This window comes from Myxine glutinosa, chromosome 2 (assembly GCF_964187855.1).
Source record: "Myxine glutinosa chromosome 2, kmMyxGlut1.1, whole genome shotgun sequence".
In the NCBI taxonomy this organism is placed as follows: Eukaryota; Metazoa; Chordata; class Myxini; order Myxiniformes; family Myxinidae; genus Myxine; species Myxine glutinosa.
In genome coordinates this window covers 66,626,163-66,698,251 of record NC_136262.1, presented here as the reverse complement: position 1 = coordinate 66,698,251, position 72,089 = coordinate 66,626,163, and the positions used below count along the sequence as shown (strand labels likewise).

At 43.1% G+C, this 72,089-nt stretch overlaps 1 long non-coding RNA gene across 1 annotated transcript; it reads left to right on the top strand.

The window, feature by feature from the left end:
• The first annotated feature begins 14,737 nt into the window (after positions 1 to 14,737).
• LOC144891050 (uncharacterized) lies at positions 14,738 to 54,221 on the top strand. The gene is made up of 3 exons (XR_013622681.1): positions 14,738 to 15,618; positions 45,074 to 45,178; positions 52,776 to 54,221. It is a non-coding gene; the product is annotated as an uncharacterized LOC144891050 (long non-coding RNA).
• The last annotated feature ends 17,868 nt before the right edge of the window (positions 54,222 to 72,089 follow it).

Sequence of the window (72,089 nt, the reverse complement as noted above, 5' to 3'; positions counted from 1 at the left end):
ATTTGTCAGGATTGAAAGACATGTTCCACTTGTTTGACCAGTCTGTGATTTTGTCCATGTCTGCAGAGAGTGAGGAGGCTGCAGACTGCCGATCTGAGGGATGAGGAATGGAGCGACAGAGAGTAGAGTCGTCAGCAAAGAGATAGAGAGGATTTTCAAGAGAGTCAGAGAGATCATTGATGAAGACCAGAAAAAGCACAGGGCCCAGAACACTACCTTGGGGAACTCCAGCCTGAACAGGAAGAGGAGATGAGAGAAACCCATTCAGGGCCACACGTTGACTACGACCAGAGAGGAAGTCCGCCAGCCATGCGTGGAGATTTCCATGGATACCAAAGGAGGAGAGTTTGGAGAGCAGAGCAGGGTGCCAGACCGTATCGAAGGCACGTGAAATGTCAAGGGAGACAGCTCTAATTTCCTGTTTGGCGTTGAGGACCTCCATCCATTGTTGAGAAAGCAGAAGCAGCATGTCCAGAGTAGAGTGACCAGGTCTGAAACCAAATTGATGATCAGAGATCAAGCCATTGGAGAAGAGGAAAGATTTAATATCTGAAGCAATGATGGATTCCATGACTTTGCTGATAATTGGGAGAAGGCTGATTGGTCTGTAGTTGCTGGGATCTGTTTTTGCACCTTTTTTGTGCAAAGCGGTGATGTTGGCTGATTAGGGGCATTTTGGAGATTTACAAGGTCAAATGTCAAACGTGGTTTAAAAATCTAAAGTTTTTGTCTTGCTGTGCCTTTATATTCCAATAAATCTTATTATAATGGAGCAAACGTATTTGGTTATGTATGTATATTTGTGACCAAAACGTCTTCTGCTTCAAATTTTATTAACAAATTCCACCATGTTGTTTGTTTATATAAAGCTAACCTAAGAAACACATTCGTGACATATTTGTATTCATCAACGCTAAATTTTTTGTTACTTTGACATGATTAATCGAGATCTAGATATAGCCAAAAGAAAATATACGATGTAAAAACCAGGCCGCAAGATCAAGGGAAGCAGTGTATTGGGGACACGTCTGTTCTGTAAAGCTGGCAGTTCGACTTTCCCATCCAGTTTTTGATATTGTGTTGTTTTTACTGTCCAGCTATAACTGATAGTCATACTAAAATATGCCATTTGTGTCTGTCTGTCTGATGAATTTTTGACGCCAATACATTCTGTCGTTACTTATCTAATCCAATCCCAACCAGACTTGACAGGATGATGAAAGGTTACACAACGAAGGTTGTAACACATTCATTTGCCCCCCTCCCCAAGGGGGTTTTCTCCCTCCCCCCCCCCAACCCCACATGCGAGTTTGCCCGCCATTGCCGTCAATGGGGTTGCACGTTGAGGTGTATATAAATGTTAAATTAGCTTTATCGTGGCGTATTTCCAAAGAAGATTTATCGTAGCGTTTTTCCAAAGACGCTTTTAATAACAATATTAATCATAATTGCATATTGTTAATGTTATTACAAAACAATATTAATACTAATAATGTCCCACTTCCCCCAAGGCGTTTTCCATCAGTGATAACGTGTATAAATAGCTTATAGTTATAATGGTGTTTCTGTGGGAGCAACGGCTTCTACAGGAAGTAAACATATTATACACCACAAACACGTATGCTTAGCTTTTTTAACAGTCGTTAATGCTCTTTATCATACTAAATGAAGAAATTTGGAGGAATCCCGACATCCGTGAAGTAAGGTTTACTTACAGAACTGAGTGAAGATCTACGGTACTCTATATAACCCACAAATGTTGGGTTAATAACATGGCCCTTTCTGCTGCTAACGTGGCATTTTTCATAGCGAACTTTTGAAACTCGCTCCTGCTGTTTGATACGAAACTGAAAGGGAGAAGCTCGGGTTGTGCTCCTTTACCAAGCAGCTAGCTAGCGCTTGCCAAGCCAGCCGTTCCTTAATGGTTTTGAATGGAGGGCATGCTCGAATGCTAAAACCACTTGGCGATCTCTCCACAAGAAACTTGGTAAATGAACACACACCCAATGTTCTTGAGACCCGTCCATAGATCGACTGTAATCTATAAACCCCAAAGAGGAATGACCCTTCCTGCCCCTCCCGGAGTCTGCGGGTGTACTAGTTTAAAATAAATATGAATTTGTGCTCAGTTCCTTTTTATTTAAACGTGTTGAGTTCTGACTTCTGATTTCTATTATACACATGGCATTTAATATGGAATATTTTTTTGTGGGGGTGAACTTACTTTTCAAGATGACTTAGAACCAAAAGTTCATTGGAATTATGTTGAAATTATTCTAGATTTTGTTAATGTGACCTTTAAAAGAAACAAAAACCACATTTGACATTTCGAAGCAAATAAATTAATCCTTGAAAGTGATGTAAACTGATATCGAACTCAAATCACGGACAATACTGTGTTAAACTTCTGTACGTTTTCCAGAAGTATCTCTTTATTTTGCACATTAGCCAAAAAAAAATTCAACAAAAACAAAAGCTAAATTATGACTGGGATTACAGGCAGTAAAATTACAGTTCAGTACTTCGTGTAACCCCCACGAGCATTCAGGAGAGCACGTACACGTCGAGGCATGCTGTTCACGAGATTTGCCAAGGTTTGGACAGGAATCGCTTGCCATGCAGTGACAATAGTCTGCTGCAATTCACGCACAGAGGTAGGCTGCTGGTCCAAGTTGTCAATTTGACGCGTTAATTCTGCCCACAAGTTCTCTATCGGATTCATATCCGGGGACATGGCAGGCCACTCCATATGCTCCACACCACGGTCAGCAAGAAAGTGTTGGATCATGCGAGCACGATGAGTCCGTGCATTGTCATCTTGGAAGACAAAGTTTCCTCGAAAGGCTGCACGAGCAAATGGAAGCAATGTTTCTTCCAGAATGACCCTGTACTTGAACTGGTTCAGGTTTCCATTCAGAACTACCAGGTCAGTTTTGCCCCCTGCATGAAAAGCAGCCCAAACGGTCACCCCACCACCTCCAGCTTGGACTCTTGGCACTATACAATCTTCGTTGTGGGCTTCATGCACTTGCCTGCGCACTCGGACGCGGCCATCTTGACGATAGACAAGAAATCTAGACTCATCACTGAAGGTCACGTGATTCCAGTGTCCTGGCTGCCATTGACGGTGCTCTCTGGCCCACTGCAATCGGCGCTGGCTGTGTTGTCTGTTCAGACGTGGCTTTCTCAGGGGACGCCTGGCACGATAGCCTGCTTGAACCAGTCTTTGGTTGACTAGCCTTCTGGATACAGGCACATTTGTCAGTTGCTGCCACTCAGCCCTAAGCCGATTAGCTGACTTGGTATGGCCATTGCAGACTAACCGGTGCAGCTGGTGATCATCTCTCCTTGTGGTTCTGCGTGGACGTCCTGGCCTCGGTATTGGAGTGGGACACTCCTCTGAGCATTTCGTTTCAGGATCTTTGACACGTGACCTTGAGTGATGCCATACTGCCGAGCAATAATACGCTGTTTCATGCCGTAATTTCGTAAAGCCACCACTCCATGACAAACAGCATTGTCGAGTTGACGGACCATCTCCAGAGGAAGCGGCGATAACCTTTGGAGACGTGCAGCAGTTGTTTTCCACTAATACAGAACGCAACAACCCTTATATACCCGATTGTGAAGCCAATCGTCAAATGTACCTGTCCTTACATTTTGTCACGCCACCTGTGATATAATCCTGTTATTGACTTCTTGCTGCGAAAGACAATCAGTGACATGGTTCTTTCAACAAAGACATCACCGAAGGGTAAAATAAACTCACCAGATTGATATACTGAGTTCAGAAAGTAAACCCAAGTCAAGAAGAAAAAAAATTCCATATTAAATGCCAAGTCTGTATATTCAGTCAGAGCACAAAATCTATTTTGCCGACCTCCCCCAACATCCCTCCCAGCACGATCCACCCCATGCCACTCCACCATTCTCCCATCACCCCTCAACCCCCGATACACCATCACCCCACTAACCCACACCCATCATTCCCTCCTCCACTCCCTTCCTTCACTCCCTGAAAAAGCAAGCATGGTCAAATATGCCTATGACTCTGCAGCGACATGTGGTGAGGCATTTGAAGTGCACCGATCCATGCTAGTTAAGATATTATTTGGCAAAATGATACCATTGGCTAAGCTCAGGTTGTCCCTAATACCTTGTAAAACTGGTAGGTGTACATGGCAAAGCAAAGTATCGAGTGAACTGAATTTCTTTGCAATCTGGGTAGGTTGATGGTTTTCTGTTAAGAATGTCAAATTTTGTAAGCTTGGGAATTTGTTTTATGTGGTAAGCATTTACATGTGCTGGTATGTTACATTATACTGCAGATCTTTCAAATTTTGAACGGAATATAATATTTCAGTGTTTTGCCATTCAATCAGAGGCCTTGCTATTTTTAGGGCATTGGCACTATTGAAGCACTGGATACTTTGCCATTGCCCTGGATAGTTTACATTTGCCCAACAGTAGTCACGGCAAGCGTTTGATGTTTGGCTAGTACTTGCACACACTGGCCTGCTATTTAATAAAGGTTCCATGGGATATTTATCATCCAATACCAAATGCTATCCGATGGGATGCCACATAAGATTTCATTAACGAGACACCCGGATTCATATCCCACCAAAGAATGATGACTCAATGATGCAATGCCCGGTCTGCAAAGAGCTCAACGCTGGGTGTGCTACCCTCTGAGCTATCCTGCCAACCACATTCCAGTGTATGGGTGGAATAATTTCCCAGTAAACATAAGACTGACAGTTTACCAGAGTAGGAGTCAGAGAATCATTGCGTAAGGCTAGGATTTTCTTTAGGCAAACACATTTTGTACCATCAGTAGGAGTCCTTATGTAGTCAGTTGATTTATGAATGTTGAAGTGATCTGAGAACTAGACTCGTCTCAATGCAGAGATTCCAGATTTACATGCTCAATGTTGGTCAGGAAGTACGAGGGACATGTAAGTCTGTTAAATAAATACGGCAAATGTGGTTCAGGTGCCCATTTTCTGAATGGGCATCAATTCATATGGAAATCGTAAATATTGATTATCACTGGCCTTGGAATATGTGTAAAGAAGTACCAAATCATTTCAATCACTTTAGGGATTCTTTTTATTTCAAATACGGATTAGGTGCACACACAAAGAAAAATTGCATTTATATAATGGCCCAGATATTATATTAGTATCTGCTTTGAATTGAGAGATTGTTATATTTGGAAAAAGGGATTTTTGCTTATTGTAATGAAATCAACTTAAAAAGCCAATTATCAAGATTGTCCTTCTGTGGATTAAGTGACCCTTGTACCAAAATGGATGGTATAGAAATATTATATGGCAAGTATAATCAAATAAACTCACACCACTAATAAATGGCAAGTCATCTAAAATGGACACATGCATATTTTAAATGACTAAAAACAGCCGCCCCCTTTGGGATAAACCTGACAGACTGGAGGAGGGTGGAAAAAAGTGGGGGAAGTGGGGCAAATATATTTTGTGCTGCGGCTAATAATCCCCCCTGTCTGCAGCAGGGGTCAGTAAACCACTTGCACTGTGGCATGTGGCAAAAATCGTAATTTGTCTTCCCCCCAACTTTCAGGGTGGATAGTGGTGGAGGGGGTGAGGTATGCCCATACCTGACCCTGGGTACTAGCAACACGTTTGCAAAATTTGGTGGAGATTCGCCCAGCCCGTCTTTTTCTATGATTTTCATACAATCTTTGTTATAGTCAGTCCTTCGGCACAGCAAACCGATTATGCATTTTGTGATAAAGCACCAAACCTACACCATTAGTACACATATAATGATCATTTTCAGATATTGTGGCCAGTGGCATTTGATATTACACGTGCACAACCAATTCAAATAATGTGTTGATCCTGGTATAACACATGGTGACTCGTGTTTGAAACAAGATGATATGAGCACATTTCAGAATAATTAAAAACACAGGTAAATCTGTAAACAATTATATAATTATCATTTTTAGACATTTTTGACAAAATACAAATGTGTGCATGAATTCATGTAATTTTAAATAATGTCTGTTTTGGCATGATATAATACACAAAACAACAACATGCATTTTAAGGCCATTTTCCCTGCAAGAGCGGGGGTTAGCCTTGCGGTCCCCATGACAATCTTCTCCATTTTGCCCTATTTTCTGCATCTCCCCTTGTTAACCCCCTTGCCCGCATTTCTTCTTCCACCATCTTTAGCCAAGTCTTTCTCGGTCTTCCCCATCCTCTACCTCCTTCTACATTAATTTCCATCACTCTTCTCAACCAGTCACTTTCATCATTCCTCAACACATGACCAAACCATCTCAACCTGTTCCTCTTCACAGCATCAATCACAGGCTCTATTTCCATCATCTTTCGCAATTCATCATTTGTCTTCCTCTCTCTCAACGATACTCCGCACATCCACCGAACCATTCGCATTTCCACCCTTTACAGCCTTCGTTGCTGCTCTACGTTCATTACCCATGTCTCGCTCCCATAAATCATAACACTTCTCACACATGCAGCATACACCTTTCCCTTCAGCTTCAACGACACTCCCCTCCTCATCAGCACGCCACTCAGTTCCCGAAACTTCTTCCATGCACATCTCACTCTTGCAACCATTGCCGAGTCTGATCCACCGATCCACCGATCCACTCACCAGAATCGAGCATGATATAATACACAAAGGATCTTTTTTTTTTTTTTTTTTTTTTTTTTTTTTTGTATACAAGATCGAGGCTCGTGAAAGAGCGAACATTAATCACACAGAAAGACAAACCGACACATAAAACATATAACATCGGGAGCGGTAGACAAGATGGGGAGAGAGGGGGAAGGACACAAACACAACATTTGAGAGCAGGGACCGAGAGACATGGAGACATCGAGAGATCTGAGAGAGGGCGAGGGCTTTGGGGGGGGGGGGGCATGGGAAGGGGGCGGTGGGAGAGGTATAAAACATATGGACACTGCCAGGACTTCCAGGAAAGAAGTTGGAATTTCAAACAAGGTGGATCTGGGGTGAATTAGCGGGGGTAGAAAAGATCAAGGTTTTGGATGGGGGAAGATAAGAGATGGTGGTGAACAGCTGTTTTAAAGACCTGGAGGGAGGAGTGGGATTGAAGGGAGTGAGGGAGTTTGTTCCAGAGGCGGGAGAAAAGAGGAATGAAAGACTGAAGGTGAGCAGAGAGCCGAGATTTCGGCAGTTTAACCATCAGAGGGTTGCTGGCAGATCTTGTGCGACCTGTAGGAATATTTGGGGGACAGAGCACAGAGAGAGCTGGGGGTGCAAGGCCGGAGAGGAGTCGGTAGAAGACAGAAAGACCACCTACCTGCCTGCGGTGAGTGAGTGAAAGGCCCTCAGAGATAGCTTCATCGCGGGAGATTCCAATAATTCTGAAAGCTTTGGTTTCAACAGCGTGAAGCCGAGCTAGGTGTGAGGCAGGAGCACCGGCCCATAGGGGAGAACAGTATTCCATTGAGCTGCGGATGAAAGCCTTGTATGTGGTGAGGAGCTCAGGTGTGCCGAGGAAGGACTTCGCACGACGGAGGATGCCCAGTCGGCGACTGGCTTTGGAGGCCAGCTTGGAAATGTGGTTTTCCCAAGAAAGATCATGGCAGATAGTGAGACCCAAAATCTTGAGCGACAGAACTTCTTGGAGAGGATTGTTGAGAAAGTAGATGGGAGGGTTGTCCAGTCGATCTTTTCGGAGAGACATAGTAAGAGTGTGAGATTTGTCAGGATTGAAAGACATGTTCCACTTGTTTGACCAGTCTGTGATTTTGTCCAGGTCTTCAGAGAGTGAGGAGGCAGCAGACTGCCGATCTGAGGGAAGAGGAATGGAGCGGCAGAGAGTGGAGTCATCAGCAAAGAGATAGAGAGGATTTTCGAGAGAGTCAGAGAGATCATTGATGAAGACCAGAAAAAGCACGGGGCCCAGAACACTGCCTTGGGGAACTCCAGCCTGAACAGGAAGAGGAGATGAGAGAAACCCATTCAGGGCCACACGTTGACGACGACAAGAGAGGAAGTCCGCCAGCCATGCGTGGAGATTTCCATGGATACCAAAGGAGGAGAGTTTGGTGAGCAGAGCGGGGTGCCAGACCGTGTCGAAGGCACGTGATATGTCGAGGGAGACAGCTCTAATTTCCTGTTTGGCATTGAGGACCTCCATCCATTGTTGAGACAGCAGAAGCAGCATGTCCAGAGTAGAGTGACCTGGTCTGAAACCAAATTGATGATCAGAGATCAAGCCATTGGAGAAGAGATAAGATTTCATATCCGAAGCAATGATGGATTCCATGACTTTGCTGATAATTGGGAGAAGGCTGATTGGTCTGTAGTTGCTAGGATCTGTTTTTGCACCTTTTTTGTGCAAAGCGGTGATGTTGGCTGATTTCCAAGCAGATGGCAGTTGACCTTGAGCAAAAGAGAGGGTGAAGAGAACAGAGAGAGGGTGAGATAGAGCAGCAGAGCAGGATTTTAGGACCCGTGGGCTGATGCCGTCGGGTCCAGTTGCAGAATCAGAGTCGAGGGTTGACAGAAACTTTTCCACCTTGTCAGGAGGAAAGGACACGGAGTCCAGGAGCAGCAGGGTACGACTGGGTATGGTGGGTACAGAGAGGGATGGGTTTGGGACACAAGATTTAGAGGCAAACACAGAGTTGAGGCATTCAGCTTTTTCATGTGCGGAGTCAGCTGTGTAGCCGTTTGAGGTAAGGTACAGATACAAGTCGAAATGCCATAGTTCAAAAAGTGATATTAGTACTTTATTTTGCTAATATCGAAACTGAACAATGTTTGACTTCATCAAGCTTAATTGTTGGAGCAATCGCCCTCACAAGAGCACTGAGCTGTGCATTGAAGATTCGCCTCTTTGTACTTGCAGTGGTTCTTGCATCCTTTGTTTCAGCCACAAGAGAACAGCGTATAGCAAGTTTGAGAAGCTTCAGAATGGGTCTTCCTGTGTGGGTCATATATATCATATATCAGATACAAGTCGAAATGCCATAGTTCAAAAAGTGATATTAGTACTTTATTTTGCTAATATCGAAACTGAACAATGTTTGACTTCATCAAGCTTAATTGTTGGAGCAATCGCCCTCACAAGAGCACTGAGCTGTGCATTGAAGATTCGCCTCTTTGTACTTGCAGTGGTTCTTGCATCCTTTGTTTCAGCCACAAGAGAACAGCGTATAGCAAGTTTGAGAAGCTTCAGAATGGGTCTTCCTGTGTGGGTCATATATTCAGGAAGGGCAGGTCTCGGAAGCAGTGTCTGGCCCCAGACATGACCACACGGGTCGACTGTCGGCTTCACGTTCTGCTCGAGAGCAGCTCACATTGGTGAAATTATTTGCACAGAGTTACTCTTTGCAAATGGCTTCTTCTTGCTTCTTTGTGGTTGCATGGAGCCATTGAGTAAATATTACATTATGGTGATGTACTGAGAACCTGCTCCTCATCTTTTTTTTCTTTTTCTTTTTTTTTGTATACAGAATTGAGGCTCGTGAAAGAGCTAACATTTATCAAACAAACAAATCAAACAAACAAGCAAACAAAGTATATAAAAAGGGGAGCGGCAGACAAGATGGGGAGAGAAGGGGTGGAAGCACACAAACACAACATTTGAGAGCAGGGACATCGGGAGATGTGTGGGAGGGAGAGGGCTTGGGGGGAGGCAGGATAGGCATAAAACGCAAGGATACCAAGGACTTCCAGGAAAGCAGTTGGTATTTCAAAAAAGTGGATTTGGGGTGAAATTAGCGGGGGTAGAAAAGATCAAGGTTTTGGATTGGGGAAGATAAGAGATGGTGGTGAACAGATGTTTTAAAGATCTGGAGGGAGGACTGGGATTGAAGAGAGTGAGGGAGTTTGTTCCAGAGGCGGGAGAAAAGAGGAATGAAGGAGTGAAGGTGAGCAGAGAGTCTTGATTTTGGCAGTTTAACCATAAGAGGGTTGCAGGCAGATCTTGTGCGACCTGTAGGAATATTTGGGGGACAGAGCACAGACAGGGCTGGGGGGGGGGGCTAGGCCAGAGAGGAGTCGGTAGAAGACGGAAAGACCACCAACCTGCCTGCGGTGAGTAAGTGAAAGGCCCTCGGAGATAGCGTCATCGCAGGAGATTCCAATGATTCTGAACGCTTTGGTTTCAACAGCGTGAAGATGAGCTAGGTGTGAGGCAGGAGCACCAGCCCAGAGGGGAGAGCAGTACTCCATTGAGCTGCGGATGAAAGCCTTGTATGTGGTGAGGAGCTCAGGTGTGCCAAAGAAGGACTTCGCACGACGGAGGATGCCCAGTCGGCGACTGGCTTTGGAGGCCAGCTTGGAAATGTGGTTTTCCCAGGAAAGATCATGGCAGATAGTGAGACCCAAAAGCTTGAGTGACAGAACTTCTTGGAGAGGATTATTCAGAAAGTAGATGGGAGGGTTGTCCAGTTGGTCTTTTCGGAGAGACATCGTAAGAGTGTGAGATTTGTCAGGATTGAAAGACATGTTCCACTTGTTTGCCCAGTCTGTGATTTTGTCCAGGTCTGCAGAGAGTGAGGAGGCTGCAGACTGCCGATCTGAGGGATGAGGAATGGAGTGGCAGAGAGTGGAGTCATCAGCAAAGAGATAGAGAGGATTTTCAAGAGAGTCGGATAGATCATTGATGAAGACCAGAAAAAGCACAGGGCCCAGAACACTGCCTTGGGGAACTCCAGCCTGAACAGGAAGAGGAGATGAGAGAAACCCATTCAGGGAAACCCATCTGTGACAACAAGTTCCTTGTTTGTGTTATCAAATGACTGGATGATTGTCTTTGTGAGGTAGTTGAATAGCTTGCTCATGTTGCTGTATAAACGAAGGAGGTCCATCCAGTTCCCTGGTGTGAGTCCAGCCCTGACAACATGAAACCACCTCTATCAGCTGAAGGTTCATGACTTTAGTATTTGAAGATGGGACCTTTTAACACCATGTTAACGAGAGCAAACAACAGACTTGATACCTACCGAGTTATCTTGGCAGCCTTCTTGGAATGACCCCATGCATCAAAAGGTTTTAGATCTTGAAACAATGTGTTGTCGTACAATCTGTGCAGCTCTTGAACGAATCACAGCATCATTATCAGGTGTGTTCATAGGCTTTGGCTAAAGCAGCACTGATATCTTCATCAGATGCCACAGAACATCTTGACCCTTGCTGGGAGCTCACAGATCTGGAAACTGAGCCAGTCACCTTTGCTCCAGACATGTGCTGTGTTATGCTCTTTCCTGTTAAGCTCAACTCCAAAATATTCCATCCTTGACATGTAGTCCCCGAGATGTATTAAAAAAACCCTCATGAATGCAGAAAATCTTTTTTAAACACATAATTAATCGAAATTCGATAATTTTGTGATAGTATATTAATAACAATGCTCAAAATAAGTCACAGAATTAAAAATACTCACCAGAAACTGTGCTGATCATACAGTACATTACTATTTATTTATTTATTTTTCAATTTGATATGTACATTTGGTAATTTGTCAAAAGAGAATGTTAAGAAATTGGAAAGACCAAGGAATATTGTCCATCTGTGACTGCTGTTTTCATTTTTCTACCTACACATATACATACATATACATACATACTTACATGTACATACATACATGTACATACATACATGTACATACATACATACATACATACATACATACATACATACATACACATTACACATACATACATACAGGAAATTGTCCTATTTAATATAGTAGGATTGCCATTGGATGAAAATTTTTCATGTTTCACGTCGACTATAAAAATAATGGAATGGAATAATGGAATCAACACAATGAACTGAACCAAAACAACCCAAGATTGAGGGGGAAGAAAAGGACTGAACCATTCCATAAAGACAAATATAACATAACATATAACAATTTGGTTCCTTAATTTATGTGTTATGTTATAGCAAAATTCCATATATCGAGTTGATTTATAACGAGAGATGTATATTATATACTTTAAATGGATGAGGTGTGTGTGTGTGTGTGTGTGTGTGTGTGTGTGTGTGTGTGTGTGTGTGTGTGTGTGTGTGTGTGTGTGTCTCTGTGTGTGTGCGTGTGTGTCTGTGTGCGTGTGTGTGTGTGTGTATGTGGCATGTTTTTTGTGGAGTTCTACTGGACCTTTCTGATTTGGAATGTGATACACCGAGATGATTGTTACGATCTCCTGAGTTGATTAGGCTAATTAACTACAAATAATCCAGAAGAATTTCCATGTTTTAAATGCATGCCATGTTAAGGTGTATAGAGGAGCTTAATAGATTCTTCCATGGATTGGCATTCTAATTACAAAATAAAGAACAAAAAAAAGATAAAACAAGTACAGATACATTCAAAGCACACCGCCCCCATGCCAAATAATTAAATATCCTACAGCGCGGCATTGCCGGGGCACCTACGGCGCCCGGCAATACCGCAGTGCACCTCATAGAGGCTGCATTGGGAGGGAGAGGTGTACGCTAATTGATTGATTAATTTTAGAATTAAAATCAATAAAAGATTATCACAAATTATTTTCTTAATCAATTGGCTAATAGCATAACTAAACCACTCGTGCTTCATCCGAAGATGTATCTTTTAGAAATTTAATTAAATAAGTCATTAATAAAAAATTAAATAATTAATTGATTCACCAATAAATAATTAATCGATTAAATGATTAATCAATAAATCAAAAATATCCTTGATAGCCACATCACTTCGTCACTCATGTCCAAATATTAGCTTCTGAGCTCAAAAGGTGCCTGAGATATTGGCCAAATGAGAAAGAAGATAAATAAATGATTAATAATGAAAATAAATAAATAATAATCATAAAAAATTAAATTATTAATCAATTCGGTCAGAGAACAAATAAACCACCACCATTTCATCAGAATCTGTAACTTAAAAAAAAAAAGAATTTTAGTCATTAATCGAATAATTAAATAATTAATCGATTAATTGATTGATTAATTAATAAATCAAAAATAGCCTTTGCAGCCAAATCACCTGGTCATTGGCATGTCCAAATATCAGCTTCCTAACTCAAAAGGTGCCTGAGTTAATGGTCAGAAGAGAAAGGAAATTTAATTAATTAAATAAGTACTGTACCTAATTAATCGCTAATAATTAAATAACTCCTCAATTAATTGATTAATCAAAAAACAAAAAAAAATTTTTTTGACAAAGGACTTGCTCACTACTGTGCCGAAATTTCAGCTTCCTAGCTCAAAGGATGGCTGAGATATCGTCCGGACAAACAAACAAGAAAGAAAACAAGAAAACAACCAGAGTGAAAACTGAGTACTCTCTTTCAGCATGCGTCACTGCCGAGCTCCCTTCGGTGCCCAGCAATGACGATTTGCAATGCCTGGAGATGCCATAGGAAAGGAGCGGTGTACAATTGTAACTAAGCATATATTAATTAATACGAATAATACTAGCGTTAACAACAATAATAATAGTAGCATCATTTGGCAATAATAATAAAGCATATTCCCCCTCTCCCCCTCCAAGCCCTGGCCCAAGCACAACTGGGCTTGATGAAAGGCGAGCTATTGCTCAATCACTTCAGCAGGCAGGTATGCTACCAGGCCATGAAGACCAATTAAATGTTGGTCAAATAGACCACAGAGCCCACTGGTTCTTTACAAATAATCCACATAACTTGCCACAAAATAATCTTAACTCCTCCCCCCTCCATTCAGATCAATGGAAATGTCTGCAGCAGCACCGGAGTGTTTTTGATGTGAAGAGACTTACTATGGAGTAGTTTACGATGAAGTAGTTTACCCTGCTATCTGCATCTGCTCCGTGACAACAACATAGCAGTTCCATAGTAACTAACAGTGATGCGAATGACTCCTCGATTTAATGCGGACATTTGATGCGGACCACTAGCATGGCAATATCCGGTGAGCTATGTGTGACTGGTAACCTAGCGTAAAGTACGGAGACAGTCTAGACAATGTGAATGAGTCCCAGCTAATTTAACGCTGACATTTTATTAGGTTGATGCATTGTTTTCAAGGAAATGTGAGTGGGTTTACAATGGAGTGCCACTCTATTGCAGCATAGGAGTATGACCCGGAGTGGTGATGTGAAGAGGGCTTCTTTGTAAACAGATGTCAACTAGCTGAATGGAGTGTATTTGTGCCTTAAAGTTTGTGCCTTAAAGCTATGCTAAAAGTATTCATATACCTTTAGCATAGCTTTAAGGCACAAATTTTGAAAGGGCTTGTACTCCCGTGTTTGACAGCTGTGTTGTTTGCCCAAATTTTTGAATCCCCTAATGGCAGATAAAAATTCCACGACGTCCTCTTTCCTCGTCTAGCAAATTTCCCAGTGGTATCACAGCCAGTTAACAATCCTGCTACTTTCTCATGTCCAATGTAGCTGTACAGCCAAGCAATGCCATATGTCTTATCCTGCCAAACTAAAAATATTGTTATGTCGGTGGGGTAGAGATGACTTTAGACCAGGTAGATTTGTGTAGGTGGCATGCTCCGACTGTCGTGAAGAAGAACCACCACCATATAATAAGTAGAGGCCCTGTTTAGCCCGAATGTCGGATGAAGTTGTATATTTGTCCCCGTCACGAGGGGATAGGGCATGTTATTTAGCTCAGGGATTAGGTTAAGTAATTCCTTGTACGTCGTTCCCTATGTGATTTACCCCTTTGTCTCTTTTGGCACCGCACCACACGTAGGGCTAGAATCCCACATTTAAACACCCTAATAATAAAACGTACCTTCAGGTATCAAGGCATCATCATCATCATCAAGGCATCATCAGCCAGGCATCAAGCAATAGGGCTGATAACCCTGACTTGGCAGGCACACATAGCTCGGACAGGTCGAGGACACGCCCCGAGGAGCCGTGATTGGCCAAGGCTCTTGATTGACAAGGAAGGCCGGAGTAAGAAGGGACTCGCTGATTGATTGACAAGGAAGGCTGGAGTAAGAAGGGATTCGCTGATTGGTGGAGGGAAAGACGAGTAGGAAGCATCTCACTGATTGGAGGAGAAGCACCGATGACGTCAAAGGACGGCGTGTAAAGTGATTGGCGTGCGCGGACATCTTGCTTCTCGTGCTGGATGTCAAAGTGGACGGTTGTGCTTGCTCGCTGCATGAGGAGACTTGATCATATAAATGCCGCATTCTGAGACTTGGCTGATGGACATGAGGCGGAAGAGCCGTGGATGGAGAGCTGCAGTTTTCCAGGCAGGAACGATGCATGGACGAGCGCTGCTGGGCTGCAGCGTGACGAGGGCGCCTTGAGGTCTGGATCCACGCACGGACTTCGCGCCAAGGCGTGTTCCCGCGCATGGACCTCCGGGACCTGTTCGCGGACTGATGAGACCAGCCGATTGAGTTAAGTCCACCACATGAATCACACCATTATTTTCCAGTTTATCTTTCCCTTTGTCTGTGTGCAAGTCTGATGTGGAGGATCCCATAGGAATTTAGTTTTACCGTCGCGTTTTTCTTGTTACTGGCATTCCGTTTAATAAACCTGTTATTTTTGTACATTCTAATTCCCGTCTTTGTTTGAGTTATTTTCTTTGCAGGCTTTGGGATTGCCGGCGGGATCGACAGGTAAGACCTTTCATCCCTGCCCCTTCTCTTTCTTCCTCCCGCGTATATATAAAATCCGCTGTTTGAACTGAACGCCCAGGAGTAACACTCGATTGCCTTCCGTGACTCTCCCGGTGTTAACTGAGAGCAGTCATACGACAGTATGTATGCAAGAAGAGATGGGCTGTAGTGTAACAGCAGGAGTAGTACTTCATTATCTGTGATTCATACTGTATGTGAATTGTATCTTGAGACGATGCTTGATCTGCAATGTGGATGGCATGTGTAATCAGCTTTGTCATGATTCGTCATCAGGGTCATCACTAGTTCTACTTTCCTTGAGTGTTTGTGCGTGTGGTGCTGGTGTATCATCCTCTGTGAAGGCTGTGGCAAATGTTTTCTTCTGGTCTTTGAAGGTCTCCATAAATGCATCGGCAAGGTACATTCCATCCTGCTTTGTCTTCTCATGATGGAGGAACTGAGTGATTGTACCATTGGCAAGACTTGCAGATTCATTCACTGCGTCGTGTGTTGCTGATACATATTTGTTTCTCTTTTCTCTTATTGTGGTCTTTCTTGAATGCTTACCGTATAGATTCAAGATGAACCTTAACTTGTGATAAATTCCAATCTTTTGTTCAATTATAGATTGGAATGCCCTGTTCAGATCAGATATTGTTTCTATCTTTTGTTACATATTTAGGTGAATGTATGTAAATTACCATTCAGGTTGCTTATCCGTGTGCATTATATTAAGGGTTGTTGTGATGGGAGGGTCAGGAGCCCTTCGGAACCAGTGGCCGGAAACGGAAGAGGAAAAAAGACACGAGGAGAGAAAAGGACGGTGCTTCTTCTTCCTCGCCCCGCGACGACGAGAAGGTGGAATCGACCTTACGCTGCGCGGAAAACGCGCCGTTGCGAAACGTCTGGCGAGAGGAGTTACCTGGGCGGTAAATACCTTTTGACACGTCCAGTCACCGTGAGTTCGTGCACGAAACCAAGCGTCCGGGACAGTTTGCCCCGTCTACAAAGACGCGTACGGGTCCGCACGTTGGGCCTCGCTCGCGTCGGAAGCCGCGCTGGGTTTTGCCCCGTCTACAAAGACGCGTACGGGTCCGCACGTTGGGCCTCGCTCGCGTCGGAAGCCGCGCTGGGTTTGCCCCGGGGCTTGGCAAGGAGGTGCGCTGCAGCCGCGGCCCCAGTACGAGACTGCACGTTGGGAGCACGTCCGCCCGGGGTTCGTCCAACCGCCCGTGTGCGGAGAGGAGAGACATTGACCACGGAGGGAGTCAGGAGTGGGGCTCACGTGAGGAATGTATAAGAGTAAGATGGCCATCTTAGAGTTTGTGTAGATGAGTTCACATGGTTGTAATATTGATTGTGCCTGGTTGTGTATTGTTGATTGCTCGGGGAAAATCTCCGTGGTTGTGTCTTTGAAATTGTTTGGTATCATTACCATTGGAAATATATACTTGCACATCAGTTGTCTCCTGGGTGAAATTCCTATGGATTGCGTGGCGAATGCGCCTATATAATACTATTTGCTGGCGAAGGTCCTCTCACGGTCCGGGGGTCACCGAGACCTGGTATGCACTGAGGGGACCACGTAACAGAATTGGGGGCTCGTCCAAATTACGATTTGCGGTTTCGCAATTGGGTCTACGTCCGGGATCTAAAAGTGTATAAAATAATAAAATAATAATATTTTTGGTAATTAAAATTTATTAATTAATTATTAATTGGTAATATTTTTTTTTGAGAAATTGGGGAAAGTCTTGGGGTGAAGGTTAACAGGTGTTAACGATAGGCACCATGGCGTTTGTGGCACAGAACTTTGGGGTAACCCCGAGTGAGGCACAGTTCCGAGCGTTGCTAAAGTCGGATCTCTTGAAATTGGCCAAACATTTTAACTTGGAGGTCCGAACTAATTTGAGGAAGGCAGAGTTGCAGGCCACGGTGATACAATCTATGGTGGGATTAGGAACATGGGACGAGTTAGCCTGGGAGTGGCTACCCGAAGAACCAGAAGACGTGGAGCTCCGGAAACTGGAGTTGCAATTACGGAGCCAGGAACGGATCAAAGAAGAAGAAAGGAAAGCAGAAAAGGAAAGAGCAGAAGAAGAAAGGAAAGCAGAAAAAGAAACAAGCAGAGGAAAGGAGAGTGGAAAGAGAACTCCAGGAAAGAAGAGAAAAGGAACAAGCAGAGGAAAGGAGAGCTGCCAGGGACCTCGAAGCAGAGGAGAGAAAAGCGGAAAGGGAATTAAAGGAACGTGACATGCAGCTTCAGCAAGAAATCAAATTCAAGGAGCTGGAGTTAATGAGAGAACGGGGAGAGGCACCACCCTTGCTGACGGGGTCGACACCTAACCAGAAAACCTGGGATGTGGGCAGACATGTGAGGCTGGTTCCACCGTTCAGTGAAAAGGAAGTCGCGAAATTCTTCCCACACTTTGAGAAAGTGGCTCGACAATTAAACTGGCCGGAGGAGGCCTGGACCATACTCGTACAAAGTGTGCTGGTGGGGAAAGCTCAGGAAATTTATTCGGCGCTACCAATGGACCAATGTGCAGATTATGAGGTACTGAAGAAGCACATCCTCAAGGCCTATGAGTTGGTTCCGGAAGCTTACAGGCAAAAATTCAGGAATGCCAGGAAGAGGGAGAGTGAGACCCATGTGGAGTTTGCCAGAGTGAAAGAAAACATGTTTGATCGGTGGTGTGAGTCAAAAGGAGTCGGGAAAGACTTCGAGAAATTGCGGGACTTGATCCTGGTGGAGGAATTCCAGCAGTGTGTCCACGAGGACATCAAAGTGTACCTGCAGGAAAAGAAGGTACCAAAGTTGTGGGACGCAGCCACCATGGCAGATGATTATGCCTTAACCCACCGAATAGGGGTCCACGAACCTAACTCCTCGCCTAGATCTCCGCAGGGGAGGTGGGGAACAGCAGGTGCGGAGAACGACCATACATGGCGGCGGCCTCGAGAGGATTATGGGGACAACTATGATACCCCACCGGTTCGAAATCGGAGGGATGAGGGCCCAAGACAAACTTATAGTTCGGGGGGCCCGAGGCAGACCACGAGTTTTTCCTCCGGGCCTACTTGCGCTTTTTGCAAGAAACCTGGACACTTGATGTCCAGTTGTTACCGCATGAAAAGCGAAGACCCAGAGCGGAGTCCGACGACTACGACTCCAAACGCAATGGCCATTGTGAGAAATCGCCATCAAAAGGGTTACCAACCCTTTATTTCAGAGGGGTTTGTGTCACGGGATGGAGCCTCGACTAACCGGAAACCGGTTAGGATATTGAGGGACACAGGGGCACATCAATCTTTAATGCTTGAAGGCATTTTGCCATGGTCCGAGGAGACGGCAACGGGGGATAGGGTTCGTTTACAGGGGATCGGGGGCGGTGTTAGTGCTCCCCTTCATGTCATCCATTTGGAGTCCGATTTGGTGTCAGGACCGGTCACCGTCGGTTTACAAGCCACGCTTCCTGTAGAGGGTGTATCTGTGGTTATTGGGAATGATTTGGCCGGGGGTCAAGTTTATGGTAACCTGAGGGTTGGTAAAGAGCCCAGCAGGGAAAATAACGCCACACCAGCTCGGGATGGCGACAAAAGTGCCAAGTTATTTGTAGGGGGACTGAACTTCAACACAGAGGAAGAAGTTCTGACCTCTGTCTTCAACAGATATGGGCCGCTGGTGGAAGTGCGGTTGGTAAGAGACTGGGCAACGCAACAGTCAAGAGGGTTCGGCTTTGTCACGTTTGCCAGCACAAAAGACGCCAGAGAGGCAGAGAAGAATTGGAATGGCAAGGATTTGGAGGGTCGGACCATAACAGTAGGGAAGGCATTTCGTAGGCGTCGAGAGGTCTACAGGAGAGGACAACTGGGCGGTAGTTTTGGTGGTGGCCGAGAAGGAGACCGCTATTCAGGGGACTACAGGGACCAGTGGTCCCACCCTAATTATTAGGGAAGTTCTGAGAAGTTGAAGCACTGAAGGCGGCGGAGCCGCCGAGCCAAGATTCCTACACGAATTAACCGTGAACGCCGTTCCTAAAGGCGTCCAGGTAGTGAACTTTCATGCACGGGCTAACCGTGAACTCCACGTTCCTCAAGGCGCCCATGTAGAGAACTTTCCTGCACGGACTAACCGTGAACTCCGCGTTCCTAAAGGCATCCATGTAGTGAAGACTCGGCTTGGCCTCCCGGAAAAGGTGCTATCGAGTTGCGTAACTTTGGATCTTTGATCAACCCTTAACCTTCATTCCCAAGATACGGACGGGCCAAGTCAGAGGGTCCTGAGATGGAGTTTGATTTGGCAGGGACAAGGTCGTTGTTGGTACTTAGTCCAGAGGGAGTAATCTGGAGGGGTTGGGGTGAAATTTTGGTTGCTTTATTTTTAAGTGATAACTGTGCCCGGGGGGAACGGATAATGTGGGGCGGGGTTGAGTGATCTGGTTTGTTTCTCCAAATTGGCCGGCAAAGAAAGTTTTCGCTGGGTTCAAACTTTCTTTCTTGAAGGGGGGGAGTGTTACATATTTAGGTGAATGTATGTAAATTACCATTCAGGTTGCTTATCCGTGTGCATTATATTAAGGGTTGTTGTGATGGGAGGGTCAGGAGCCCTTCGGAACCAGTGGCCGGAAACGGAAGAGGAAAAAAGACACGAGGAGAGAAAAGGACGGTGCTTCTTCTTCCTCGCCCCGCGACGACGAGAAGGTGGAATCGACCTTACGCTGCGCGGAAAACGCGCCGTTGCGAAACGTCTGGCGAGAGGAGTTACCTGGGCGGTAAATACCTTTTGACACGTCCAGTCACCGTGAGTTCGTGCACGAAACCAAGCGTCCGGGACAGTTTGCCCCGTCTACAAAGACGCGTACGGGTCCGCACGTTGGGCCTCGCTCGCGTCGGAAGCCGCGCTGGGTTTTGCCCCGTCTACAAAGACGCGTACGGGTCCGCACGTTGGGCCTCGCTCGCGTCGGAAGCCGCGCTGGGTTTGCCCCGGGGCTTGGCAAGGAGGTGCGCTGCAGCCGCGGCCCCAGTACGAGACTGCACGTTGGGAGCACGTCCGCCCGGGGTTCGTCCAACCGCCCGTGTGCGGAGAGGAGAGACATTGACCACGGAGGGAGTCAGGAGTGGGGCTCACGTGAGGAATGTATAAGAGTAAGATGGCCATCTTAGAGTTTGTGTAGATGAGTTCACATGGTTGTAATATTGATTGTGCCTGGTTGTGTATTGTTGATTGCTCGGGGAAAATCTCCGTGGTTGTGTCTTTGAAATTGTTTGGTATCATTACCATTGGAAATATATACTTGCACATCAGTTGTCTCCTGGGTGAAATTCCTATGGATTGCGTGGCGAATGCGCCTATATAATACTATTTGCTGGCGAAGGTCCTCTCACGGTCCGGGGGTCACCGAGACCTGGTATGCACTGAGGGGACCACGTAACACTTTGATCTGTCGGGAATTAAGTACCCGTAGTAAATTAAGAACTAGTGATATAACATATATTATGTTGCATTTTTGGTGGAGTTTCAGGTGGATACTCTGCCATTGTGCTAGGACGAGGAACTGGTTAGCTCTAGTCATCGATCAGCATTTGCAAATCTTTCCTGGAATCTTCACCCATCTCAGTTTCCAAAGAGTAGAGTGATGTCGTCATATAACTTGTGCTCCATTCATCATCTGTTTCTTTGTCACCTGTAAACTGGACTTGTATTGCTGCTTGCCATCCTCCGGAAAGTGTTCTGTGACACATTTGGAAGCTGTGTGGCGACTTCACTCTCATCGGGCACGGTGGGTCTGCTTGAAACAAGCTCCTGGGATAAGGCACAAATTCCAAGTTGCCAATGACGTTCTTTTCATCTATGGTCTATTGTGCGAGAGAACTGTGAAACAACCAGATATCGGACACATAAATCTCTTTCCTGCTTCAGACAGCTTATGCATCGATTTGTTGCTTGCTTTTTGGCTTTGGGATTATGTTTGGCAAAAGATGGCAAGTTGTTCCTGTTGACTTTACCCACAGCCTGGTTGTCCATTTTTTCTAGAGTATTCTCCACAAAGTGTCTGTGCAACTTTTTTTCCTTCAACATCCACATTCAGAATTCCCTCTGTGAGCTCATTTGGAAAATCTCTCCTTGTTACTACATTGAACAGTTGCGGATCTGATTAGTTGGCGAATATATTTAGATGCCGCCTGATCTGGTGGTAACCACACAGTTCTGACTTATATGGATCATTTTCATGTACTTTACTGCAAACATGGCGTTTGACAAATGAGTCCATCTGTGATCGGAAGTTCAATGATTTGAGTTCTGCGTGAATCTCGCTGCATTTGATTTGATTGCTGATTGAGAATCTTTCGCACTTCTTCTGAACCTGTGTTTCCAAAGTTGATGTCTCCTTGTACTTTTCTCAATCATGAGCTGTGTTAGAGCATTTTGATTATCCTCGTGAGCCTGCATACCCCACTTAATATGAGAGGCACTCAGAATTGCTTTAGTTCTCGTTTGCCCATAAACTCCAGACTCATTCCAAACACGATCACATCCGGACTCTCAGATGAAACTACCCATGTAAAGAAGGTGAGCTTTGACAACATGAAGGTCACCAAGCTGGAGGATGAACTGATTTCGCAAATCGAGGCATGAATGTGTAAGCTGAGCAGTTTTCTCATATAATACTGATTGTTGTCTTTCTTCCTGGGCCGATTGGTTAAACTAAAATCTCTTGGCCTATTTTGAGTGTAGTTAAGACTGTTCCCCATTTACTTACTGGCCTCCGTATAATCGGTAGAGGTGTGATATTTGTTGTGAAGTTCGGATCGTCGTTGATCAAGGATTCAGATGCAAATAAGGATGTGACATCTTTCTGGAGATGGGCTTGACCTTTCATCATTTGCCATGGAACCTCCTCATCTAAAAGACAAAGACAAGCGTTGCATGAACATAAATTTGTTTCTTTTAAAGTTCAGGCTAGTCATGATCACAAAACAAATTTGGACTTACTATCCGATTATATATTGTCAATACTATCACTTTTACTTAAGCCTGGTGTTTGTTTTGAGGAATTTCCTTGAACAGATATCAAATTCATAGTTTCAGCCTTGGATATTTATAAACATTTCTTCCCAGAATCAAGTAAAAGTGTTATAAACATCTTCTCCTTGATTGCTGAGAGTGCCTGTTGTTCTGTGGACATTGCGTGAAGTGGCAACGGCATCAGGAAGCTGGAAGGTCTTCTTGAAGTTTGGTTGTTCACATTCTTGTACATCGGTGAATGTTGCTGAATGTAGTCTATAGGTTCGGGAATCCATGTCGACATTGTTGATTCTGTATGTTGACGTCTCCTAACGCCGCCCATTGACATTGGGGGTTTTATAATTTAATTCCTTCACAGGATAGGCCGAATCACATGAAAGACCCTGGTGGATTGCCGGTCCTCAATAGCCTGGGACTATTGCTCGGGTGGTCACTTGTGTGGCCCGGTCAGGATTGTTAATTCCTCCGGTATTTTAAAGGTGAATGTTACTAGTTTTAACCCACCCTCACCCCCCAGCGATTTACCCAAACATAACCGAAATGAAATGATTCCTCACTTGTGAGGTTTGCAAAAAGCAGATCACCACACAAGATATGCTCTTAAGGAATAACAGCTTTATTAACAGAAAAGGCAAAAGACCACAACAATGTAGAATCCCAAAATAAAAGATAGACGGCCACAAATGCAAGTGAAGAAATAAGTACAACCAGGATAATGAAAGCACTTAATACAGGGAATAAAATCTAAAAACAGTCATGCCTTCATACAAGCAATGGGGTGAACCAGACGAAGTATAAAATACAGATACCGGTACCTCATATCGTGACGGAGCTCCACCACGAGGTCTCCAGCCATGGCACAACTAGTGGGCAGACACAGCATCCCATGGGCGAAACGAATGTGGCAAGCTTGTGTGGAGGGAGGCCAGGGAGAACAATGGGCCGCACGCATGGTAAGTGAAGCCCAGACAAGGAGAGGCAATTCCCAAGAGCGAAAGTTGTGCAGAGAGGAAGTTTTTTAAAAATCAACCCACACGAGATAGGAACATCCAAAGCACCCCCTTTTCTTATTACCTCACCTGGCGCCTCACCTGGTTAATATAGAAAGCAAAGATGAACAACACTGTCCGAACCAATGTTAAGGTCAACACTGCACCTCTCACGGCAGATATAATAACAGGACATCTTCACTCTAACAAATCCTTGTTACAGAAGAATATTCTAAGCTACTCGAACGCACGGACCACCCAACTTATCACCTACCTAATAAGTACCCCCAGGCAAACAACCTCAGGGCCCCCACCCCCAACCCTTTATTTATTTTAGAAGTTTTTAAGGAACTTTCTTTAATGAAAAACAAAAAACTTAAGGAAAACAAATGGTCACTTTTATTTAGCCGTTTGTTCGAAAATAAAGGAGATAGTGGAAGGTTTGGACCGATCGAGTCAATTCGTTGACTGTTGAACACTATTTCTCCATAAGATTGGCAAAAAAAATACGTGAGAAGATGGTTAATAATTTTTTTTCGACAAAGAGGACACAACCCCATTTCTTTGTCATGCACATTTGTGGTTAATAACCATTTTCTGTAAAGTTTGAAACTGTACCATTAACAGCGGTAAATGGTGTTTTGTTTCCAGCAAGGAAAGCAAAATCAGCTTCTGGGTTTAAATGTAACGATGACGAAGTGAGGATGAGCTGATGAGGGGTTTCACTGTACTGTTTATAAAATTACAGAAGGTTGGGACCCTCAACGGACCCCGGGCCCCGAGGCAGCGACCCTCCTGACTCCATCTCTCGATGCCCCTGCATACCCCCTCCAATGTTATAGGTACCGTGAAATGGGGTGAATAGGGACAGCAAGGTGAATAGGGACACAAACTGAAAAAAAGTTCGGAAACTTTTTTCGCTGAAAATTGATAACCATACTGATTTGTTGATATTTGGGTTGAAAGTGTTCTCTTGTTTTTTTAAAAAGCAACTTATAGTCCCTATTAACCCCATATATGGGTTAAGTAGGAATAAATAGGATTTTTATGGCTGTCCCTATTCACCCCGTTTTATGGGTGAATTGGGACAGTCACTAATACAAAAAAATAATCGTCAAGAAACAATCCTGAGTTTCCAACTTATTGCTAAATTGATAGCTCAGATGGATGCACATAATATGCACCCATAATATAAACCACGGTGCCAATGAAAAAAAATATGGGATAAAAACTTTCTCCAAACTGTCCCTATTTCTTGATTATTATTAGTTTGTATTAGTGACTGTCCCTATTCACCCGTAAAACGGGGTGAATAGGGACAGCCATAAATATCCTATTTATTCCTATTTAACCAATATATGGGGTTAATAGGGACTATAAGTTGCTTTTTAAAAAAACAAGAGAACACTTTCAACCCAAATATCAACAAATCAGTATGGTTATCAATTTTCAGCGAAAAAAGTTTCCGAACTTTTTTTCAGTTTGTGTCCCTATTCACCTTGCTGTCCCTATTCACCCCATTTCATGGTACCCTGTATTTTTTTTGAATGTCAGATTTGGCAAGCTCCATCTTGATCTGCAGCTCCATCTTGATCTGCAGCTCCATCTTGATCTGCAGCTCCATCTTGATCTGCAGCGCTACGTTTGTTGTGTAGCAAAGCATGAAGTGAATGAATGAATGAATGATCGTTTTAAGGCCATTTTCCCTGCTAGAGCAGGGGTTAGCCTTGCGGGCCCCATGACAATCATGGTTCCCTGTTTGAGGCAATGTTTTTATGGCCGGATGCCCTTCCTGGCGCCAACCCTTAGTCACCTCTTACAATGCGCAGGGATACGGTGTACCTATTCTAAACCGGGGTACACACCGGGATCATTCATCCCAGCAAGCTGGTACTCAATTTGCCGACCTCAGAAGGGTGACATTCTGAGTCAACCCCCCTGGTGTTAATTTTAGCGATCGACCGGGATTCGAACCCAGGATCCTAGGATCCCAAGCCGGCACCCTAACCGCTAAGCCATCACCAGGTTTAGCAAAGCATGAAGTACACAAAGGAAATTCATCATACCTGCACTGCAGCAATATTTCCTTGTAGCCATTCCAACAGCAAGAACATGTTTATTTTCTCGTACTTCTTTCTGAATCCAGCTACGGAATCTTCTGACACTTGGGAAACCTGCCTGTCACTCTTCATTGAGTATGAGATGTTAAGACTCTGAGTAAGTGCAGTCACATTTATAGAATGCTCCCATTTCTCTGGCAGATGTCATGTTTCTGTCCTGCAAGCAATAGCTTCTAACCATGTGTAGCTGAGGTGGGATGGATATCTTCAATACTTGGCAGAAGGGAACTGGGAAACTCAGTCAAGAAGGTGGCTTTTGAGAATTTCAGCTGCATTCATAAGTACTGACAATTCATTGCTTTGGCTTTCAGGTGCAGCATGCATCACTTATATTTTGATGTCCATATAGGACACGTGGCTGGATTCTCTCCGATACTGTTCACTATTTTTGCATGGCTAATATTGTCCTTGACACGTTTCCGAAGATGTGGCCTATTTTTCATCCTGGCATCGAGCACATCAATTCCATATTCTGACATGATGTCATCATAATCTCGCTCACAGTCAACAATGCTCACAACGGCACTTCCTCTGATGCCCAGGATTTGTACTTTTATGTGTCAGGTAGACATTTTGAATAAATGGGCAAATTGGGAAATGGGAAAAAAAAAAAAATGGAATTGAAAATTGAAAAATTGAAATTGACATTGAATTGAAAAAATTGAAAAATTGAAAAGAAAAAAAAAACATTGAAAATTGTGGAAATGAAATATATATATATATATATATATATATATATATAGTCACGTGAAAAAGTAAGTACACCCCATGTAAAGTTTTGACTTTTTCAACATATTTCAACATACAGGCAGTCCCCGGGTTACGAACGAGTTCCGTTTTTAAGTCTGTCTGTAAATCGAATTTGTATGTAAGTCGGAACAGTTACGTACGGTTCACATCTAGTGTCAATTAGTCAAATGTTTGTCTTAGTATAGAGTATATATTTTACCTAAAAAATCTATAGGTATAAAAAAAACATGAAAGAAATATTTCTTAAACTTGTTTAGATAGAAAAGAAAAGATAATGATTAAAGGTTAACACTTACTCTCGTTCCAATTGAAGTCTTGCAAACCTTGAAACAATCATACCTTGATATATCTCTCCGAGATGATGGGCCTGGTGTTGGAGAGGATGGACCTGGTGCTGGAGAGGATGGACCTGGTGCTGGAGAGGATGGACCTGGTGCTGGTCAATTTTCTTAAAGTAAACATCAAGGGTGGCTTGAACAGAGCTTTTCTCATATTTCTCTTGTCTACCACTCCCCTTATTATATACTTTGTGTGTCTGTTTGATTTTTTTTCTGTGTGATAAATGTTAGCTCTTTCACGAGCCTCGATTCTATATACAACAACAACAAAAAAAAAAAAAAAAACATTTTTTTTTTTTTTTTTATAATAGGCTTTACGGAGGTCGGTACGTAAGTACGGGCGTTCGTAAGTCGGGCGTTCGTAACCCGGGGACTGCCTGTACAGCTATTTGATCTTCATTTCAGCAATATTGATAGATAAAGGTGATATAATATTGTTTTAGGCTTAGTTGGTGTTGACTTAGCGGTTAGGGTGCCGGCTTGGGATCCGAGGATCCTGAGTTTGAATCCCGGTCGATTGCTGAATTAACGCCAGGGGGGTTGACTCACCCTGTCATCCTTCCGAGGTCGGCAAATTGAGTGCCAGCTTGCTGGGATGAATGATCACGGTGTGTACCCGGATTTAGAATAGGTACACCGTATCCCTGCACATCGAAGAGCGTGACCAAGGATTGGCGTCAGGAATGGCATCCGGCCATAAACACATTGCCTCAAACAGGGAACCGCAAGGCTAACCACCGCTCTAGCGGGGAAAATGGCCTTAAAACGATCATTCATTCATTCATTCAAAGGTGATATAATATACCAAATATCATAAAACATTTACATTTTGTAGTCCATTGTATAATTTAAATAAACATAAATGCAAATTTCGCATGTGGAAAAAGTAAGTACACCCCTACATTTATCACTACTTCAAACACCTAAAATTAGAATCAGGTGCACCAGCTCAGGTGCAAATGATTAGAACATCGTTAGAGAGGATCTTGGAGGAACCTGTCTTATTTAAACCTCAGACATTTAGTTTGGTTTTCTCTTTGTTGTTGAAGTGTGTGGCATCACCATGCCTAGATCAAAAGAGCTCTCTGAGGCCTTCAGAAAGAAGGTTGTAGATGCCTACGAGTCTGGGAAAGGATTTAAAAAGATCTCCAAACAATTTGAAATCAATCATTCGACTGTCCGGAAGATCATCTACAAGTGGAAAAGATTCCAAACAACTGCCAACTGTCCCGAAGATCATCTACAAGTGGAAAAGATTCCAAACAACTGCCAACTTGTTCAGGCTAGGCCGCCCCAGCAAGTTCAGCCCAAGAGCAGACCACAAGATTCTGAAAGAAGTCTCTAAGAACCCCAGAACGTCATCACGGGAACTACAGGTAGCTCTTGCCACTGTTGATGTCAAAGTGCACGAGTCTACCATTAGACAGAGGCTGCCCAAATTTGATCTACATGGGAGGTGTGCCAGGAGGAAACATTTTCTGCCCAGAAAGAACATCAGGGCAAGACTAAAGTTTGCCAATGAACACCGAGGCAAAGACCAGCACTTCTGGAACAATGTGCTCTGGACAGATGAGTCAAAGGTAGAGCTATTTGGCCACAGTACCAGAAGACATGTTTGGCAAAAACCAAAGACAGCATTTGACGACAAGAACCTGATACCAACTGTAAAGCATGGTGGTGGAAATATTATGGTTTGGGGCAGCTTTGCTGCATCAGGGCCTGGGCAGCTCACCATCATAGAATCCACTATTAATTCTTCATTGTAGCAGAGGGTGCTTGAGGATAATGTGAGGCCATCTGTCGGAAAGTTGAAGCTCAACCGAAGGTGGACCTTGCAACCAGTGTGTGAAATTGGGGCATATAGTTACCAGCCATTTGGGCTGGTAACTTTTGAGAGTTACCAGCCCAAAGAAAAAGTTACCAGCCCGAAGAACTGAGATGAAAATAAGGACTCAAATTGGTGCATTTTAGGAGTGTTCAGGAATAAACTCCCTAAAAACCTAATAGCAACTATAGGTCTTCTCGAATAATTAAATTTAAAAAACACTAGTGAATAATATTTTCATGACACCAAATACGTTTTATTGTCAGAAAAGTGAGGAAATTTTATAAAAAGTTTGTGCATAGATCGATCAACATGTGCAGGACAGTCACAGTTGATAACTTGATGGTGAGTTAAAGTAATACAAAGTTGAGAAAAACTTGAGGTCTAGTAGTCGGTCTATGATCTATCACATTTCTTATTAGTTTTACATATCTTCCACGGCAGCCTGTAAGTCCTCAATGTCATCCAGAACCACGTCTTCGCAGTCAGTGTCAAGGCCGGACTCATTACCCGACTGTTTGTCAGCTGCTGATATTGGCTCTGGCAGACCAGCTCCCTCAGGTTCACCACCTGCAACAGCAGCAGCATCTATCTCCGTGACCTGATCCCGCACCAGCTCTGGCAACAAGCTGGCCCCTGCTCCGCTCCGGGTTAAGTTGGGCCTTCTCGTTCTCTTGGAACAGCTGTTCCAGAAGTTGATTGCTGGCTTAGGCTCAAAGTCGGTGATGTCCGCAGATTCTAGTTGGATGCAGAGCAAATCCGACATTGTTGTTGACTTGAGCCTGTTCCTGAGATCATTCTTCATGATCTTCATTTGTGAGAATCCTCGTTCACATTCGGCCGAGCTGGCTGGCAGTGTCAATATCAGGTCAATGACTGCCAGGATGTTGGGGCACACAGGAAAGTGTAGGGCAAAATCTATCCAGACCACCGGGCTGGCAACTCAATAAAGATACCAGCCCGGGACAAAAGTTACCAGCCATGGGCTGTCGGGCTGGCGTTAATTTCGCACACTGCTTGCAACATGACAATGACCCTAAACATATCAGTAAATCCACCAAGGAATGGCTGAAAAGAAAGAAATGGAGGGTTCTGGAATGGCCAAGTCAAAGCACGGATCTAAATCCCATCGAGATGTTGTGGGGGGATTTGAAACGAGCTGTGCATGCAAGAAACCCTTCAAACGTCGCACTGCTGAAAGAATTCTGCATGGAGGAGTGGGCAAAAATTTCTCCCAGTCGATGTCAGAGACTGTTCGACAGTTAAAAGAAACGCCTACTTGAGGTTGTTTCTGCCAAAGGGGGCAATACCACCTATTAGAGCCAAGGGTGTACTTACTTTTTCCACATGTGAAATTTGCATTGATGCTTATTTAAATTATACAATGGACTACAAAATGTAAATGTTTCATGATATTTGTTATATTATATCACCTTTATCTGTCAATATTGTTGAAATGAAGATCAAATAGCTGTATGTTGAAATATGTTGAAAAAGTCAAAACATTACATGGGGTGTACTTACTTTTTCACGTGACTGTATATCTCTCCATATTATAAAAGAAAGTTTTTGTTTGTTTATCTGCGCAAGCTAATCTCCTGAACGGTGAAAGATAGGAGGAAACCTCTAATACAAAAAATGTCGGGACGGGCCCCGGGAAAGTTTTAGGCTAGGTGGCGAGGCCGGTTGAGGCGGCTTCGGCCGGGCCGGGCCCATTTCGCAATTGAAAGCTTAACTGAATTATAGTAGTCAATCTTCTACGGCCGCGAGTAAAAGCTGAATTATGGTAGTAAATTCATTCAAAAAGAACCAAAAATATCGGGACAGGTCCCGCCCGGGAAGGTTATAGGCTCGGTGGCGAGGCCGGTCGAGGCCTACCTCGGCCGAGCTGGGCCTATTTCACAATTAAAAGCTGAGCTGAATTATAGTAGTCAATCGTCTACGGCCACGAGTAAAAGCTGAATTATCGTAGTAAATTCATTCTAAAAGAACTAAAAATGTCGGGACGGGCCCCGGGAAGGTTATAGGCTAGGTGGCGAGGCCGGTCAAGGCCGCGTCGGCCGAGCTGGGCCCATTTCACAATTAAAAGGTGAGCTGAATTATTGTAGTCAATCTTCTACGTCCATGAGTAAAAGCTGAATTATGGTAGTAAATTCATTCAAAAAGAACCAAAAATGTCGGGACAGGCCCCGGGAAGGTTATAGGCTAGGTGGCGAGGCCGGTCAAGGCCGCATCGGCCAGGCTGGGCCCATTTCGCAATTAAAAGCTGAGCTGAATTATAGTAGTCAATCTTCTACGGCCGCGAGTAAAAGCTGAATTATAGTAGTAAATTCATCCAAAAATAGCCCAGGCAACGCCGGGTGCTTTCAGCTAGTATATATATGTGTATATATATATATATAGAATTATAATAATAAAAATAATCATTGAAAATTGGGAAATGAAAAATATATATATTGAAAATTGGGAAATGAAAAAAAAAAGGCAAATGGGAAACAAGGTTTCCCGAAAAATTCATCGTTGGCAACATGAAAATTTGGATTCTACATCTCAAGACGGTTTAGCAAATGTTTTCAGATTACTTTTACCATTTATAAATCTCCTGACCCCTTTTTAACATAAAGAATCCTACGACATGGCAAATAAATGTTTTGGCATTTTGTCCATTATTTGAACTACACTGAATGTCAGGAGTGCACACTAATTCTATCCTTCCATGTGAGAACTAATTAGTTTTTATAAATTTCCACAATCTTTCCTTCAATGCACGTTTTCGTGAGAGCACCGAAACCTCTGCATGTGACCTTTAAACAGGTTCTGCTCCATGATCGTTTGTTGGTTTCACAGAGAGCGTGAAAATGGGGAAGGCTTGCCTATTCTGCTCAGGCCAGCAGCTTAAGTGTGAACATAATTCACACTCGTATAGAGCATTTTGCCTCAGCCTTTCCCCAAATACTCAAAAGCATCATCCACAACGAGATTAGTTTGCATTTAAGAATACTAATACTATGATTATGTATTCCTCTATAAGACATTCACGATGCTGTGACTGCAAGCTCAAATCCCATCCAATGAATGATTTCACTATTGCCTCTTAATGTCCTTATAAATTAATGTGAAGATACTCTAATGTTTCTAAATATCCTCGTCCTAGTTGTAATGTATGTACTCAAGTTCCTCCAATTTAATTCCCTCCACACTGCAGGCAAAAGCAGTCCCGAACTACCCATTTTAAATGCAATTCTTTCTGTGTAATATATATATATATATATATATATATATATATATATATATATATATATATATGTATATATATATGTATATATATATATATATATATATATATATATATATATATATATATATATATATATATATATATATATATATATATATATATATATATATATATATATATATATATATAAATTGTTGCGGATCTCAAACGTCGGCCTTCCCCTTATCAAGGGGGGATTAATCCCCTTGTCTGTTATCTAGCCGACACGATCCCAGGGCTATCATGTTCCTTCCGATCGGTGTTAAATAGGGTTGTAAGCCGAAGTAGTCTTATTACCTAAGTTCTAACACTGGCAGTGAAGCAAGGAAATAACCCCACCCGAACCACGGCGTCAGTGGACACGCCGAGTAAAGCGAGCCGTGATTCGGGCCGTTAACGGGAACTAACCCGATTGGAGCGGTTCTTATTCGTGCCACGCTTACCCAATGGAGAAATCACTAAGACGATCGAATTCAAAGGAAAAAGAGGAAGAACAAGGAATTTATTACACACTTTGTACAAATAAGAAGAGGGAAGAGAAGCAATGTACAGGGAAGAGGAAGAAGCAGATACACAGGGCAGCCTTATACAGTCTTATACTTATCCCTGGACACGGGCCCGTTCGCACTCAGACTCAGACTCAGACTCACACGGGGTTGTAGATGGTTGGATTGAGGGTCCACTGATGGCGTCCACAGCTCGCTCCAGTCCCCGACTCGTACCACGAAGCAGATGGTGAGGTAGACGGCAGACGGCAGGTGAGATCGTCCCGTGTCGGTGGCGCGGATCGGACAATTACACTGGGAGGGGATCGGTAAGCTGGCGATTAAATGCGTATGTAATAGTTGTACCGGCGCCTTTATACGCGCTCCCGGTATCGCTCGGTACAATGCGCCACTTCCACAATGATGTCACCAAAGCGCCTTCCCCAATCGAGTCCTTCAATACTGGCGCCTTCCACGAAAGTCCTTCTGCACGAATGCCAAACGTGACAATCCTTGCACACGAGTCCTTTGTAATCGCATCCGTCCTCCTGGTAAATGCAATCGTGCAAGTCCTTTTGCAATGAGTGCCGCTGCATTAGTCCTTCAGAGGGCTTTGCGCTCGCGGTTATATAGCGCCGCTTCGCGAACCCTCTCGAATCTCTAGCCACACCCTGTCAGGTGATGTCACCTCAGCCCTGATTGGTTGTTGAGGTCTTACCGGCTCCGCCCTTGATGGCTGCCTGACGTGGCCACACCCCCACCCTGGCGTTCCGCCCCCTTTTCGGGCCTTACCTCGTGGCATTTGGCTGGTTTGAGCGAGCAACTGGCAGCTAACGCTGCCGGCCCAACGCGAGGGGAAATGGGGTGCAGACAGGATGGTGTGCAATGGAGTCGATTGGAGGGAGGGCTGCAAACTGAACGGGGCCTACTCTTATTTATTTTACACAACGCAGATGCAACTATTGGAAATGGCCTTATCCTAAACACATACTATGAAATAACTAACGTTCTAAGGTGACCTACGTGTTGCATGTGGCCTAACTATGTGGTGCAACCTTTAACCTTTAACCTTTAATGATGTTACCTGTGTGGGTTCTCAAAACCACAACAATATATATATATATATATATATACACAGCCGTGGCCAAAAATATTGGCACCCTTGCACTTTTTTCAAATAACTCACAATTTTCTCTAAAAATAAGTTGTAATTAACAAAAGTATTTGGTCTCCACAAATCCTTATTTCACTGTTAATATTACAGACCCTTTATTTTTGATTCAGAACTTAATATATCATTTTAAATCAGGAAATAAAAATATATGGCATTGACAAAATTATTGACAACCTAGACTTAATATTTGGTAGCACAGCCTTTGGACAAAATAACTGCAGTCTAGTGCTTCCTACATCTCTCTTTTGGCAGTTTGGCCCACTCTTCTTGTGCAAACTGCTCCAGTTCTCCCAGATTTGAAGGGTGCCTTCTCCCAACTGCTGTTTTCAGATCTCCCCACAGGTGTTCAATGGGATAGATCTGGACTCATTGCTGGCCACTTCAGAACAGTCCAGCGTTTTGTCTTTGCCTTAACCTTAAACCCTAACTATTTATTATAACATACCACCTTCCATGTTGTGCACATTTAAACAAGACAATTATTAAGCTACATTTATTTCCCTGCTTATTAAATCAAGATTGGCTAACTACTCGAACATGGACCATACTACTCTATACATCTCTAGCTGTGTGCTATAGTGATACGTACCCCTTACACATTAATGTGCAAATGTCTGAGACACATTCAGGAGTTACAATATATAGATGTTATGCCCATGAAAGATTTACTCAAAGCATCCACTCATGTTTTCTCCTTTTATAACAACATTGACTTTTATAATGCAGCTTCGTTTGTCGGAGTAGAAACCAAGTTTGTCATTTAGCAATCTTTCATTCACACTGATCAGTATCTTCAAAAACTTGTGATCACAATAACTCAAAGTGAACGACACATGAGCAGCTAATACGAAGTGTAGTATTGTAGTCGCTGATCCATCCTAGCCTAGCCAACTATGGTCTCAAGGCCTTTGCCTGACTCTGCCTAATGCTAAAAGTGACTCAGGTATTCAGAATATCAATATAATAATGGAGCTTCCACCACTGCTTCCTTGCCCTTATTGAGGTGCGGGGTGGCCCACTTCATCCTCTACGCCGGATCATGTTGACACGTATTATAAATGCAGTCGGCAGCATGGATTTACTTCGCATTCATAGGGATTCCAGCATTCTGGATTTACCCAGGGGAGTTCATGTTTAACAAATTTATTGCAGTTCTATGAAGCAGTTTCTCATTGAGTGGATGAGAAAAGTGCAGTGAATGTCGTATATCTAGGCTTTCAGAATGCATTTGACAAGTTAAAGTACCACCACCGGCGGAGTTGGGGGGGGGGGGCATGGGGGGAAATGCTCCCACCTTAATTTTTTTCAGTCGTTTACAATGAAGATAAAAACATCCCGTATTTAAACGTGAGTTACAATAATGAACGTAAACTGTATTTGTCATTTCACGTACACTGCAACTACACTAACAAACGGTAATTTGGGAAGTCAGACCTAGCTATACCCATTATTAATATTAAGCCCCCCCCCCCCCCCCCAAAATAGATAAGTCAAACTACGCCTATGAGCTAAGGTGAGGGCTTGTGGAATGGCTGGTAAATATGCCAATGGGATTGAAATCTGGCTTAGTAATGGAAAGTGAAGAATGGGTGTGAGTAGAAGGATGTCTGTCTGGAAGGTTGTAAGTAATGAGATCATCGTCCAGGAGCATTAGGGTTGAGCCATTCCGCGGAGTACCAATAAATAGTACTAAGCTAATATTTTCAGCATAGTTGAAAAATACCCTATTGAACAACATATAAAAAGTGCCCAAGTTTACCATGTGTTCCTCCTTAACAATGAGGCTAATTGTGGGAGTATGGTTGGTTGTCTCCATATTCGTGTTACAGAAGGTGGAACGGAGTCCTCCCAGGACTGAAAGTATCCGCATTCGCTATGGTGAAGGATCTCAATTCATGGGCCAAGTTGTGAAGTTTTCTTGTTCTCAAAAGTTTTTTTCCCCTAAGGGTTCTTTTCAGAATCGTTACCGAGCCCCCGACAGCCTCCAAATGGAGTTTGTTTGAAGTAATGTTCCCAGCCAACGTTTGAAGGAACTTTATAAGGTTCTTCTTTATCATTTCCGTTGCTCCAATTATCACTGTTACAATTTTGGTGCTCTTCAGCTTCCAGGATCTTTTCACTTCATTCTTGAGATCTTGATATTTTTTCGAGGTCTGAATAGAGGAAAGAGGCTGCAGCCTGCCTGTCTGAGCGATGAGGGATGTAACGACAGAAGGTGGAATCATCATTAAATGGATAAAGGGGGTTTTAGAGAGAGTCAGAGAAATCATTGATGAAGATTAAGAATAGAACTGGGCCCAAAACACTGCTTGCGGGCACTTCAGCCTTGACAGGGAGAGGAGATGAACGGATTCCTTTGAGAACCACACGTGGGATATAGGAGTAGAGGAAGTCAGTAAGCCATGTGTGGAGTTGACCTTGGATGCCATAGGCAGATAGTTTGGAGGGTAAGGCAGGATGCAAAGACTGTATTGTATCATAAGCTTGCAATATGTCCAGATAGACGGCCCTGATCTCATGTTTGACATTGAGGGCCTCCATCCATTGTTGAGTGAGTAGAAGCAGCATGTCCACGGTGCAGTGATCTGGTCTGAAACCAAATTGGTGATCTGAGATGAGGTTGTTGGAGAAAAGGAAGGATTTCATATCAACTGCGGTGATGGATTCCATGACCTTGCTGATGATTTGAAGTAAGCTGATGTGTGTAGTTAAGGAGATCAGTTTTTACACCTTTTTATGCAATGCAGTGATGGTGGATTTCCAAGCAGATGGAAGATGACCTAGCACAAATGACAGGGTGTGAAAGGGCAGATAGAGGATGTGCAAGAGCAGCAGAGCAGCTTTTGGTTTTTTTTAGCACACGTGACTTTCAAAATGATATGGAATGCTTGAAACAGCATGTGACAGCTCAGCAGAACATGTCGATGCCTTCTCTCCTTGTCCTTATCTCCTTCTCCTTCCGTTCTTTAACTCCTTGCTATTTCCTCGTGTTGTTGTTGTTGTGATTTAACAGAAAATTTAACAGCCAATACAACCTTCTCCAAAGCACCATTTAATGTTATACTTGTCCGTAACACAGAGCATATACAAATTCATGGAAGGAGCTGCTCGGATCTCAGCATGCCTAATAGATCTGTATCAGTTCCAACCACAACCATTGAGGAATCACTTGCTGTGGCTTTTTGAATTGCTGTAAGCATAGTATCAGCATCGGACTCTGCGTGTTTCACGAGGATTCCAGCATTCTCAAGAATCAGTGTTAGTGTTTGGATTGGATGCATCTTGTTGGTCCCATTTTCAAGGAACTCATTCTGTGATGTTGTCGTTTGCAAATTCGGTGAAACCAAGATTTCTGCAAAGTGAAGTTCATTCCTTGATATTGCTCTGCTGACTTGGTGGACACAAGCCCACCATAGCCATCAAAAACACCATTTACATCTTCTTTGTAACGACTGGGAATGTAGGACTTGTTGGTCACAAAATCGTTCTGGAAGGTCACAGGCCATGGCCAAACTGCAGCGTGTAGCAGATGATCCCCATCCAACGAGATCTCGCGAGATCTTGGAGACGGTGGCAGGGGTTTTCGACGGTCCACACGGTCTCCACGTTTTTCAAAGTTAAGTCTGTTCACAATTGTATTTTGTCGAAACTGTATTTATCGTTCGGTGTTTGAACTTATAGTGTCCCCCTTGGAAGTTTCTCGGTGTTTATCTTTCATAAATTAATCGTTTGTTTGCCTCGTCGCGAGCAAGGCCTTGCAGCCTCAGGCTTCCCCCGTCGAAGGTTGTTCCTTCCTTCGCTGTTTTGCTAGCTTTTTTTGATTTCCCCTTCTCCACCAAGCTTCACCAAACATCTCCCATTTGTCTAACGTTGTAACCCCCACACCCCCCCCCCCAAAAACAAACAAAAAAACAAACAAAAAAAAACTTTTATTTCCCTTTCTCCTCGTGTGCTTTTGCCTCTGCCCACGTGCGCTGTCTCGCCCCGCCCCCATTTTCCCCTTGCCTTCCACCTTTTGCCCTGTTCAAGTGACTCGTGGTCGTCGCTCTAGGCCTCCTCTCCCCATTGGTATTTTTGTGAATATAAGATTGTTCTTCACAGTTCTGTTTAAATATGTTTCAACTATCCCCTTCAGTGGTTTATTACAACACGCTGTTTTTCTTCTTATTTAAAAGGCTCCTTTCAATTTCCTCTACAACTCATTCCATTTCAAAAAAATATTCAATCTCTTATGATTCCAAATCACTCCATGCTCTAAATTCTCATTCATTCCATCCCTCCTCCATCGTTCTTAAACGAATCGCTAACTTGAAAATCACAACAAACCCAATTTGTTATATATGTTCATCTTTCATTAATCATCCACTTTCTAAACTCCCCCCTTGCCCCTCCCCTTCAAATCTCCCCCCCAACTATCCCTCCCAAATTCTCCCTCCTCCCACCTCCTTCTCAAAGCTGCCTCCTCCCCACTTCGTCTCCCTTCTATGTCATAGCTCCACCTCCCCCAACCTTCTACTTTCCTCTGCCCCCCCTCAAACAAACTCTCACTGTGCCTCATTCCATCACCATCAAACCTTTCGTCCTCCTCATCCTTCCCTTTCTTGTAACACTTCTGTAATCTCTGACACACTATCAACTGCTCTTCCTACATCCCCCTCTCACCCTTCATCTGACCCTACCCCTCCCCTCCCCTGTCCTGCACCCGATGCTCCCCCTCTCTCCTCACTAACGGTATGGACCTCAAACATCCGGGGCCTTCGCTCAAACCTGATTGATCTCTCCATTCAGGTTGCTTCTGAAAATCCAGACTTGATCTGCTTAACAGAAACTTTCCTCCTTCAAGATGTCTCTGATTCCTTAATATCTCTTCCTGGTTACTCCCTCCTCCGGTACGATAGACCTGAGCCTCGTCCTGGTGGTGGGGTGGCTATCTTTATCAAAAACTCTCTTCCTCACTCTCCCTGCACTGCCCTCTCTCCACCCCACCCACAGGAGTAGCTCTGGCTACGGCTTCCTCTCCGCTCCCACCTTTTGTTCATATGTGTTCTGTACCATCCTCCAAACAGTGATGACTCCATTTACATTTCTCTGTCGGACAACATGGACCAACTTCTATCAACTCATCCAAACTCTCTCTTCCTCATATGTGGTGACTTCAACTGTCATCATGCCAGCTGGCTGGGTGTGGGTTCATCTCTCACCAGCCATGGCACCTCAGCAAAGGACTTCTGCGACTCATTGGGACTGACACAATCTGTCAATTTCCCGACCCGGATCTCAGTCAATGGAGTATCTTCTCTTCTGGACTTGGTTATGACTAACTTCCCTGCAAATGTCTGCTGCTCTTCTTCTGCTCCAATCAGTGCTTCTGATCATGTGCTTGTTAAAGTGGACATCTCACTGGCCATTCTCAGAGAGCCTCCTCAGCGCCGACGAGTCTGGCATTTCAATCAGGCCGACTGGCACGGTCTGCAAGCAGCCATCAATCAACTGGACTGGTCTCCCATCTCTAATGCCTCTGACATCAATTCTTCCTGGGAATTCTTCCAAAGCAAACTGCTCTCTCTCATGCACAGATTTATCCCATCTCGTCTTCAGTTGTCTTACCCTTCCTCCCGTCCTTATTACACTGAATCTTGTGGTGAGGCAGTTGCCCTGAAACAACTTGCCTTTGCATCTTGGAAGGCAAATCCAACTGAAGGCAATCTCAGTTCCTTCCACCAAGCTCGAAACAAGTGTGTTTCTACCCTCATGAGTGCCAGGAAGCACTATCTCTCCACACTCAAGATTGAACTCTCAAACCTGTCCCCTTCCTCCAAATCCTGGTGGCGTCTGGTCAAATCCGTTTCTGGTGTTTGTTCCCCCTCCATCCCCTCCCTTACCTCAAATGGCTACACAGTTGACACCGCACGTGACAAAGCCGAATGCCTCAACTCTGTGTTTGCCTCAAAATCTTGTGTCCCAAACCCATCTCTCTCTGTTCCCACCTTTCCCAGTCGAACCCAACTGCTCCTTTACTCTGTGTCCTTCTCTCCTGACAAGGTGGAGAAGTTTTTATCAAACCTCGACTCTGATTCTGCAACTGGACCAGATGGCATCAGCCCTCGGGTCCTAAAATCCTGCTCTGCCGCTCTATCTCACCCTCTCTCTGTTCTTTTCACCCTCTCTTTTGCTCAAGGTCATCTGCCAGCATCTTGGAAATCAGCAAACATTACCGCTTTACACAAAAAAGGTGCAAAAACAGATCCTTGCAACTACAGACCAATCAGCCTGCTCCCAATTATCAGCAAAGTCATGGAATCCATCATTGCTTCAGATATCAAATCCTTCCTCTTCTCCAATGGCTTGATCTCTGATCATCAATTTGGATTCAGACCAGGTCATTCTACTCTGGACATGTTGCTTCTGCTGTCTCAACAATGGATGGAGGTCCTCAATGCCAAACAGGAAATCAGAGCTGTCTCACTTGACATATCACGTGCCTTTGATACGGTCTGGCACCCAGCTCTGCTCACCAAACTCACCTCCTATGGTATCCAGGGAAATCTCCACTCATGGCTTGCGGATTTCCTCTCTGGTCGAAGGCAACGTGTGGCCCTGAATGGATTTCTCTCATCTTCCCTTCCTGTTCTGGCTGGAGTTCCCCAAGGTAGTGTTCTGGGCCCTGTGCTATTTCTGGTCTTCATCAATGATCTCTCCGACTCTCTGGAAAATCCTCTCTATCTCTTTGCTGATGACTCCACTCTTTGCCGCTCCATTCCTCAACCCTCAGATCGGCAGTCTGCAGCCTCCTCACTCTCTGCAGACCTGGACAAATTCACAGACTGGTCAAACAAGTGGAACATGTCTTTCAATCCTGACAAATCTCACACTCTTACAATGTCTCTCCGAAAGGACCGACTGGACAACCCTCCCATCTACTTTCTCAACAATCCTCTCCAAGAAGTTCTGTCGCTCAAGCTTTTGGGTCTCACTATCTGCCATGATCTTTCTTGGGAAAACCACATTTCCAAGCTGGCCTCCAAAGCCAGTCGCCGACTGGGCATCCTCCGTCGTGCGAAGTCCTTCCTTGGCACACCTGAGCTCCTCACCACATACAAGGCTTTCATCCGCAGCTCAATGGAATACTGTTCCCCCCTCTGGGCTGGTGCTCCTGCCTCACACCTTGCTCGGCTTCACGCTGTTGAGGCCAAAGCTTTCAGAATCATTGGAATCTCCTGCGATGTAGTCAACTCCGAGGGCCTTTCACTCACTCACCGCAGGCAGGTTGGTGGTCTTTCTGTCTTCTACCGACTCCTCTCCGGCCTTGCTCCCCCAGCTCTCTCTGTGCTCTGTCCCCTCAAGATTCCTTCAGGTCGCACAAGATCTGCCTGCAACCCTCTTATGGTTAAACTGCCAAAGTCTAGGCTCTCTGCTCACCTTCACTCTTTCATTCCCCTTTTCTCCCGCCTCTGGAACAAACTCCCCCACTCCCTTCAATCCTACTCCTCCCTCCAGGTCTTTAAAACAGCTGTTCACCACCATCTCTTATTTTCCCCAATCGAAAACCTTGATCTTTTCTACCCCCGGTAATTCACCCCAGAGTCCTTGCAGTGTTCATATGTTTTATTCCTCTCCCACCTCCCCCCAAGTCCTCGCGATGTCCCTGCTCTCAAATGTTGTGTTTGTGTCCTCCCCCCTCTCTCCCCATCGTGTCTGCCGCTCCCCTTGTTTTTTGTGTTTTGTGTGTCGGTTTGTCTTTTTGTGTGATTAATGTTAGCTCTTTGACGAGCCTCGATCTTGTATACAAAAAAAAAAAAAAAAAAAAAAAAAAAAAATGGATTCATCAGGAATTATTTTCTGACTGCTGACGAGGGACTTCATCATCGTTCCTGTAGCGCTCTAAGATCAGTGTTGTCTTTGAGCTCACTGGACGCATTTCTTAATGCTGCTCCCACGTTCCTGGGCGCACTGCTGTAAACTTCATTGCAGGTGGTTCCCATCATGGGAACATATGCACTCATTTTGTGTGTGTGCTGTCAGCCATTCCACAACCATGTGTCGTCCCACCAGGTGTTTTCAATAACCGCATGAGGAACTGCTCAATGGTTTGGTCAGAGAACACTCCATCCCAAAACTTGTCTCATCACCAAACTGTGGAGTTGCCCTTCTTAGTGAACTGGTCATACTTTTCTGCAGGCATTTTAACATTATAAACGTTTTAACATTTTTCACCAAAACTCGACTAACGTTTATCTGTTCAGAGCGAAATTTGCCTCTCTAGATAACCTAGAGCAAGGTGTGTTTATACTCACCTTTATCATACCCTTGATTGTTAAAGGTCAAGGTCAAATGGCGGGGTGAAAAAAATAACACGTTTTTTTGTCATCGCTCAATTTTGCCAGTGCGGAATCTCAAAGACCGCTTGTCCTTACAAGATGTTCTTGCATCCCAATAGTGTACCTGCACTGAAGTTGTTCACCTGATATTTGTTTTGCTTCCTTGACCTACTTTTTTCGGATTGTGACCGAATTACCAAAAAACACCTTTTTGATCATAACTTGACTAATTTTCCTCCGATTTTCATGATGTTGAGTTTTATGGATAGATGTTAGATGGGGACACGCTTTTGTTATTTACACTCTTTTCTTAAATGTTTAAGATCAAGGTCATATGGTAATCTGAAAAAAAAATCTGGCTACCATTGGATCATGGGCCAAGGGTAAGTCTCCGAGCTTACCGTTGGCGATCGCTTTGTGATCACAGATAACTAGTTTTATATTTCTTCAAGAAATATTACTATTTTTAATTTTGTGAGTTCCTCCCCTATCCTTCTAAACTAAAGGGTTCCTGCTTCGTAGAATAATAAATGTTAACATTGGAACCGCTATATAAAGCTTCCATTCCCACATCTTCCTCTATCCTGGAAACAGGGTCTTCTAAAACGGGCACCTTTATGATGAAATGGACACAATTTTTTGTTCCAAGAAACACACACACACAGACACACACACACACACACACACACACAGACACACACACACACACAGACACACACACACACACCCCACACACACACACACAAACACACACAGACACCCACCCCCACCCCCCCCCCCCCCCACACACACACACACACACCCACACCGCCCCCCCCCCACACACACACACACACACCCACACACATGCACACACACACACACACACACAGACACCACACGCACGCACCCACCCCCCCCCCCCCCCCCACACACACACACACGCACACGCGTACGTACGTACGGATGCTTCTCCTTTTAGTAACAGATTAGCAATTAATGCTAACTTATATTAAAGAAACAGCTCAGACAAAAGTCTGCTACATCTCCAGCATCTTGTCAGCCATTCTGAAAGGAAACAAATCTTTTATTTTCACTGAACGTTCTCATTTTGTGTTTCGTTCATGTTGAAGGAACAAATTGTCGCACAATTTAAAATTGATTCATCCCTTTGACTACAGAGACCATGCAATGTGTTGTTGAACCATTGAAAATCATAAACAGTTGTTTATGAAGCCCCCTCCATTTGCTTCCACTAAGGTCTTCAAATGACCCACTATTAAACGTAACAGGAAGACATTATTTTAAGTATTTAAGGGGTAAGGAAAGGGTTAAGAGGTGTATGGGCCTATTGAGGAATAGCATAGGAGAATTGGTGGATGATGAGGATGAGATGGTGGCGGGTTTACTGAATGTAGTGCACGTGGTGTGTATCTGGACTTCCAGAAGAAAGTTGTTGGCTAAGGTGAGGGCTTGGCTAGTCAGGTAGCTAACTGGATTAGAAACTGACTTAGTCATCGGAAGTAAAGAGTTGGTTGTGAGTATGTCCAGCGGGAAGGATGTAAGTATAGTGGGGTACCTCATGGATCGGTACTTGGACCATTATTGTCACCCGTCGCACCGCGGAGCGAAAGGGGGTCTATGGTTTTCCCCTCCGTCCGCGTGTCCGTCCGTCTGTGCGTGCGTGCGTCCGTGCGTGCGTAAGCGAAGGACCGAATTCTAATTTGGTGTGTGGGTGCAACCCACGTCAAAATCCAAGATGGCCGCCACCATATATATGTCTGAACCTTGTGAGCGAAATATCTTGAAAAATAAACGAACTACCAACTTCTAATCCGGTGTGTGGGTGTATCTACACATAAGGGAGAACGCTATTGAAAATTGGGTCACCACGTCAAAATCCAAGATGGCCGCCTTGCATCTTTCACTTTGTCAACTCACATTACTTCACCGACGGGGGACCCAGGCGTAACGCTTGTTATTCATAATTTACATCAATGATGTAAACAGTGGGTTAAGAGTAAACTTTCAAAATTTGTAGATGATACTCAGCTTGGAGGTGATCACATTCAGGAAGGTCAATATATTTTCATACATTTTGGCAAAAGATTTGGCAGATGCAGTTTAGCATAAAGAAATGTAAAGTTCTGGGGACAGGTAAGAAGAATGAAAATATGGATTACATGAGGCAAGGAGCAGTCTTGGAGCATTTCACACAGGATCTGGGGATGATAATAAATATGGAGGAGGGAAAAGGGGGGTAAGCAGAGAGCACAGTGTAAGGCAGCTACAGATAAAGCTAGCAGGGGTTTCGGGTGTATTTGTGTGGGAATGTAGGAAATCAAAGTAGGTATTGTTAGAGCTGTAGATACTATGTACAGGTTTAGTCATTCTGAAGAAGGACATAGCTGCCATATTGAGGGTACGGCGTAGGCCTGCTCGAATGATTCTGTGGCTCGCTAGACTAAGTTATGAGGAATGGTTGAAGGAGATACGACTTTTTACATTGGAAAGGAGGAGATTCTGAGAGGATCTGATTTAAAATTTTAAGGTAATGAAGGATGTGAACAAGATGGGTGCAGTGGAGTTTTTTTTTTTTTTATCAGAGTGGACAGTGCTAGACCAGGGGCCCCAGTTTGGGAGTAAATAAGTTGAGAGTTACAACAGTTTAATGACAAAGTTCTTTCATTCATTCAGTGGTAAATGCCTTGAATTGTCTCCCCAGAAAGGTAGTGGCAATGTAGGGGGTGGTTTGATTTAAACGGGAGTTGGATTGTTACCTGGAGGCATTGGAGATAGAGGGGTATGGGGGTATTGACAGGAGTTGGAGGTAGCTTGGGTGTGGAGGGGTGATATATAATGGGGTTGGTGCAGCGCAGACATGATGGGCTGAATGGCCTCTGTGCCAAAATTCCTGTGTGTATCGTTCTGTGTGTGTGTCTTGATTTTTCCTTCCTTGCATTGACATAGGAAACATATGGCTATATGGCTACGTACATTTGAATCATTATATGACGACGACAGCAGTACATACGTACATCCGTTAACGTCCGTTAACATTTGGCTAAAACATCTCCTTACATGTATATATAAAAGTGAAGGCCTGGCTGCCATTAGATTGAGTAAAGATCATGTCACAAACGCATTTACTCATGGTGTGTCTTTCATAGGCTCTCTCTGGGGATTTGAGCAGCATGGTGAATTTGTTTGCCGAGACTGCGGGAAAGCTTTCAGCCAGCCGAGCCATCTCAGAACACACATGCGGTCACATACAGGTGAGGGGAGACATGGTGCTTAATGCATGAGGGTCTTAAGACCGCCGTACACGAGACCATGTTCAACGAAGCAACGAAACAACATGGCCGGCGACTAATCCTGTAAAATTCTGCTTTGTCGGAGACTGCCGCACACTTGACTCACGCTACGCAATTACAGATGTCACTATTTTCTGTAAACCAAATGGCTTTGAAGAAGAAATGCAGGGAGAGGATGAGAAGGGTGAAACCTCCGAGGGCACTCGTGCTGGTCTGTCACTGACGTCACGCCAAGAAAAGTAAGGGGCTGGTGGTGAAGGCCTAGGTGGACAGGAAGGCCGCCTCAAGGAACGCTCAACAACTTATTTGTGGAATTTGCTGCAGAAGATGAGAGCTCTTATGCTAACTTCCAGAGAATGCATCTGACACTCTTTAATGCGCTCGTGTAGTGGGTGTCAGGCCGCCGATAGCGAGGAGAAGCACGACGTTTTGGGGGCTCCATCTCTGTTGCAGAGAAAGTCGCCATAACTTGCGTTTTTTGGCCACAGGTATTAGGTATTGCAGAACTGCAATTTAAACAGGCATTGACTAACTACACACACACACACACACCCCTAAAGGAACTTAAACATGCGTGTGCACACACACACACACACACACACACACACACACACACCGGTAGATCTCTATTCCATCTCCAGAGGCCCACCCACTTGTGGGAAAGCAGGCAAAAATTACTTACATGCCAGTGTGTGTTATGCACACACAACACATGCACACACACACACACTAAGTTGGATACATCTGCACCTGAGAGGGCTCCCTTCCACCTTCTGCAACCCACAGTTGTTGATATCAACCAACGACACACACACATATATATACATGTACATACGCATACACACACACATATACATGTACATGTACATACGCATACACACACACACACACACACACGCCCGAATCCCGGTCGATTAGTCGCCTCTTGTGACACACAGGGAATTACCAGTGAACTGGTACTCAACTTGCCGACCTCAGAAGGATGACAGGCTGAGTCAACCCCCCTGGCGTTAATTCAGCAATCGACCGGGATTCGAACCCAGGATCCTAGGATCCCAAGCCGGCACCCTAACCGCTAAGCCAACACCAGGTTGTTGTGCATATATATAGCTACTAAATAATCTTCTATCGAGACTTGCAAATTAGTAATGGGGCCGGTGAGGGTGCAAATGTACACATAAATGGATCAAATATCTCAATTATCATTATGTCATTCATTAATTGTATCATTAAATTAATTTTATCATTAATTTAATTATTATTACAATTAAGTAATTAATTATCATTAATTAATTCATTATCATTATCATTATCTCAATTAAATATCAAAATACCTCATTATGTTGAAGAATTTGGAAAACATGGCCTGAAATGTGCTTTTTTATTATTGAACTAAGGGTCTTAAAGCAGCTTATACTTGTATTGAATGCAGGACAAGGATATTAAGAGATGCCATTGTATTTTGTACACCGCTCCTTTCCTATGCCATCTCCAGGCATTGCAAATCGTCATTGCCGGCCACCGAAGGGGGCTCGGCAGTGACGCACGCTGAAAGGGAGTACTCAGTTTTCATTCTGGTTGTTTGTTTGTTGTACACTGCTCCTTTCCTATGCCATCTCCAGGCGCTGCGTAACGTTATTGCCGGGCACCGAAGGGGGCTCGGCAATGACCCACGCTGAAAGGGAGTACTCAGTTTTCACTCTGGTTGTTTTCTTTCTTGCTTTCTTGTTTTCTTGTTGTACACCACTCCTTTCCTTTGCCATCTCCAGGCGCTGCATATCGTCATTGCCGGGCACCGAAGGGGGCTCGACAATGACGCACGCTGAAAGGGAGTACTCAGTTTTCACTCTGGTTGTTTGTTTGTTTTCTTGTTTTCTTGTTTGTCTGGGCGATATCTCAGCCATCCTTTGAGCTAGGAAGCTGAAATTTCGGCACAATAGTGAGCAAGTCCTTTGTCAAAAACGGTATTTTTTGTTTTTTGATTAATGAAATAATTGAGGAGTTATTTAATTATTAGCGATTAATTAAGTACTGATACATTTCCTTTCTCTTCTGGCCATTATCTCAGGCACCTTTTGAGTTAGGAAGCTGAGATTTAGACATGCTAATGACCAAGTGATTTGGCTGCAAAGGCTATTTTTTATTTATTGATTAATCAATTGATCAATTAATCGATTAATTATTTAATTATTCGATTAATGACTAAAAAAATTTTTTTGGGAAGTTACAGATTCTGATGAAATGGTGGTGGTTTATGTGTTATATTAGCGAATTGATTAATTATTTCATTTTTTAATGATTATTATTTATTTATTTTCATTATTAATTATTTATTTATTTTCTTTCTCATCTGGGCAATATCACAGGCACATTTTGATCTACGAAGCTAATATTTGGACATGACAGTGACCAAGTGATGTCGCTACAAAGGATAGTTTTGATTTATTGATTAATCACTTAATCGATTCATTTTATTTATTGATTAATCAATTAATTATTTAATTTTTTATTCATGACTTATTTAATTAAATTTTTAAAAGATACATCTTCGGATGAAGCACTAGTGGTTTAGTTATGCTATTAGCCAATTGATTAAGAAAATATTTTGTGATAATGTTTTATTGATTTTAATTATGCAATTAATCAATCAATTATTGTGCAACTCTCCCTCCAAATACTGTCTCTATGAGCTTCACGGCGGTATTGCCGGGCGCCAGAGGCACCCCGGCAATGCCGCGCTGGAGGATATTTCATTATTTGGCATGGGGGCGTGTACCTTAAATGTATCTGTACTTGTTGTACACCGCACCTTTCCTATGCCATCTCCAGGCGCTGCATAACGTCATTTCCGGGCACCGAAGGGGCTCGGCAATGACGCATGCTGAAAGGGAGTACTCAGTTTTCACTCTGGTTGTTTTCTTGCTTTCTTGTTTTCTTGCTTGTTTGTTTGTTTGTCCGGGCGATATCTCAGCCATCCTTTGAGCTCGGAAGCTGAAATTTCGGCACAATATTGAGCCAGTCCTTTCTCAAAAACTGTATTTTTTGTTTTTTGATTAATCAATGAATTGATGAGTTATTTAATTATTAGCAATTAATTAAGTACCTATACATTTCCTTTCTCTTCTAGGCATTGTCTCAGGCGCCTTTTGAGTCAGGAAGCTGATATTTGGACATGCCAATGACCAAGTGATTTGGCTGCAAAGGCTATTTTTGATTTATTGATTAATCAATTGATCAACTAATCGATTAATTATTTAATTATTCGATTGATGACTAATTTTTTTTTTTTTTTCGTTACATATTCTGATGAAATGGTGGTGGTTTATGTGTTCCATTAGCGAATTGATAAATTATTTAATTTTTTTATGATTATTATTTATTTATTTTATTTCTCATCTGGGCTTAACCCCCGCTTTGCGGGGAAAAATGGCCTCTATACGGTGTTTTTTTTTTTTTTCTCATCTGGGCAATATCTCAGGCACCTTTTGACCAAGGAAGCTGATATTTGGACATGACAATGACCAAGTGATCTGGCTGTAAAGGCTATTTTTTATTTATTGATTAATTAATGAATCTATTAATTATTTAATTATTCGATGAATGACTTAATTAATTAAATTTTTTTAAAGTTACAGAATCGGATGAAATGGTGATGTTTTATGTATTCTGACTTTTTAAATTAAATTTCTAAAAGATACATCTTCTGGATGAAGCACTCATGGTTTATTTATGCTTTTAGCCAATTGATTAAGAAAATATTTTATGATTATCTTTTATTGATTTTAATTATGCAATTAATCAATCAATTATTGTACACCTCTCCCTCCCAACGCAGTCTCTATGAGCTGCACTGCGGTATTGCCGGCGCCAGAGGCGCCACGGCAATGCCGCGCTGAAGGATATTAAATTATTTGTCATGGGCGCGGTGTTCTTTGAATGTATCTTTACTTGTTTGTATTTAATTTGCAATGATGTTATGTGCCAGTCTGGAGACAATAATACAGTACAGTAGTTGGGTTATTTACCTGATGTCATGCCATCTTAAGGCAGGTGCTCGGATAGGGACAGAAAACAGACGATGCTTCAAGTTTCCGCATATCACAAGGCGTTTTGCATGAGTCGCAGCATCATGATCCAATCAAATCGATCAACAAATGATCCAATACCTGGAATTTCTAATTTAAAAAAAATAATAATTTTATGATCTCATGGAGGAACCATTAGGAGATATTAGGAGACATCAGTGCAGTTTTACACAAAATACGAGGAAATTAGAAGACAATGAACAAGTTAACGTTGCACGTGTGATTTGAACCTGGGATGGCAGCATCCGAAGCTGATCAGTGCCAAACAGGCCAATCCCAAACATTGTCATAATGCACATTAACCGCTTTATTTTGATAATCCTCATTCCACTCCATTTTTGTTCCTGTGCCAAATCAAAGCAATATTTTCATTAAAAAAAGAAAAAAGTACCAATAAAAAGGTAAAACGCTATGTACAAGTTCAATGGAGTCAAAATATTTGAATCATCTGATGATCTGACAATTTTCTGCTTTCATAACATGCGGTGCTTATGAATTATTTTTTTTAATATAATTTTTATATTTATTTTATGATTTCACAACATGCAGTGGAGAGTGCTTATGAATTATTATTTTTTATATAATTTTTATATTTGGAGCCTGGTGTTGGGCTAGCGGCTAGGGTGCCAGCTTAGGATCCAAGGATCCTGGGTTCGAATCCCGGTCGATCGCTGAATTAACGCCAGGGGGGTTGACTCAGCCTGTCATCCTTCCGAGGTCGGCTAATTGAGTACCAGTTCACTGGTAATGCCCTGTTTGTCGTAAAAGGCGACAAAAAGGGTTGGCGGCAGGAAGGGCATCCGACCGTAAAACATTGCTTCAAAAGGGGGACCAAGAAAAACAACAACAACCACGGTGCCCGAAAAAGGCCAACCCCCGCTTTGCGGGGGGAAATGGCCTCTAACGGTGTTTTGTTTTGTTTTTTTTAATCTAATTTTTATATTTATTTTATGATTTCACAACATGCGGTGGCGAGTGCTTATGAATTATTATTTTTTTATATAATTTTTGCATTTCTTTTTTGATTTCACAACATGCAGTGGAGAGTGCTTATTAATTATTATTTTTGATATAATTTTTACATTTATTTTATGATTTTACAACATGTGATGGAGAGTGCTTATTAATTATTATTTTTGATATAATTTTTATATTTATTTTATGATTTCACAACATGCTGTGGAGAGTGCTTATTAATTATTATTTTTTATATAATTTTTATATTTATTTTATGATTTCACAACATGCGGTGGAGAGTGCTTATGAATTATTATTTTTTATATAATTTTTGCATTTATTTTTTGATTTCACAACATGCAGTGGAGAGTGCTTATGAATTATTATTTTTTATATAATTTTTACATTTATTTTAGGATTTCACAACATGTGGTGGAGAGTGCTCATTAATTATTATTTTTTACATAATTTTTATATTTATTTTATGATTTCACAACATGTGGTGGAGAGTGCTTATTAATTATTTTTTTTCATATTATTTTTATATTTATTTTATGATTTTACAACATGCGGTGGAGAGTGCTTATGAATTATTATTTTTGATATAATTTTTATATTTCTTTTATGATTTTACAACATGCGGTGGAGAGTGCTTATGAATTATTATTTTTGATATTATTTTTATATTTATTTTATGATTTCACAACATGTGGTGGAGAGTGCTTATTAATTATTATTTTTGATATAATTTTTTATTTTATTTTAGGATTTCACAACATGTGGTGGAGAGTGCTTATTAATTATTATTTTTGATATAATTTTTATATTTATTTTATGATTTTACAACATGCGGTGGAGAGTGCTTATGAATTATTATTTTTGATATTATTTTTATATTTATTTTATGATTTCACAACATGCGGTGGAGAGTGCTTATTAATTATTATTTTTGATATAATTTTTATATTTATTTTAGGATTTCACAACATGCGGTGGAGAGTGCTTGTGAATTATTATTTTTGATATTTTAATATTTATTTTATGAATTTTTTTTATGAGAACAAGAAAAGGATCTTCTCATTGCGGTGATACATGCTCGGAAATGTATTCATTTGATTTCGTGAAATAATTATTTGTGTCGATGCAAAAATTACCGCATCGCAAAGAATACAGACGAGTATTTGTGGCACAATAGATGCAACGAGCGACGGCATTACACGAAGTGTCATAAATGGTGAAGCCAAGACAATGTTTGACAGTAACATTCAATTAGGCGTGTACCTGTTCAAATGTTCCCAGTAACATCCATTACAGCTTAAAAAGTTGAATTAAAAAGTTACCGCGTGCATCCAAATTTTAATTATTCATCCTAATGACTTTTAAATGTGTGTTCCAATTTTGGTTGGAAATGTACTTCGTGAAGCTATTATTTTATCACAGCCAAATTTGATTTCTCCTGCCGTCGATGTGTTTGACGTTCTTTTACAGTGACAAACCCGCTTACTTCAAATGGCAAAACGGAGCTCGTCGTCAAGATTTTGTCTTAATTTGCGTTAAAAGCTTTAACGTTATTGATCTTCCTTTTCCTTACATTGCGTCACTCTGTTGGTCAAGGCGATTGGCCATGGAAGCTGTGTGTATTGGCATGGACTGCCACAAGGTAGAGCTGTCTCCCTAGTTCACAACAGTCCTTCGTCACAAACCTGATGGATGTTGGTCCATTTCCAACAGCCGCACGACTCCAGCAATCGCTCGCTCCCCTTAACTCTTCATCGAAAGCGATTTTTGTTAATTAATTTGAGTGGAAGTGCCACTGATGAGGCCCTAATGAATTCGGCCCTTTCTTTTGAATAGCCTCGACTCTTGCTACCCAAGGCTTTAAGACCTCTGCCACCAGGATGATGCCCGGAACAAAGAGGCAGCTGAACTCGCTATCGCAGCACACCGGAGAGGTCGGGTAATATCTTGGGGACAATTTCGAAAGCTCTTGGGGCTGCAACTCCTTATCGCCTAGCCACAAGGCCTTGGCTGCACATCTCCCAGGAATTCTCACACCTCTCATCTCACAGCTGTAAATCCACACCTCTCCATGAAGGAAATACCTCAAGGGACTTGATTAAATGCAAAGATTGTGGAACATAAGCCATTGTTTGGAATATGCCTTGAAAACCTTCAGAATTGTTTTTTTTATGATAGCTTTATTATGCATTCCATTATTTGCAATATCAATGCCAATCGATACCTTAAACAATAGTTCAGTATACAACTTAAGATCTTCTTTCTTTTTGTGCTTTTATTTATTTATTCTCATCTACACTTGTTACTTTGCTGATCTAAAGTACTTATTGCTGTGAAAACTGTGTATTTATAAGCAAAATATGTTAATTTGGTGTTGCATGAAGCACAAAATTGAACTGCAGGATTGATAGCATTTTATGAAAGGAATGTATTCAAAAATATGCTTTTCTTTAGATATGGACACAAATACACGTGGTGGCAGTGCGCTGTCTTTGCAGGTGAGCGCCCTTTCTGCTGCCAATACTGCCCATACAGCGCCTCGCAAAAGGGAAACCTGAAAACACATGTGCAGTGTGTGCATCGAATGCCTTTTGACAACAGCCGGTATCCTGATCGTCGCTTCAAGAGGCTACGTCCTGGAGACGAAGGGCCCATGGGACCGTACGGCCCTGCTTCTGATGACGAAATGGCAGTGGCTTCAAGTTCACCACCTGAAAGCACCACTGAGATGATGGCCACAGAACTGTCAATGAACAATGGCTGTGCCCCTGAGAGCAAGGCCAACATGGATGCCAACAGGCAATGATGGTTCATTGTAGCCATGAATACCGTACTTTACCACTCGTCCGGCATGTCGCTATGGTGCGACTACCCTCCTCTGTTGTTGCATCTGTGCTGTTGTAGTCACGTGATCAGTAGATGCTTGAAGGAAGGTCAGAGCAGGGGTGATGGGTGCACTGAAGGTGGATGACGAGGGTATCGTTTAGGGCCGGGTTACTTTGCCATTGGCCAACACCATGCACCAGGTCGACACCTGGAGGGATACTTGTCTGAAAACAATGCCACTTCAGTCATACGATCCTGAAAATGTGACAGGTATCTTCCCGCATATCTATAATGAACGCTCGTGTATGTCATCCTTTCTAAAGTTGTGAGACTTGTGAGAACTGAGTTGTGCGAACAACCCCGTGAGTTAGCCACATGTTTACGAAAATTGCAAAATCCATGTTCGGCTTAACTCTTCTACAGCACAGGTGTTTCAGAGCCTGAGGTCAAGAAAGGGAAGAGGAAAAACAAAAGATTGACAACACACGTTGGCATTCCATCTTGACAAGATGAGTGGTGAAGATGGGGGCTGTGGTGCAAAGAGAGCTGCCTCAGGAAACCCGCACTAATTTACCTGCACCCGAATGCAGCTGCCTTCAATAATGCACTCCACTGCATCACCTCCCCTCTGTTCTGCAGCATATTCTTGGCCCAGTCGTCTCTGTAACGTGCGGCCGAGCAGCAGACGTACAATGTTTTGTTTTTTTCGCTCCCAACACTCTCTCAACACAACTATCATCCATTAACACTCCCTCCCTAACTATATGAAACTGGCTGAGCACTCGGCAGAAGTGTAGTCTAATTGATCATGAGGTTTCCTTTTTGCCTTTGAAGTGCATTTGCTTTTCGCTGCACTTTGTTGCAAACATCCTGATGCGAGAAGCACAGATGTGAATGGATCAGAGGCACAGTTACCGCTGGCATCCGACTTTGATTCCACAGCTTTTATTCTCTAAATCATGACAATTCCTCCTGTAATTTGTCCTCCATTGATATTGCAAAGCATGGAAGTATTAGGTGAGAACTTGATATTTTCAGGATGTATGTGTGTGTCTACGTGTGTCTGTATGCATACCTGTGTGTATGTGTGTGTGTATATATATATATATATATATATATATATATATATATATATATATATATATATATATATATATATATATATATATATATATATATATATACAGTCATGTGAAAAAGTAAGTACACCCCATGTAAAGTTTTGCCTTTTTCAACATATTTCAACATACAGCGATTTGATCTTCATTTCAACTATTGAAAGATAAAGGTGATATAATATAACAAATATCATGAAACATTTACATTTTGTAGTCCATTGTATACTTTAAATAAACACGCATGCAAATTTCGCATGTGGAAAAAGTAAGTACACCCTTACATTTATCACTACTTCAAATACCTAAAATTAGAATCAGGTGCACCAGCTCAGGTGCAAATTATTAGAACATCGTTAGAGAGGATCTTGGAGGAATCTGTCTTATTTAAACCTCAGACATTTAGTTTGGTTTGCTCTTTGTTGTTGAAGTGTGCGGCATCACCATGCCTAGATCAAAAGAGCTCTCTGAGGCCTTCAGAAAGAAGGTTATAGATGCCTACGAGTCTGGGAAGGGATTTAAAAAGATCTCAAACAATTTGAAATCAATCATTCGACTGTCCGGAAGATCATCTACAAGTGGAGAAGATGCCAAACAACTGCCAACTTGTTCAGGCCAGGCCGCCCCAGCAAGTTCAGCCAAAGAGCAGACCGCAAGATGCTGAAAGAAGTCTCTAAGAACCCCAGAATGTCATCATGGGACCTGCAGGTAGCTCTTGCCACTGTTGATGTCAAAGTGCACGAGTCTACCATTAGAAAGAGGCTGCACAAATTTGATCTACATGGGAGGTGTGCCAGGAGGAAACCTTTGCTGTCCAGAAAGAACATCAAGGCAGGAATAAAGTTTGCCAATGAACACTGAGGCAAAGACCAGCACTTCTGGAACAATATGCTCTGGACAGGTGAGCCAAAGGTAGAGCTATTTGGCCACAGTACCAGAAGACATGTTTGGCGAAAACCAAAGACAGCATTTGACCACAAGAACCTGATACCAACTGTAAAGCATGGTGGTCGAAATATTATGGTTTGGGGCAGCTTTGCTGCATCTGGGCCTGGGCAGCTCACCATCATAGAATCCACTATGAATTCTTCATTATACCAGAGGGTGCTTGAGGATAATGTGAGGCCATCTGTCGGAGAAGTTGAAGCTCAACCGAAGGTGGACCTTGCAACATGACAATGACCCTAAACATACCAGTAAATCCACCAAGGAATGGCTGAAAAGAAAGAAATGGAGGGTTCTGGAATGGCCAAGTCAAAGCCCGGATCTAAATCCCATCGAGATGTTGTGGGGGGATTTGAAACGAGCTGTGCATGCAAGAAACCCCTCAAACATCGCACAGCTGAAAGAATTCTGCATGGAGGAGTGAGCAAAAATTTATCCCAGTCGATGTCAGAGACTGTTAGACAGTTATAAGAAACGCCTACTTGAGGTTGTTTCTGCCAAAGGGGGCAACACCACCTATTAGAGCCAAGGGTGCACTTACTTTTTCCACATGCGAAATTTGCATTTATGTTTATTTAAATTATACAATGGACTACAAAATGTAAATGTTTCATGATATTTGTTATGTTATATCACCTTTATCTATCAATATTGTTGAAATGAAGATCAAATAGCTGTATGTTGAAATATGTTGAAAAAGTCAAAACTTTACATGGGGTGTATTTACTTTTTCACGTGACTGTATATATATATATAAATGCATATACACACACCCACACACACACAGACATACACACACACACACACACACACACACACACACACACACACACACACACACACACACTCAGGCACAGGTTACTACTTTCATATTTTCACCATCAAATGTTTCTTGAGAATGCAGATGTTACCTCTGCAGCATCTAGTGTTTTATGTATATGAGCCTGTTATTATTGTTTATATATGTTGTAGTCCTATTTAAATTATCAAACGTTCTGTAATGTTGTCACGCAATGGCATATAGAATCGTATCATATTTTGTCTGACTGGTCAGGAAAATGTCTTTTGTATGTTGCTGGGGCTTAATAGATGTCATTTTATACAGAAGTTCATTTCAGAAATAATGCCATTTTGAGCTTTTGTCACATTGAAACAGGATTTTGAGTGAGGAAGACATTATCGTTGACATTAATTTCAAATAGCGAAATGTTTAACACATTTTAAGGTGTAATTAAGTGTGAAATGGCGAAACAAGTTGAATTTCCATAGGTAGTATGAGCTGTTTCTGAAAGCAGGCCGATAGAGTGGTTTAGCGTCGTCGTGTGCACCGCGTGTACAGTTGTGAATAGATCATTCCAGTCCAGGTTTCTCTCTCTCTCTCTCTCTCTCTCTCTCTCTCTCTCTCTCTCTCTCTCTCTCTCTCTCTCTCTCTCTCTCTTTCTCCCTCTCTCTCCCTCTTTCTCCACCTATGTATTAACAAAACACGTAATTTTATTTATTTCCTTCAACGTTTATGCCTATCTTGCTTGCGTGTAGATTCCTGTTCCACCCGCTCTTGTCTATAAACATGACTACATTGTATATAAACTGCCCTTTCTACTCCTGCCAGAATAAATTTTTTGCAGTACTATGAAAGAGCCTTACTATGTATCGTCCCCTCTACCTGACATACATCTGGGGAGGGTGGTCTTTCACTTGTGACATCTTTGACCCTTTATCCCAACATCCTATTGTTACTTCCGCCACTGAAGGTTGACGGAGGTTGTGTTTCACCCCTGTTTGTCTGTCTGTGAAGCAGATACCTCAAAAAGTTAAGGACAGTGTCGGACAAAATTTGGTGGCGCGGTTTGGTCCGTGACGAGGACGAAATGATTCGATTTTGGTAAAGATCCAAATCTGGCTCCGATAATTTTTTAATTTTCAAATTGATTTTTCACAATTACGAAATCTCAAGTGGATGACTTTATTAGGCGACAAGATACAAAATGTAAACTATTCAGCCTGGTGGAGGTATGTGCTCTACCGAGAGCCATTCTACTTCAAGCTGCTAATGATCGTTTTGATGAACACATTGAAAATTGTGATAATAATAATAGTAGTAATTACATGCAAAGGGCACTGTAATGAAATTTTAAAAACAAAAATATTCAACAGATTTTGTCCCAAACTCCCTCCAGCCATTGATCGCAACTTTAGGCTACTGACAGATCCGTTCAGTTGTGTGACCCTATGAATGATTATTATTTTTATTTTTTTGTATACAATATCGAGGCTCGTGTAAGAGCTAACATCAATCACAAAAAAAAAAAACGGACACATAAAACATACAAAAAAGGGAGCGGGAGACAAGATGGGGAGAGAGAGGGAAGCACAACATTTGAGAGCAGGGACATCGGCAGATCTGTGGGAGGGAGAGGGCTTGGGGGGAGGAGGCATGAGAAGGGGGTTGGGGGGTGGGAGAGGTAAAAAAACACATGGACACTGCTTGAACTTCCAGGAAAGAAGTCGGTATTTCAAAAAAGTGGATCTGGGGTGAATTAACGGGGGTAGAAAAGATCAAGGTTTTGGATGGTGGTGAACAGCTGTTTTAAAGACCTGGAGGAAGGAGAGGGATTGAAGAGAGTGAGGGAGTTTGTTCCAGAGGTGGGAGTAAAGAGGAATGAAGGAGTGAAGGTGAGCAGAGAGTCTTGATTTTGGCAGTTTAACCAGAAGTGGGTTGCAGGCAGATCTTGTGTGACCTGTAGGAATATTTGGGGGACAGAGCACAGAGAGAGAGAGCTGGGGGAGCAAGGCCGGAGAGGAGTCGGTAGAAGACAGAAAGACCACCAACCTGCCTGTGGTGAGTGAGTGAAAGGCCCTCGGAGTTAGCTTCATCGCTCCGTGAATTACCTGACAATTAGCAAAATTGGCAAACATCTGACAATTCTTCTTCCATCAACACAATTTCTTCGTTAAATGCAGGTAGAGCAGCTTTCTTATTTACAAATGCAATCGCTGATGTTTCAAGGAAACCCAATTTAAATCAGAAGGTAGAATCCCATGTAAATCCTCCTTTATACTATTACACGACAATGGAGAAGCATTGATTGAAGTGCGGCCTTGTATTGAATTTTATCAACATGCTGGAAGATAATGCTGCAGGTATTCTTGATGACCCCAAAGAAAGTCACAGATTCCATGGAGCAGGCATCTCCCAGGATCAGCGACTCAGCCATCTTTTATTATTTAGATAGATGTATTAACATATTCCATCTCACAAGATGAAAAGGCCTGGTTAGGTTTTTTATTATTAGAATTTATGGCGCAGAGCACAGCTTCAAAGGAAGAGAGAAAAAGTGTAAAGTGAAAGAAATCCATGATATACTGTGTAACCGACCAGCGATGTTCGGACACAGCCTACTGGGATGATTGCGACGATGGAACACTGTACCAGGTGAGAAAAGGGAAGAGTATGAATATGTTAAGGTGTTCGTTTTGATTCTGCTTTTTGCATCTCCTCTATCTCGAGCAGCTCTCGAGGTGACAGATTAAAATGCGCGACCGACTGTTTGAGAATGAATCAGATGCGTCTTTGTTGTGGCTCAAAATTGGTATTCCTTGGGGTCACGACAGCAACCCTCTGCACGCGTGTAGCCGAACGTCGCTGTGGTGTCCGTTTTGCCCCCAAACCTCTTTCAACTGCATCGGTCTTTAAGTTGGAGGTTGGCACACCTTTTGATTGGTCAGTTTGTGACCCGTCATGGTAGACACTCGTGCCTAAATTTTGATTTCGGTTTCTAACTCGACGCTTGATGATTAGTTGATAGATGACGTCAGACGTGAAATATTTGGAAAGTCTCATTTCAAGAAAGATTGACCATTTATGTGGTTATAGAAAAACACAGAAATCGCTCGGTCCTGCTGGTTTCACTGAATGTTGTACAAAGGACCTTTCCTTAATCCTTTCGGGAGTGGAGTGGTGCATGCACGACAATTGACCGTTTCTATGGCTGAGAACCAACAGGTCAGTGTCCACTCCATCTGTAGTGTCTGCACTTGATTACCTTTACCTACATGGCGGAGAACCAACTGGGGTCAGTCTCCACTCCATCTGCAGTGTCTGCACTTGATTACCTTTACATACATGGCTGAGAACCAACTGGGGTCAGTCTCCACTCCATCTGCAGTGTCTGCACTTGATTACCTTTACCTACATGGTGGAGAACCAACTGAGGTCAGTGTCCACTCCATCTGTAGTGTCTGCACTTGATTACCTTTACCTACATGGCGGAGAACCAACTGAGGTCAGTCTCCACTCCATCGCAGTGTCTCCACTTGATTACCTTTACCGACATGGCGGAGAACCAACTGAGGTCAGTCTCCACTCCATCGCAGTGTCTCCACTTGATTACCTTTACCTACATGGCTGAGAACCAACTGAGGTCAGTCTCAACTCCATCTGCAGTGTCTGCACTTGATTACCTTTACCTACATGGCTGAGAACCAACTGAGATCAGTCTCAACTCCATCTGGAGTGTCTGCACTTGATTACCTTTACCGACATGGCGGAGAACCAACTGAGGTCAGTCTCCACTCCATCGCAGTGTCTCCACTTGTTTACCTTTACCTACATGGCAGAGAACCAACTGAGGTCAGTCTCCACTCCATTGCAGTGTCTCCACTTGATTACCTTTACCTACATGGCTGAGAACCAACTGAGGTCAGTCTCAACTCCATCTGCAGTGTCTGCACTTGATTACCTTTACCTACATGGCTGAGAACCAACTGAGATCAGTCTCAACTCCATCTGCAGTGTCTGCACTTGATTACCTTTACCTTCATGGCTGAGAACCAACTGAGATCAGTCTCAACTCCATCTGCATTGTCTGCACTTGATTACCTTTACCTACATGGCGGAGAACCAACTGGGGTCAGTCCCCACTCCATCTGCAGTGTCTGCACTTGATTACCTTTGCGTACATGGCGGAGAACCAACTGGGGTCAGTCCCCACTCCATCTGCAGTGTCTGCACTTGATTACCTTAACCTACATGGTTGAGAACCAACTGAGGTCAGTCTCCACTCCATCGCAGTGTCTGCACTTGATTACCTTTACCTACATGGTGCAAAAAAGTAAGGACCATCTACAGATTAAACAAAACATATGCTGGTCTCTAGGGGAAGGGAGTTGATCAAATGAAGAGAGGAAGGGAGGGTTATGGGAATGCAGTAACGCCGGGGATACAGGGGAAAGGAAGATGTAAAGCAATAACATTAAAAGTAAGGAATGAATCTACACGTCCCGCCATTTTATTTCCTCTTTATAATAAGCAGTTGACCCGTAAGAACAAGTTTCAAGAACGTTAATTCACATTTCTCCTCCACTGCTTGATTTCTGAACGCTACGCTCATCGAATATTTCATCGCTTTTGTCATGAACTTTTCAAGTGTCGTCTCTTTTTCTTTTTTTGAAATGTCTTAAAAGCCACATTCAATTTATCTGCATGCAGCACTCCAGATATATATTTTTATTTTTTCCCGATATCACAAAGCAAAAGTATCACACACGCAATACAAGTCGAGTTTATTAGTTCCAATAATAAAACAACAGAAGACAAATAGACAGTAACATTGGTAAGAACAAAATTGATATCTGCTTGTGCTTCAAAAATCTAATGATATAATATACATTATAAATGTTTTATTCATAAGTGCATATGTTCTCAAATTTTACAAGAATCGAGTGTTAAACTCTTCTTTCTTTTGTCAAATTACACTTGCTGTATGAACAAATAGTTAACAAAGCAGCACAAAACAATCGTATCATACAATGGTAGACCGTTCCTTTCCGTCTCCAACGTAGCCCCACACATGCCTCCCCGAGTCCAACGTTGAAACGAACACCACGAGCATTTGATGCCATATTTTGTGATACCTGCACCGGAACTGATCAAATCAACGACAAAACCAAAAAAGAATGAACAAAAAGTGACAATTACAAACAAAAACAATATTGATAATCCCCGTGCCAATTTACAAAGACCGTCGCAGTTGCATCAATACTCAAGTCCAGGAATGCTTCAGAGAGGACAATCGAAAAGAGAGAAAGATCTTTCAAATTGATGTGTACATTATGTACAGGAGACATTGCGCTATTTCCGCTCAGTCCTGCTGTCATTGTTCAGCGGATTCTTCTTTTAGTCCCGCAAATGTAAGGATGCGTAGAAGAGCGCAGCATGCAAAAAATTCAGGGTCTCTGTACAGTGATGACCATGCTGCTGGGAATGTATATGGACCCAAGCTCACTTCCCAAAATCAGAGCATCATTTTATGGATTCACGCGATACTATAGTCACTCACACTACGGGAAGTATTTCGCTCCCAAAGGCCAGACCTAGTCGAGTTGCGTTGCAGGTGATTTTCCCTAGGGAAGAATTGTGCAGAAGTGGGATGTGTAAACCTGACATAACTAGCTTGGGTGATCTGACTCGGTAGTTGTACCTATTGACGCTCTCGCCCACCCGCTACCTCGTCATGCTACTTATCTGCTTGTACACACACGCACGCACACCCCCACGCACGCACACTCGCACTGTACTATCAGCCGGAGCTGATTGGGCAGGGCAAAAGCGACAGCGTACAAAATTATGACTGAACGGACAATGGCAAAGGTCGGTCGGCAACAGGTATGTCAAGTGGCAGAAACGTTCCGATTTAAAGGCCTTTTGGCAAACAAAGCCTCGGCCAAGTGATCGGGATCGATTTGCCCAGCTGCGCTCAGGACCGCTGAGGTAAACCCGGCACCAACCCCGCTGCCCGGCGATGCGAAAGGGACCAGATGGCAGCACCGGCCCTGGGTAAAGGGCAAACGGATCGCACGGAGAGGAGGTGCGTCGGGGTCGTGACGGCAGGGGCATTTGGAGCAAGGGCCGTTTTTCATGTCACCGCAGCGCTACACACACACACACACACACAGGCCTGACCTTCTTAACACGGTTGCTGTGCATGGCAAAGCGGTCCTGGTGGTCAAAGTGAGCACGGGTGGGGGTGAGGAAGGAGAGAGAGAGAGAGAGAGAGAGAGAGAGAGAGAGAGAAGCAGATTTGTTCTGCCGGGGCATACAATTAGCAGATGCTTGTGTCTTTTGTGCCGGGTGGATTCCGCGTGTCTTCCAAAGGAAACCATTAATTTGCCTTGAAAGTGAATGCTTCCAAAGGGAAAGTGCATCATTTTTAAATATGAAAGCAATTTGCGGAGGCTCTGAAGGCTTACAAATATTTGGTAATGGCTATCTGCTGACTTTTATATTTGTGCAGCTGATGAAAATCAGTTGTTTTCTTTCTTATGGCATATCTTTTTGTTCGGTCATAAAAAGATGTTCCATGCCATTGCCACCGATGTCGGCTACCATTTTCAGAAAGAATGAACGAATAAATAAATAAATAAATACACGAGCAAATAAATAAAAGAAATTAAACATAAATACGTTTCCTTTGCCTTGTCTTTCCCAATTGTCGGTGAGGAGCGAGTATTGGCATTTTCTCCCCACTCCGTCCCCCAACCTCCTCTCCCTTATCCCATCCAACGCAAATGGCTATTGGTGATTGAGAGCGTGTAATGTCCATCAGAATGGAACACCAGCGGAGTGAATTACGCAATATCCATGTCCTTTCTGACTATTAAGGCCTGACCGCTTTGGCTTTGGCAGCTCGGGCCGAAAGTGGCGAGGCATGGGGAGGTCGAATGAGCGATGTCCTCAAACGACTTTCGTGTCGAAATGGCCCCCCTGTTATCGAGTAAGCCCATTAGGCGCTTGTAAATAGTTTAAATATTTCAGTAAGTAACGGTCAATCACGTCTGGTCGATGGGTGTGCTTTAGGTATTGATGGTGTGCAGAGGCCGACACTTTAGCATTGCTGGCTGTCAAAGTCGAATCCATGGTTGGTGGGGTTTTTTTTTTGTTGTTGTTGTTGTTGTGTTTTCATCCATCCAGCTGTAAATGTCCCTTCAAAACGGAGTTTGTTCCACGTGATGAATAGCGACACGGGTATGAGCCCCTTCAAGAGAGGGGTAGCGAGAGAATCTAACCTGTGCGGCTCATCCCTTCTCATGGTTCTACCATCTCCCCTCCCTCTCTCTCCTTCTCTCCTTCTCTCCTTCTCTTTCCCTCTCCTTCTCTCCCCCTCTCCTTCTCCTTCTCTCCCCTCTCCTTCCCTCTCTCTCCTTCTCTCCCCCTCTCTCTCCTTCTCTCCCCCTCTCTCTCCTTCTCTCCCCCTCTCTCTCCTTCTCTCCCCCTCTCTCTCCTTCTCTCCCCCTCTCTCTCCTTCTCTCCCCCCCTCTCTCCTTCTCTCCCCCTCTCTCTCTCTCCCCCTCTCTCTCTCTCCCCCCTCTCTCTCTCTCCCCCTCTCTCTCTCTCCCCCCCTCTCTCTCTCTCCCCCTCTCTCTCTCCTCACTCTCTCCTTCCTCTCTCTCTCCCTCTCTCTCCCCATCTCTCCATCTCCCCTCTCTCTCTCCCTCTCTCTCCCCCTCTCTCTCCCCCTCTATCTCTTCCTCTCTCCCCCCGTCGCTTTCGTGGTGAGGGAGCAGCCAGGCAGAAAAGTCTTTCGAATTAATACATCAAGATGACGGTGGTGAGGGAGCTTTGGAGTAACACGCCTGTCCTGTGAAAACCGCCAATGATTTATCAAAGGAAACTTAATAACGTCTATTCCGCTCTAACTAAAAATCAATATTTCATTACCAAATTGTTAGCAGGAATGAAGAAAAATAGCAGAAATCCGTCCCTGCTGCCCCCACCCCTCCCTCCCCTTTCCTTTCCACCCTCCCATCTCGGCGCTAGAGAGGGTTGGGTTAAAGACCCCGCACGAAGGTTGAACCGCGGCCACGTGCTTGGAGGCCGGACAGGCAGGGCGCGTGAAGAGGTGAAAGAGGCAGCACATGGAGGACGTAACCTTGATAGGTGCTGTGCGGTTGGAAGAGCTGTGGTGGGGTTGGAGGTGGGAGTCAGGTGAAGAGAGATGAGGGCATGCAGTGGATGGGGGTTGTGAAGGGGGAGGGGGAGGGTTGGTAGGGAGGAGGACAAGAGAGAGAAAAAGATGAAATTAACTGCCCATTAGAAACCCATGCTGCACACTCCAATGTCACTGTAAACCAGACCGGCTGGGAGTAAGAAAAATATTGAGGCAATAAAGGAAATTTACTGCCTTATGAGTATCAGGACCTTTTAGGAGCAAATGACAGCGCGGACCGCGCTCACAACTGATGTATTAATGCAGTTAGAAGGAAAATAATTTTCCCGCCTTTTGTGCTGATTATCACATCATTGCCAGGCTGACTCCGAGGAGGGTGCAGCGCCGCAGCCAATTTGGCGGGGAGATGGTGTTGCCATCATCGCTTCCCGTGTACCACGAACCGCGTACACGGGGCAACGCCGAATTGTGCTTTGGCCTTTTACATAACACCTTCAAAGAAGGTTCGGCCTCATCGTCCATTGTTATGGCATATCAGGAAGCCAATCGAAAAGGCATATCAGAAAGTCTATTGAGATGTCATATCAGGTCAATTGTCATGCCAGAAAGTCCATTGAAAGGGCAAATCAGGAGGTCAATTGAAATGTCACATCAGGAAGTCCATCAAAAGGGCATATCAGGAAGTCCATCAAAAGGACATATCAGGAGGTCAATTTAAATGTCATACCAGGTGGTCCATTGATATGTTATATTCAAGAAGTCCACTAATATGTCATATCAGGAGGTCAATTGATATGTTATATTCAGGAAGTCCATTTATATGTTATGTCAGGTGGTCAATTGATATGACATATCAGGAGGTCTATTGAAATGTCATATAAAGAGGTCCATTGATATGCCATATCAGGAAGTCCATTGATATAGCACATCAGGAAGTCCATTGATATGTCATATCAGGAGGTGCATTCATATGTTATATCAGAAGGTTCGTTGGTATAGCATATCATGATATTCATCGATATGTCATATCAGGTCAATTATTATGTCATATCAGGAGGTATATTGCTATGACATATAGGTACTAGATAGGTCAATTGATATGTTATATCAGGAGGTCAATTGATATGCCATATCAGGAAATCCATTGAGATTTCATATTAGGAGGTATTTTAATATGTCACATCACGAGATCCATTGATATGTCACATCAGGAAGTCCATTGATATTACATATCAGGAGGTCCATTGAAAGGGCATATCAGGAAGCGTGATGATCTGTCATATCAGGAGGTCCATTCATCTGTTATATCATGACATTCATTCATATGTTATATCAGGACATCATTTGACATAGCACATCAGGAAGTGCATTGATATTACATATCAGCGGGTGATTTGAAAGGGCATATCAGAAAGCGTGATGATGTGTCATATCAAGAGATCCATTCATATGTTTATAATGACATCCATTCATATGTTATATATCAGGACTTCAATTGACATAGCACATCAGGAAGTTTTTTAATATGTCATATCAGGAGGTGCATTCACATGTTATATCATGACATCCATTTATATATCAGGACATCAATTGACAAAGCACATCAGGAAGCCTGATGATCTGTCATATCAGGAGATCCATTCATATGTTTATAATGACATCCATTCATATGTTATATATCAAGACATCAATTGACAAAGCACATCAGGAAGTTAATTAATTTGTCATATCAGGAGATCCATTCATATGTTATATCATGACATCAATTCATATGTTATATATCAGGACTTCAATTGACATAGCACATCAGGAAGTTGATTAATATGTCATATCAGGAGATCCATTCATATGTTATATCATGACATCCATTTATATGTTATATATCAGGACATCAATTGACATAGCACATCAGGAAGTTCATTAATATGTCATATCAAGAGATCCATTCATATGTTATATATCAGGACATCAATTGACATAGCACATCAGGAAGTTCATTAATATGTCATATCAAGAGATCCATTCATATGTTATATATCAGGACATCAATTGACATAGCACATCAGGAAGCCTGATGATCTGTCATATCAGGAGATCCATTCATATGTTTATAATGACATCCATTCATATGTTATATATCAAGATATCAATTGACAAAGCACATCAGGAAGCCTGATGATCTGTCATATCAGGAGATCCATTCATATGTTTATAATGACATCCATTCATATGTTATATATCAGGACATCACTTGACATAGCACATCAGGAAGCCTGATGATCTGTCATATCAGGAGATCCATTCATATGTTTATAATGACATCCATTCATATGTTATATATCAAGACATCAATTGACAAAGCACATCAGGAAGCCTGATGATCTGTCATATCAGGAGATCCATTCATATGTTTATAATGACATCCATTCATATGTTATATATCAGGACATCACTTGACATAGCACATCAGGAAGCCTGATGATCTGTCATATCAGGAGATCCATTCATATGTTTATAATGACATCCATTCATATGTTATATATCAAGACATCAATTGACAAAGCACATCAGGAAGTTCATTAATTTGTCATATCAGGAGATTTATTCATATGTTATATCATGACATCCATTCATATGTTATATATCAGGACATCAATTGACATAGCACATCAGGAAGTTCATTAATTTGTCATATCAGGAGATCCATTCATATGTTATATCAGGAGATTCATTGGTATGGTATATCATGATATTCATTGATATGTCATATGAGGAGGACCATTGATATGTCACATCATGATATTCATCGATATGTAATTTGAGGAGGTCCATTGATATGTCATATCATGATATTCATCGATATGTCATTGAGGAGGTCCAATGATATGTCATATCAAGAGGGCCATTGATATGTCACATTATGATATTCATCGATATGTCATATGATGAGGGCCATTGATATGTCATATCAGGAGGTCTACTGATATGTCACGTCATGATATTCATTGATATGTCATATGAGGAGGTCTATTGATATGTCACATCAGGAGGTCCATCGATATGTCATATCATGATATTCATTGATATGTCATCTGAGGAGGTCCATTGATATGTCACATCAGGAGGTCCATTGATATGTCACGTCATGATATTCATCGATATGTCATATGAGGAGGTCCACGGGTATGTTATATATCAGGAGATTCATTGGTATGGTATATCATGATGTTCATCAATATGTCATATCAGGAGGTCCACAGGTATGACATATTTCATGCAGGTAAAAAGACCAAACCCGCCACCTCAATGGGCCACAATGGAGAATAAATCAAAAGGAAGCCGTGAGACCAAAAGGGAGGAAACAAAAGAAAAGGACAGATATTTTCGAGCCGGTTTGTGAGTCTTGGGAGGTTTCAATAGGGAAATGGCGAAAATAAAGCGGCATAAAACACGTCGCAGGATTTGATGAAAGAAGGGAATATGGCCGACTGGGTGTCTTGCGCAGGGCAGTGGAAAAAGTGCGCGGCCACCCCCGACCTAATTACCAGGGCGTAGACAAGCAGCCTCCATCACCGCCGGTTCGCACATGAATACTTTATCACGGCCACAAAAATTAAAAGCATTAATCTACTGTCGCATCAGTAAACACGCGGTTTCATCACGGGCGCTTTCCAATTAAACCCTTCTTCCATTCCCTCTTAATTGCCTCTGCATAGAAGCGGATTTACATCAGGCTGCTCGGGCCATTTGTTTCCTGGATTCTTTTCAAACTTGGCTGCACCTCGAGTCGCCGGTCAGTGGAAAATGAGGCATAAAAACAGCTTTTCCCCCTTCCTCGCCCGTCCTATCGTGCGGCGCCAGTCGCGACCAGCCCCCCGGAATGAAGGGAACTTTTATCCCGTTCGCGCCGCATCCCTCGGTTGGCATCACAACACCCGGGCTCGTTAAGACCCTCCGCCGGTGCTGGCGTCGAGGCGGACGCACGCACGCACGCACGCACTCCACCGCCTGCATCTGTCCCATCTGTCGGGTCGACGCCGCTGTACGTAAATACAAACTTGTTCGTCGTTAGACATCCGTGTGTACTTTGCGCCTGTAAAAAGGCGACTGCTGCCCGCCACCACTCACGTCATCAAATGGCCAATTGCAGCGGCGCGTCTTGATTATAACGCGGGCACGACGATCTCATCGCAGACGCGGGGCAGGAATTACACGTTCATTTGCCTGATCAATCCTGACACTCGGGACAATGGGATGGAAGAAAATGAAGGGAATGGGGGTGGAGGAAGAAGAAGAAATGGGGCCCGCGCTGCGGTGTCAAATCCTAAGATGCCAGAGGGGGCTGTTAAAACGGCATCCTCACGGAAAGGAATGTGAAAGGAACAATGGCTGCCTTAGTGACACGGGCTTTGACACGAGTAAAGTATTTCGCACGCGAGTGACGGTAAAAGACTGCCTGCGATGAAGGCCTCGGAGCATCTGCTAGGCCCGAGCCATCGTGAGGCCTTCTGCGGAGATGGCGGTTCGGTCGAACCATTCAAATTCACCTGTTCTCGCCTCCTCGAGGTGTCGCCGTCACGAAGCGGCTCCGGGTAACCTTAATAAGCTGCATTGTGTCCCGGTTTGGCGGGAAGGGCTAGGCCCGCGTTTATTCGCCCCGACCCGCGCCATTTTTGATTTGTTTCCTTGAGACTCTCTCTCTCTCTCTCTCGCCGGTTTCTTTCTATGGAGATGCCAACGTCGCCTCGTAAAGATGGACGGCCGACGCATATTTTTTCTGTTGCTAATCTTGTTTGCATTGGCGTCGAGCAGAAATGAAGGAGCGGCGCCGCGGTATCTGCGATGCATCAGGGACCGCGTCGGGCGAGGCGGCGGCTTCTTCCGGGCAGATGTCCCGCACTTGTTAATAAATTTGCCGAGATCGGTTTGGACCGATATATAAATAACGTCGCATCTGCATATTCGCACACGGAATCGAAATACGGCGCACCTGGTCCGCCATTACCGGTGTGGACATCTGTCAGTAGGGGACGACGGGAGAAAGGGGGGCACAAAATGGGGGCAGGTAGCTACAGATACGGGGAGCACGTCCACACTCCGAGGAAGCCAGACTGTCACAATAGAAATTGTCTGCCTTGGGCTTCAGACATGGTGGTTGACCCGATCCATCAGGCCGACTGGCAGGTGTAATGCACTCCGACCTGGCAGCCTTCCATGGCGCTACTGCGTATGCAAATGTTCTCGTCACATCCGCGGAATCGTAATGAGCGACGCCGTAATCAAGCATCCATTACCCGCCGTCGGCTGAAGAGCAGCACTGGAGCAAAGCGGGCGTCAGGTGAGGAGGTTTCGGGACCGCCGTGGGGAACCCGACTAACTAAGTGCACAACACCCGACAACGAGCAACCTCCGTCCATCTACAATGGAGGGTCCGATGAATCGCTACTTCATTTGCATTCGGAACTGAGATTAAACAAGAACAGCGGGGACACGACAGCAGAAAAACCGACGGGTCCGAATCTCATAAACGTATGTGTAGGTTACACTGGGATGAAAACCGTCACCCAAAAGTGTGTTTACGTGTACATGTGTGTGTATGTGTGTGTGTTTACGTGTACATGTGTGTGTTAATTCCAAACTATCTACACACACACACACACACACACACACACACACACACACACACACACACACACACACACACACACACACACACACGTGCATGCCACATAGTGTGTGAATTCCCAACGGAGCTAAATTTGATACGAAGGTTGGTGCGGTTTAACTACATGTTGGACCATTCCACTGGAGATGCTATCAGAACAGTCTTTGGGTTTGAGAGAAAGAGCATGTCGATACTCAGGCCTGTTCAGACCCTGCACTCCGGTGTTACCAATACATTCTCCAAAGGTGTAATGTCTGTTAAAAAAATGCAATCCTTTGGAGCGAAGGAAAGAATATTGCTTACACCAAGCCAGTATCCCAAGGATAGTGAATATTTAATGAGCATTGACTGAGGTTGTTCAAATCTGTACTGGAAAAGTGAATTTGTATATTTGTTACTTGCAAAATCGAAGATTTTTCAAGTATATTGGTCGGTTCCGTTTGTGGTTCTGTCTGTCTGTTTGTCTGTTTGTCACCGGCCTACAGGTCACAATTCTAAACCGATCGTCACGAAACTTCACGAAGTTGTCTAGGTCGTCCCAATTGAGAAGCCTATTGATTTTGAGGTCAAAGGTCAAAGGTCATCTGGAGGTCAAATTTCTAAAATCGCCATTTTAAATCCGATTGACTTGAAAATTGAATAACGTTTGTATATTGAGTCAATACATTTGGAAATGAACTATTTTTGAGGTCAAAAGGTCAAAGGTCAACTCAAGGTCAAATTTTTAAGGTCATCAATTTTCATCCAAAAAGCCGTCAATTCTCAACCGGTTGACTTGAACATTGAACAGCATTTGCATATCGAGTCACTGAATTGGCAAACATACTATTTGTGAGGTCAAAAGGTCAAAGGTCAACTCAAGGTCAAACTTCCGAAATCATCACTTTTCATCTGAAAAACCGTCAATTTTCATCCGATTGACTTGGACATTGAACAGCATTTGCATATTGCCTCACTGAATTAGGAAACCAACTATTTTTGAGGACAAAAGGTCAAAGGTCAACTGAAGGTCAAACTTCCAAAATCATCAATTTTCATCTGAAAAACCGTCAATTTTCATCCGATTGACTTGGAAATTGAACAGCATTTGCACATTGTCAATAAATAGGAAAACCAACTATTTTTGAGGTCAAATGGTCAAAGGTCAACTCTAGGTCAAACTTCCAAAATCATCAATTTTCATCTGAAAACATATCAATTTTCATCCAATTGACTTCAAAATAGAACAGCATTTGTGCATTGCCTCACTGAATTGGGAAACCAACTATTTATGAGTTCAAAAGGTCAAAGGTCAACTCATGGTCAAACTTCTAAAATCATCATTTTTCATTTGAAAAATCGTCACTTTTCATCCTGTTGACCCGAGCTTTGATCAAGATTGTAAATTTTAATCTCCATGAAATGGACAATTTGCTGTATCAATGGAAAACTTTTGGGGGGGGGGGGGGCGGATTTTGCAAGTATCATGCTACACATGATGTCTTCTTGTTTGTTTGTTTATATATGCTTCAAAAACTACTGAACCAAATACAACCAAATTTTGCATCTTGCCCCAAGGTATCCAGAGTATGGTTTTTATCTTGGTAACATATCTGGGCGAGATGGTTCAAGGTGGGGGGAAGACCCCAATTCTCTCCATGTAAATGTGTATTGTATAGCGCCACCTGGTGGTACCCCGTGTTACAAATAATTTTCTTATTATATAAAGAAAGTTTAAACATCTTAACAATGTGCATTACGGTGATGATGAAATCTGAGTGAGAATAATTCGAAATTTTCAAAATGTTTCTTTACACACATTTTAATCAGAGGCTCAAACCAAATAATCCAAAATGGAGCTTCACAGTGAAGCGGAAGTGATTTTTGCTCGTGCTATAAATGTAGCAAAGATTGTTGATGAAGGTGATGTAAACTATATCAATTTCAATAGCAATGCAAAGGTCGGATTTCTGCCAACAATGATGTGTTATTAATTTAAACAGCACGTATGCAGATACATAATGTAAATAATTATTCCGACTGTTTAGGTGAAAAAGCGATAAAGAAAGAAAGTGATGTTGAAATCTGAGTGAGAATAATTCGAAATTTCCAAAATGTTCCATTTCACTCATAGCAGAAGTTCAAACCAAAGGAAACAACACTGAGCTTCACAGCGAAGCGGAAGTGATTTTTACGGCATAGACCATAGGGCAAAGCCGTCTCAGACAGTGTTTGTCTGTCCGTATGTATGTATATATATATGTCCCCTCAAACGTACACCAATCAGAGCTGATGATTTGGTCACATGATAGGGGTGATGTGATGTCATTACGGCGG